This window comes from Rhizophagus irregularis, chromosome 17 (genome assembly GCF_026210795.1).
Source record: "Rhizophagus irregularis chromosome 17, complete sequence".
Classification (NCBI taxonomy): domain Eukaryota; kingdom Fungi; phylum Glomeromycota; class Glomeromycetes; order Glomerales; family Glomeraceae; genus Rhizophagus; species Rhizophagus irregularis.
In genome coordinates, this window is record NC_089445.1 from 1,104,961 (window position 1) to 1,174,075 (window position 69,115).

Below are 69,115 nucleotides of genomic sequence, written 5' to 3' on the forward strand. Positions count from 1 at the left end.
GTGCACCATTTTAATATAAAATTACTCTATTATACACATTTAACTTAATTTTTATGCTAGATAGGTACGATATTCATATAGAAAAGCAGTACTAAATTTTTCTTTCTAACTTTAGGGAGTCACCACCTTGAGGAGGTCAAATGACCTGTATGAATAAAATCACATTTGAATTATTTTACGCAGATCGCCTCGAATATGAATTTTATAATTTAATTCAATGTAACGGTTAATTATATTATTAAACTGATCATATGGCATCCATTCAAATATTGTATTTGTGTATGATTGATTTTGATAAATTTAAATTTTTTGTCGATCCTAAAAATTTCTTTACTGCGCTTTATTATTATCAATTTATTTATTTATTTATTTATTTTTATTTTTACTTCATTATCTATTAATCAAATTATCAGATATTTACATTATCATTATTGAACGTATAGTAGATTAGTACGGTGCAACGGCGTTTTCTCCCTATAAGGAGTAAATTTACTTTTTTTACATGGTAAAAAATAAATGATATTCCAAATGTGTCTGTCCTTCTTGATCCCTCCTGTCGATCACACATATTTTGGCGTTACAATGTTTCCATTATAATAGTCAAATATGTACATTTATATAAAATATATAAGTATACTGTATATTTTAATTGGTTTAAAAATTTTTTAATGTACACTCCCCGGTAAAAAGTATCCGACCACCCTAAAAATTAAAAAATCTTAAAAAATTCAGTGGGCCCAACAATAAATTTATATTTATTTTAAAAGTTTGAGACATGAGACACTTTTTAAAAGTGTTTTTTTAGCTTAATTATTAGTAAAAATTCGCGGACATTTTTAATTCTAAAAATGGCAAAATTCTTAACTTTTTAACTAGAGCAGTTACGGCCAAATGAATTCCAGAAATCAATTCTTTGACTAAAAAATAGCTTATGTTTAAAAAATCAGAAAGATTGGACTGGTAGTTGCCGAAAAATCCACCACTGAAGATCATAATTTTTATACTAAAATTTGGCAAAAATGGTGATTTTACCGTTTTTACATATAAAAATTATGATCTTCAGTGGTGGATTTTTCGGCAACTACCAGTCCAATCTTTCTGATTTTTTAAACATAAGCTATTTTTTAGTTAAAGAATTGATTTCTGGAATTCATTTGGCCGTAACTGCTCTAGTTAAAAAGTTAAGAATTTTGCCATTTTTAGAATTAAAAATGTCCGCGAATTTTTACTAATAATTAAGCTAAAAAAACACTTTTAAAAAGTGTCTCATGTCTCAAACTTTTAAAATAAATATAAATTTATTGTTGGGCCCACTGAATTTTTTAAGATTTTTTAATTTTTAGGGTGGTCGGATACTTTTTACCGGGGAGTGTACACTTTAAATACGCGAAACTAGAGAGTAGTTTGTTCACGCATAAATAAAATGTAATTGATAGAATCTTAAGTATACAAATATGCTTGACCTTTGGGTTAATATGTAGGCTGTAAATAAAAGCAGACAAAACAAAATCGTTAAAATTTTATGTGTAGTTTCACCGCTGGAACCCACAGGCGCCCCAAGTAAAACATAAAACGAACATATAAAAAAATTTTTTTTTATAGCAAAAAAATGAATACACGTTTCAAGAACATTTATGATTTTTAGCTCAATTTGGATTATTCTAGAAAAATTTTTATAGTACGATATTTTTTTTGTATACGATGTCATTTTGTACTTATGAATAGTGAAAATTAAATATAAATTATTACATAATTATAACTTTTTTAATGTTTTTATTGATAAAATTATATGAGATATAAAATACAAATCAAAAAAAAATTAAATAATTTAAATTATAACTAACTGATAATCACTAAGGATCCAAAAACCACAAAGGTCTACTTGTGTAATACGCTTCTGGATGTATCTCCGGATGAGTATTTTTGTCAGATAATTGAGAAATTATTATTTGTCTCCTATTTTCAGCAATAGAATATTCATCAAAAATTTCTGAAGGATTTGGATTATCACAAATTAATGTGATCCATTCTCCTAATTTTTCATTCAAGTAAGAAGCGGTTGGACGTTTTCCCGGATCATTGTCCCAACATTGTTGCATTAATTCTGCATAAAATTTTGGTGTATCCTCTGGAATTTCAAGCCTTTCATCATCACAAATGCTTTTTGCTAAATTAATATCATGAGCTCTATTATACCAAGGTCTTTTTCCAGTTGAAAATGTATTCATAATAATACCAAATGAATATATATCAGAAGCAGTACTATAATCTTCACCACGTAAAACTTCCGGCGCAATATATGGTAAAACTCCACATATGCTTTTATTTTCATGGTAATAACATGGACCATGAAGACCCACATCAGCAATACGAGTACCTATCAAAAATTTTTCGTCAACAAGTAAATTTCCTCCATGAAGGTTTCTATGAACTTTTCCTTCAGCATGAATCTTTTCAAGCCCTCTAGCGATTCCCCATAATGTATCGATTATATTAATCCAAGAAAGGATTCCATTGGAACGATCAAGGTATTGATACAAGTTACCGTTTTTGTAGTATTTCATAATAATCATATAATTAGATGTTGGATCTTTCGTAATTCCAAATGTGTCAGCCATTAAATCCGATTGTAAACACTTGTGATATGCTTTAATCTAAAATTAAAAATAAATGCAGAATGAATTATGAATATCGTATAATTTAAGAGGTGTTGTACTTTCTACCAATAGGATTATATTTTGTTTATCATGTGATCAAGAAGCGACTACCACATATAAAAATCTTCGATATTTATATGTTCTTTCATGAAAAAATAAAATAGCAACCGGTAATAGCAACCGGTACCACCGTATTTAACATTAATTACCTGATTAATGAAAGAACTTGAAATCTCCTGTGAATTATCAAGACGTTTCAAAGCAACAGTCATAGGGCCAGCTCGAGCCCACTCTTGCGCACCATCATCCCAAATCCATCTAGGTCCTTCCATCCAAAGTGCTGAATAGGTACTACCAAATCCACCACTGCCAATATATTTTACCATTTCAAATTTATCAAATGGGATCCATTCCAAGTAATCACAAGTTTGAGAGGCATTAAGTTGAGTATGACGGATTAATTCATCTATTTCTTTAATCCCGCTAGTCCAATAAAGAAAGTTTTCCTTCATGGAATTGGTTTCACAATCCTTACACCATCCGAAAGAGATTCTGGGTTTACCACATTCTGGACAGGCTTTAAGTTCTCTTGGGATAAATTTATTTCCTTGACAATAATCTTCTTCCATTGATAAATCGAAAAGCGGACTAAAAGTTGACATATTTAAATATTTATACGTAATAGCGAAATTTTTATCTTTTAATGCTAATATAAAATTAATTACCTTGGAAAAATTTTTTATTAAAAAAAATAAAAAATAACCACCGTAAATTCGCCCATTTTATATACAATTTGAGCTCCTAAAAGAGGAGTATAATTTTTTTTTTTTGATTTTTTTTTTTTAAAAAAAAAATTAAAAAAAAAAAAAGAGGGAGATGGCTTATTTATATATTTTTAAAGATGAGCTTTTAAAAAAGAATTAATTTATATCTTTAACGAATGTTACATTTTTATGCGGGTAGGCGCAAAAATATGCTTGACCCGTCACATGTATTAACCCACTGCATGCGTATATTTGCGATACAGGCGTAAAAACTAGTGTTGCAAGGATAATATTGGCTCGGAATACCATAACCGAATTACCGCACGATATAACGTCTGATCAGGTTACAACCAATCAATAATATTAATTTTACTTTCCCACATGTTTAATTTTTATATTTATCACAATTTTCGAATTACTGAGAACAGTTTAAAGAGGAAAATAAAATAAAATAAATGATTTTTTTCAAAAACCCACGAAAACAGTAAATTTTATTGCATTTTTAGATAGAGAAGGTGCGATTATAACCTGAAAATGTTAATTTTAGAGCAGAAAACTTAATTTTTCGGTAAGTTCGCATATAAGCGACTTTTGAGATTTTGTGTAACCTAAAAGTTCTCTATAAGTAAACTTACCTAAGAGTTGGATTTTTCATCCTAAAATCAAGGTTTTCATGTTATAATTGCACCTTCTCCTTCCAAAAATACAATAAAATTTACTGTTTTCGTGGGTTTTTGAAAAAAATCATTTTTTTTATTTTATTTTCCTATTTAAACTGTTTTCAGTAATTCGAAAATTGCGATAAATCATTAGATGTGGATTATTTAGTTAGCCGTTGCGGAACTTTGCCAGGAGAAAGTTAAAAGTTTGAACTTTCGAAGCAGCAACTAAATAATAGAGTTTTTGATATACTAATTGATGAAATGTCCAAGCATGGTCAATAACAAGGTAAATTTAGTATGTACTGTACGTCAATAAAATTTTTTATATCCTCCGTCCAAAGTTTCAGCACTAATGTCTTTAATAAAACCATTTGTCTATATGTCATTTCATCGTGTGAATTACGCAAAAATCTAATGGAGAATTAGATGCTATTCTTTGGGAAAAAATTCAATAAAATTGTTCACCTTTTAGTTAGGTTTCAAAATCGACATCTTGGATCCTGGTTTAAAATTAAATTATTAATCTTTAATATATATTGAATGGGATCACAGAAATCAATGAAGTCATGACCACTATAAGAAAGGTTTTTTTTAGATATAATACTTTGTAACTTGCTAGCTAGCTAAGCGTTTTAAAAATATAATAACGTCATATGTTATTTTTTTACCGCCTATAAATAGAATTACAATGAAAAAATAAGACATCTTAAGATAAGTATTAGAATCATGATATAGGTGCATTTATGTTAAAAATGAATTAAATGAGCAGTGGTAATCCAAAAAAGCGCGATAATTTAATGAGAATTTAAATAATTATGAAGTCTTTGATCTTCAAGTCAATAATATAAAAAATATAAATTGACAGTGAAATCATGAACTTGTCAGGAAAGTCAGTATTTTAAAGAAAAGAAATTTCGACTTGGGACACTTTAGCCTACTATAATAAAATGAAAAATAAAGTGGCGCTAAAAAATAATTGGTCAATTAATATACATAATCATAAGCAAATTAGCTTCATGTCTAGACACGTCAGAAACTTACTTTTATTTCGCTTAAAATCATATCTGCATATAATTGTCCGGAGCGTAGCGAAGGACTATTTATTGTACGGAACTAGATAAATTTGCAGTACCGGTTTAACCCATGTATTTTTCCTTCCTTCCACCTACGTCACTATAATTTAGCCCCTGCTTATTTCCTTTTATGTTTGTATCACATTTTTTGTAACGCTTTATTTTTAGCAACACATTTTGTGTAACCATTTATATATGTATGTAAACGTATTAAGCGACGGACCCTCAACGGTTTCCGTTTTCCTAGTAAATAAAGGATTTAATATATTTAACTGACGACTGCAGAAATACAAACATTACAGTATGTCAGATATTGAATCTTTAAACACTTTATTTTTATATCTGTGTTGCAATTATTTTTATCTAAGAAACATTCAAGTATTTTCAAAAGGAGATTGTTCATTCATCCACTTTTCCTTAAAATACTTTTTTCGTTAATTCGTGATCCGCAAATAAAGTAGAGACTCCTATATCAAAAATCGGGGTAATTATATAATAGCGTAGAATCTGACGTCATGGCAAACCAAAGTACTAATTGTTAAAATATAATATAAAAACTAAGTTTATTGCCATCAAATTATGTTATTTGGCTTACTTTTTATTGAAAGTCCGGTAAATTTTTTGAGCACTATAAATGACTTACTTATAGGCTTAAAAAATGCCTTATTTTTAACGTTGCGAATAATGGATTTTTACTTTTAGGCTCATAGGAAAGTTATTTCTAATTATTGAAAATTTTACCGGACTTCTAGTAAGAAGTTAGCCAAATGGTATAATTTTATGCTAATGGTTTTAGTTTTTACATCATATTTAAAAAATTCGTACTTTAATTTGCCGCGTCTTCAGATTCCGCGCTATTATATATTACTATATATAACTTAACCCCGGTTTTTAATAATTAGATTCTCTACTTTTTACGCGGATCACGAATTAACGTATATTTCCAATTGTCGATTCCTTTCTCCTTGACAAAATGTCTGACAATAAAATCGTACTTAGTTTATATATATATATACCGTATTTGCCCGAAAATAAGCAACAAGTTTTTTGCACATAATGCCGGCCAAGTTTGATAATGTGTGCCAAAATTTGTTATAATGCGGGCCATGTTGCTTATTTTCGGTGATTGCTTATTTTTGGGCAAATACGGTATATATATTTTATAAAAAAAAGGACTATGAAAATCGGCAAAATATCTACGAACCAGATCTTGAAAGTTATTTTCTTTGGATTAATTCTCAAGAGTTAAATAATATAGGATTTAAAACAAGTTTATGATCGAGAAAAAAAAAGTTAATTTATTTATTCAAAATTTATATACATATAAATTATTTTTTAACCTTAAATTCTAGTTTGATTAAATGTAAACGACATTGGAGTGAAAAAAATGGAACGTTTAGTCCTATGGTTTCCTTTAATGAGACCTTGATTAATAAGGATTTCGTCGATTACGACGATAATGAAACAAGATCACAAAGAGCCCGAGCGACTTATCGCCGCAAATGTCCTACTGCCACTACAACTAATACTGCCACCATAACTGCAACTGCACCTTCTACCACACATACCCTAAAAATAGCATCAATAAGGACAAATTAATTATTATTAGCACCTAAGACCCGTCGATTTAAAACTCATGTTTACTGAAAGAATTAATTGATAAAATGTATTATATATAGTACTTTCATTTATTGTTTTAGTATGTAATAAAATTAATACGTGACATGTGTAAAATAACAAGTTAAAAAATTACGTAAAATGAATAAATAGACAAAATTAAAGATCTATGCGTGACGCTAACAAAAAACTTTTTTTGTTTTTTTTTAATTTCTCTCGTACAGGATGTAAATTGTAAAATTTTATATACATATTAGAAAATTAATCATGTGAAAAAAGTGGACTCTTCTCATTATGTTTCATCATAGTTTATTACGAAAGAGAAGATTATTTCCCTAATATAAATTAAACAAGGACACTATTATAAATTCGATTTAAATAAATTGTATAGTGATGTTTTATTGTATATAATTGATACAGAAACCTTTTTATATATATATTTTATGTACAATACTTGTACAATACGGACAATTGAAGATTAAGATAATCTGACACGATTGCGTAACATAGTTTACTTTTTCATGATATAAATACTCGGGGAATTTTTCATGCAAACAATATTAATCACTTGATAAATTAATTCTTTTACTTTTTAAATTATTTTTCGAAGTATCATTATAATCCACCAATCAAGGATGAATTCAGTAAGGTTTTTACAAGTATATATATACCCTCAAAAAATTCTTTCAAACTTCTTTTTAACTTACTTCTTTCTTTTAACTTACGTTCGTTCATTTTTATAGAAATCTCACCGTAATGGAAGCATTATTCAATTGTTTATTTCTAAACACCGATAGTTTAATTCCAATTCCCATTTATAATAATGATAATGGAAGTTTCGTCGAGTTTGGTAAAATAAAATACCCCTTAGAATTACTCCCCGTCGCACTTCATAGGGAATTTCTCGCTGATAGGAAGATGTTAAAAATATTAGAGATATGAAACTTTGGAGAGTTAATGCCAAGGAAGAAGATATAAAAAGTGTTTCTACCGAAGAATACATTGTACAAAAACTTCATGGAGAAGAAATGGAACCTCATAAACCGTTTAAAGACTATTTTAAAGATGAATTAGACAATAAAAAATTTTGTAGTATCTAACATCCACATCATCACCATAATCCCCGCCACTGGTAAGTGTTTTCCAATGTTTTACCTCTCGAACCAGATATTTGCATCGACTGGAACGATGTTACTTCTATCTACGAGTAGATACAACAATTCACATTGGGACGTGGTAAAAACCGAGTATGTCTTTTAGCATTGTTATCTTTCCAATTATGTGTTTCTTGGCTCCTCTGGCTAAAATTGAACTAACATTTCAGCTCGTTAAAACCTTTGGAACTTAAGAAGGCTCCATCGATACCCTCAGGAATGGTAGCATAACGAAAATTGTGATCAAGAAGTGATTTGAATATTGTAATGTGGATGACAAATACTTTCATCCAATCCTCGTCTTAGCTGGTGGAACTGAACTGGAAAGAGTAGATTTCTTGATGAAATCGAAAGTTTGCTTAGGCATTGTATCAATGAATCTGATGAGAAAATACGTAATGATTTTGCAAACTTGGTCGTCATAAGCACCACCTATGAGAATGGAAGCGCTGCTAATATTGAAGATATAAGAATTAGAAAAAAATTGGCGATGAGAAAGTAATTAACGGCCATACATCTCTTGCTCTACGTATTCTGTTTGAGTATTTCCAACCGCAACTCATTGTTGGAAATTTCACTTTTTCCAGTTTTAATACACTTTGCGAACGTTCAAATGTTGCTGACTTACCTTAGATACTGTTGTATATGTTGACTTTATTAAACAAAGGAAACAAGAAACAATTTCTATCCTTTACTGGATCTGGTCCTTGGAATTGACGAGTTAAATCATTTGCACGATTTGCAAAATAAATCCTGTAAGGAATTAATAAAATCCATTGGAGGAATTATGTGTAAACCACCTGCAAACATTTATTTCATTCCTATCCTGGCTGGAACGATTAAAGAACCCATAAAAAATTATACTTCAGGTTCTATGCATGAACCACTTTTCCTTCCACTACGCTTACTTAATGATAGTGATTCAATCAATATTGGTAAGAATATGAAATTGTTTGATGATGACGTGCATCCATATTTTTGAATAAGTATTGCAGATGTCGGCGGACATGTGATAACATTGGAGTATTATTATGATCGTTTTAAAGATCAATTATCAAAAAGGACGGAAGAAATAAAAGGAACAAGAAGCGGAAAAACTAGAAACAGCTCTTTGTAACATGGATATCGGGAAATCATGGCTCATATCAAATTCAGATATGGTCTTGATAATTCACGTTCTTTTTCTGTACCTCTCGCAAAGGCCATATTGGGCCTGCCGGTTAAAAAGATGGATGTGGTTAAAACAGAGGAAAAAAATGATGTGTATAATGAAGAAAAGATCTTTACCTATGAAGATCTTAGTTCTATGGGAGTTGTGTACCTGGTTCCGATAAAGAATAATGACTACCTTATTCGCTTACCCTACTTATGGGCATCTGCAATCATTGATAACTCCAGTGACAAAAGGTTATTGTATTGGAAATCCATGTTATGTTATGATTAGCCGATGAATTGGCAAGATTTTGAGGATTTTAATGCCAGATACTGGGCATTACGCCTCAGTCTTTTTCGTTTACTAGGATATGAGAAAGACTCTATTTAAGGGTGCGCATTTTTCCCATACTTTTCCGAATGTTAAAGTTGCCTTGCCTGATGTTGAAGATATCAAATTGTATAAATTAAATCATCGATATCCAGGTATTATGTTTTGCAGATTTCGTCTAATATAAAGTTGCATCAATCTCAAACTTCAATCTAATGTAATTTAGTCACTCAATCCTACGAGAAAACCCCAGTGAAATATGAAAACATGAAGGAAATAAGAAACGGTTATCTCGACCTTGATTTACTGAAGAATGATAATATCAAGAAATACATTGGTTGTGTCTTTCTTAATGCGGCTGGGAAACTTGGGATATCTTTGGGTTTCTTAATGACGAAAGTCTAGAAATTTGTTGCTTATTTACATATGCAAGTCGAGCACAATTTGCGTCTGGTATGTTTGTAATTGGAATTCCTTCGATCATAATATCTGCTAATGCATTCTCTATTATTTTACATAGCAACGAAAAAGTATATCTCAATCCAGCACCTGTTGAGTCACTTACATTTCTTGGCTTCAATGAGAATGAGAGTGCTAACATATTTCTTAAACGCAGAGAACGTCCTTTTGACAGTGTTGATGATTTGATAGAAGGGCTTAACATTGGCGATGAGAGACTTAAAAAGTTGAAGCTTGATGATAGGGCTTGATGATAGGGTTGATTTTGGTAAATTTAAATATTAAGTTTTTTTTAATGTACGCGTGACGCGTTCTTTATTAATAGAATTTTGATACATCAAAAAGCTCTATCAATTAACGGTCACCCATAAGACCAACCAAATGTGTACATTTAAATAAAATGATAGCTACCAAGCTAACGAATTACAAAATTTAAAAAATGATACTAAGCCTAATATTAAAACCAAAAATAAAATATCAATGAGAATAAAAATAACCCATTTCCATTATTATCATATCATATCGAATAAATTTAAAAATAAAAACAAACTAAATATAAAAATAAAAATGAAAATGAAAATGAAAATGAAAATGAAAATTAGACCAAAATAATTCCTCCAAAAAATTCATCCTTTTAGAGCGCTGGCCGTGTAGTATTAATTAGACTGTAATGGCCAGTCGATTAAAACTCGACGTTGCATGATATGCCCAATGCGGGATCAAATTCAATTTGATGTATGTTGTTAAAGATCTCGCCATTATTGAATACGCGGCCCTTAATCTAGATCGTTCTGTCAATTGGCAGCGTTCGTTCCTGTCGTGACGTAACTACGGCTGATAACCATCTATATTATCATCATCTCTAGATGAACGAGAATGCCGGTTTCTGATCTTTGGCTACTTAAACCACCCCGCTCCCGAGTGTTGTGCTTTGACGTTTGAATAATGTTATGAGCTTTTTCCTAACTGATGATGAGTTCGCACTTGTTCTTCCAAATCAGGTCTTTGAAGAGATGCGCCGATTACGCCGATGTAGCTGATAATTTCAAAGATCTCCTAATTTTATCGACTCCCTTCCCAACAATTTGATGACGGTTCGGTGTATTATGTCCTCAGTGATAGAATTTTTGTTGCGTTTCCACAGCTTCGTCCCGTAGATTGGTGTATATCGTTTTCTATTCTGCGAGGTATTTAGGGCAATGCAGCGATAAATCTTCGGTATCCGATATGGACAGTTGAGTTGGGCGTAAAGGTCTGGCCTTCTCTGTTTCAATATTTTAGCAGTCGGGAGAACCTTGTGTATTATTTTAACAAGATATGCAAAGAACCGATGTAGAGGAGCCGTGAGTAGTGTTATAAAAATGGCAGCAAGTTCCGCTCTTGTTGAAGACGGTCACAGAGATAAACTCGCGCTGGCTGATCTTTTAGTCTCTTTGAAGGTTGATAATCATGTTGGAAAGTTATCCTTAACTCTAAATTTCATCGTTGGTCCCATCTTCCTTCCACTAAGTTTTCTTTAATATGTTCCTCTTCAGAAAATTTCGTTTTGAGTTCAACTTTCTAAAGATTCATTACAGCCAGAACTATTTAAATTCTTTTTCGTAAATTGGATAAGCATTTTGGGATCTATTATGGTAAAGTCACTAATTAACTTTGAAAATATCGTTAAATGTGCCACCTCAATTTAATGACATTTCTAATTTGTATACTACCATTTTATAAAATTTATTTGATATATATATATTGAAGAGGTAAAATTGGTTTAAAGAGAAATTTTGACGAGGTAAAATAAAAGTTTTGGTTTAAAAAGAAATTTTGAAGAGGTAAAATAAAAGTTTTGATTTAAAGGATGAAAGCTTATAAAAAATTTGAGAGCGTGTATAGACCTTTTGAATATATTGTGATTAATAATAATAAGATCTTAGACTCTTGATTGATTGGTGACTTATTATAACGAAATACAAAAAATAACGTAAATATATAATTATTCAGTAAAATTTTTGTGCAAAAAAAAAAGAAATTTTTTCATTTGAATTGATTCTCCGATTTTCGTGTATCGCGTATTTTTACTAATGTGGCTTTTCGTAAGATCAACCTACTTTGTGTGATGTATAATTCAACCCAACCAAGCCACTGTAGCCACTGTATTAAAACATTATGAATAATTTTCTGAGTTACAAGATACAATCTTAATAATATTTTGATATACTGTATTTACTAAACATTCACTCAATAACTGTACATTAGCTAGATATACAATATAATATTTATTATTATAATAATATTAATAAAATATGAAATAAAATTTAATAAATTTTACGAATAATCAATATTCTTTTATCTTAAAACTATTTATCTTAAATGTTTATCTTAAAATCCTTATCTTAAAATAAAGTAAAATAAAAAAAATATATATATATATATATATACCGAATAATAAGAATTATAAAGAAAAATTGGAAATGAAGTTAAATCTTTCTTTTCATAATGAAAAAAAAAACTATTGCAATAGAAAAAAAATTTTTACAACTATTAAACCATAGAAAAAAAAACCCTCCTATAATAATTACAAATTTTATGGACCTTGGAAAGAACGACACATAAATCTATCGTAATTATCAGATTCTGATAAAATAGCATCGATGGAAGGTAAAACTAATTGAGAAGAAGAATTATTACTATTATAAGAAGAGTATATTTGTGATGTAGGTGAATTAGATCCACTCGTAGTAGAAATGGTAGAAATTGAAGAAAATCCAGGATGATGATAATTGAATAATTGTGGAACAAATTTTCTTTGTGCATCTTGATAATTAAAAGTATTTGAGGCAAAGAGAAAGTCGTCATCAAAATCATGATTGAGAATAGGTTTGTGAGAGCGCTTTTTTTTAGGTTTGAATACATAACCAGGATAAGTGCGTTCGTGAACTTTTTTCGCTAAATCAGCGATTAATTTATAAATATTCTTAACCTCTTGAGACTCAGAACTCCACCACTTTCCAGCATTACTTGAAACATAAGATAAATTTGAAGAAATTTCAGGACCATAATTTGTAGTTAACTTTGACATAAAGTCCCGACGGTAAATGAGAAAAGAGTTTTGTGGCCTTGGAGGAGTATTTCCTTTACGAGATTTTCTCTTGGGACTTATCAAATATTCTATTGGCATGGTTATTTTTTGTAAGATTTTAGTGTAAGTTAGTGAGTCCATCTCCGATATGACTTCTTCAACTATTTTAGATTCCGGTATCATTGGAGATTGAAATGATGAAGTCTCGTATGGATTCATTTACTGTATATAAAGAAAAGAATAAAGAATATTTTTAAGAGTTTATATACGAATATTGTGGCGACCAATCGATTTAATGTAAGTTATTGGATATTTTTTTATTCGGTATATTATTAATGGAATTTTTTTGCTAATCATCCTCATCCAGTGGTGCTGCTTTTATAATCTTTTGTGAGTATTGTAATAATAATATTTAATAAATACCTAAAATGGAAAAAGTTAAAGTGTAATAAAATATATATATACATATATATATATATATATATTTTAATGATCAGGAATAATACTATATTATAATTATAATTAATGTTAATTAATAAAAAAAAACCCCCCAAATAAAAATGTTATTGTATTGTTTGTTTACTTTATGTTATTTATGTTATTTATATGTTCGCACGTCATTTTAAAAATGTTTATATGTCAATTTTTTTAAATAAGTTTTTTAAGTTTTTAATGTATCACAATCATTTAAGATTTATAAGACATTTTTGCAACGAGGTTTCGTAATAAATGGTATGGTAATAAAAAAAAAGTAAAATACTTTATCATAACTTGCATCAATAAAAGATATTTCATCTTCGTCTCTTTTTTTTTTTTAAAAAAAAAAGAGACAATGGATATTTCATTCAATTTTTTTTTAAAAAAAAAAACTTTTTTTTTCTTTTTATTATTTAATATTTTTTGATTTGTAATAATAACAATACATTTTTAATAAATCAATTTATTATAAATATTTATAATAATATCATTTACAAAAACAGAATATAAATAATAATAACTAAAATAATTTGATATTTAAGTGGTCAAAAAATTGGTTATTCATTTCCTTGTTTTTTGTTTTCCTTGTTTAAAAATAATTATTATTGGTTAAACAAACATAGGAGTTACAAAACACTAATCCCTAATTACGTCATTCTTGTAGCACAAATTTGTTAATTTTCTTTTGAGATCTTAATAATCGATATGATTATGATCATCAAAAAAATAATAATCAAGAACAATTAAATATAACAATACAAACTGCAATGATGATTTGACAAGTAAAGACAACCTATAACTGTCAAATTATATATCCCTGATTTCCTGAGTCAACGAAACACATGTAAATGTATTATGAAGGAATTTTCAAAATTTATAGGAAACAATAAATCGTTGTCTTGCGTCTTTGCGTCTTTTGAAATTTAGAATCTTTAATCTATTTAAAGATTGTTTACTGTTTTTTTCCGGTGTAATAAGAATGTCAATCAGAAGATTTGTTCTATTTTTTTTTCAATAATGGGAAAACCAACCGATTTACATTTTATTGTGTTACACTTCAATAACAACGCCTATCTCAGACAAACTTATTTTAATAATGATTTATTAATATTTTTATTCAAAAACAAAAATGTTTGTTTTCGTATACATTACCTTTTTCGTTTAATATCTCAGGTTAGTTAATACTTGTCTTGTTGTCGACTTTTCGATTTAAATTATATTGTGATTTTTTAGCAAATTTAGTAAATGATACTGTTTGTTCGATTTTTATATATTAAGAATTTTTATAACAAAAATCGTTAATCCTAAATACTCTTAAAAAGTACATATTTTTTTTTGTGCATATGAATCATAAGAAAATGATCACCTCGATTATTTTTCATCCTTTTTCAAAATCAACAATTAAGTATAATAATAATAATTATCTATAATTAAATAAATGAATTGTTACAAATTCGATTGTCGATAAGATGACGTATCAATTATTTTTTTGTTTACATTATTCTTATAATTATGGTAATTCCGGTTAATATAATTCTTGTGAGGTACAAATTCCCCTTCATAGCAGAAATTCCTTTTCTTCATAAATCAAACATTGTTTTACAGAAAAGAAAAGTATCCTTTTGTTTTTTTTTTCTTAAATAATGAAAAATAAATTATCTATTGTCTCTATAACAACTTTTTATTCAACGTTCATTAATTTTAATATACAGTATATAATAATCACATGTGATTAGACATGATCTTATAATAACTTTTAATTATCACTATATCGTAATATCACCCTAAAAAATGCGGAAATTCCATGAGATTTTTCTCGATTGAAATCGGACACGGAAATCAGGAATGCGATTTTTCGATCTCACATGATCTGCATATTTTTTTATTAAAATAATCATCTTTACTAAAAAGAGGAAAATCTACAGGTTTTAACCCCTTTAGAAATTTCCCCTTTAGAAATTTCCGTCGGATTAAGCCATCCGATCATGTTGGATTCGATGTGGCGGTCGTTCCCGACGTCCCGTAGTATAATTAGTAAAATGCAATTATCTATTTTTATCCATTTCCGTTACACTTTTGTCAAATTTTTTTTTTAATCGTTACAGAATAAGCGATAAAAATGAAACATAGAACATAATTTGAAAGTATTTTGCGTAGAATGTGTAAAATGCAATTCTCATATATCAATACATAATGTATCATTTCTCTTCTTTTTCCCAAACTTCACTAATATTTAATATATTCATTCTAAACATTTATCCTTCATATCATCATCATCATCTATATCAATTGATGTATAAATTAAATCCTTTTCTTGTGATGTTTTGTGATACATTGTTTTTTCTTTTTTTAAAATTTCTAAAAATCCAACATCAAGATAATATTCTTTAAGTAAAGTTTCGATAATTTGAACGCGATCTTCTAAAGTACCACTTGCAGGCATCTCACTAACTTTTTCGACAAATGGAATTCCTGCGGTTGATACATATTTTTTCGCAACGTTTTTTATTAAACTTTTTCGACATATCATACATGTCATGTAAAGAATAATATACTTTTGCATAAACCCCCTAAAAGAAGTTACACCATAAAAATTAATTAAAATATAATCATATTATTAATATTGTTAATTTGCTTACCATGGTGCTATTCTGGATGTTCCAAATAAGAGTATAAAGACTCCGGATAAAAAAGAGAAAAATCCACCAATTTTAGATATAAATGAACTAACTAAAATTAAAGATAAAAAAAAGATACGTTATGTCTTTATTTTTTTTATTAAAGAAAAAAAAAGAATTAAATTAGATTAATACTTGCTTCTCGGATAAACTTCTTTTTGATATTGAATAGTTGGTGACCTTCGATTTATGCCAAGTTGTATAGTATTTTGAGAAGAACTCAAAGGTAATATGTTCATGTGCGCATTCAAATCAATATAAGATTTACCTAATATTTCTCTCTCAGTAATTATAGGTGAATAATCTATGATCGCAACTTGTCTATTCGCAAGAAAAAAAGAGTTATAAGTAGAATTATAATAAGATTCACCAAATCCAACTCTTTTTAAATAAATTGATAATATTTCAGAGTAAGCACCCGTTGAGTTAAGAATATTTAAAATTGCATTACTATTATTTAAAAGAGTAGGTTGACCAGTCTGTTCTATACTAATATTTAACCATATTAAGCCTACAAAAGGTTGTACAAATTCGTATTTAGCACAAGTTGTCCGAATGTTATCAATGCTATTTTTATAGAAACATCCACCGTAGTTAATGAAATTATATTGATCATCAACAACTAAGAATTGGCAGGATGTAACATTTATAGAGTTTGCATTACAAAATTCTATGGTAATGTTACAATCGTTAATAAAATGATTACTGATATCAACTTTGGGATAAACAGAAATATCTGAAAATTGGTTAATCGTGTACAAAATAATAAAGATAATGAAAGTAAGAGAACATAGTTTTTTGAACAAAATTAAACAAAACGATTCAGTAGGCTTATTTCTTCTAAACATTTTGAAATTTGAATAATATACTTATCTCGTATGTTGTGTATGTCGTGCTTATATATATTATATTAATATGAAATCGGTCTAAGGCTGATCAAATACGTCCCGTGAAATATCAAAAAAAAGAAAAGCCACGGCTTATGAGCGACATAGTAATTATAAACCGGGATACTACGTTCTTTTGAGTTTCACATTTTAGATATGAAAGTCAATAAAATATTAAATTTTTTATTTGTTTTTACGATTATCGGAGAAGCTATTTTTCTTGTTATTTTTACCCATAACTTTATAAATCCAATTGAATTAGTAGTAATTCAATTACTATTTCCATTATGGTCCACACTTCCATTCATTCTTTTAACTGGATTAACCACAGCTTATTATAAAACTATAATTCGTACTATAATATTTCTCATTGTTAATTCGAGTCCAAAGATAATAATAGTTTGTAATATTCTATTTGGAAAATTTGAATATAAAATATATAGAATGATGATAACTGGAGTAATAATTTTAGGAATATTTCAAGTTATCTACTTAATATTATGTATTATATTGTTCAAAATTAAGTCTTGGAAATGGATTTCAGATCCAATAAATCAATTAGATGATAAATTGAAAAAAGTACATAATATTCATCAGTTTGAAAAAGCATTATCTCTAATGACAATTTCATTTCTTGGAATATGGATATTCCTAACGGAAGTAATTGATAGTCTTAGTATTAATTATTATTTTTATAAATTACTTCCTTTAATATATTTTCCGACTACCATTATTTTAATTATTTCTACTTCTATTGTTTTAGTAGCAATAGAAAAAGAATCAGTTTCGTTACTTATTTTATTTTACATAGCAAGTTTTCTTGGATTAGGAATAATTGCACTTAGATTTATCGAAAATTTCCATTTTCCTCTTTATTATGCATTAACTAAAGAGAGAATTATTTTTGGTAATAAATCCTATTCTAATATTTGAAATTTTAATCACTTTTATTACTAGATTTTTGTTTACTAATTATTTTTTTTTTTACTTTAGGTATTCTTGCAGCAATTTCTCTAATAATTTTTAATATTAATACAATCTTATGTCAAAAAAATTTCAACAAAAAATTTTATCTACTGAACTATGAAATAGAAATGCCTAAAGAATTTGATTATGATTATGATCCAAAACAAGATGATGAATCTGAATCATCAAAATCTGAATCAGAAGAAGAAAGCTTGATCATTAAGTGCAAAAAGTATGTAAAGAAAAAATATCATCAATATAAAAATGATATTTCAAATTTTTTGGAATAATTTATCGTAATAAGTATTAGAAGAAAGATATTTGTTAGATTCGGATTGCTAATTTTATTAATATCATAGTAGTTTGGATTACATGAGCCATAATAACATTTAAGTGAAATAAAGTTGTTGGTGAAACGTTCTTTTATATGCTAGCATGTTTGATTATTTTAAGGAGTGGGATAAATATTTGGGATTGAGATTCTCATTTATTTTCGTGCTTTAACAGCTGCTAAAAATAATAATGAACTGATTAAGCTTTTTTTAAATGTTTAATTTCACCGCATAGTAGAGATTATAAATTATATGATCTAGCCTATGCAATTATTTTAAACGTTTCATTAAAAATCCTAAAAGATTTTGCTATTATTTATTTCATGAGGAGTTGGGAATAATAGAGTTTTTTTTCCCGAAGAGAAAAACCCCTAATGTTCCCCTTCCCATGAAATAAATGGGTAATCCTCTGGAGCGTGTCACTCATTAATTATTATCTTAAAACTTAAATTATTTTAAACTAAAATTAGTAATTTCCCGGCTATCTATATGAGGCCGGAAAATAAGTCAACGATCATTTATAAACTCAGCTAATCACTCGCTATTTTTAAAAATTAGTATGAAGTGACACTTAGTGCGATAGAGGATTATTATACTTACAGCTTTTCTTGATTTATTTTGTAAAAGGAATTTTAGGTTATTTAAACTGAAAAATGAAACTTACGGAACAAATTTACTTTAGCATTTGATTTTTTTTAAAGAAATTTTATTAAATAAAAACTTACGAAAATTTATCTTGAAAAATATCATTTCTTGTTTATTAATTAGTACAATTTTTCATATTTTTAAAATATATGTATGTAAAAATGAAATTATAATATTATATATGAAAATATAATAAAATAGGTTGACTTCGTTGTAACATTTATATTTGCATATTATTTAAATTACCTCAGCTTATGCAAATTCGTCATTAGATTCAATACCATCTTTTAAATCAGCAACAAGATATAAGTATAACGATAAAATGAAATGTATTCACGAATATGCAATACCTTGACATTTGGTCGTTTCAACATTAAATTCTAGTCATTTAAGAATTACATCATAATTCTGGCAAAATTTTCAATGTTTCGAGAATAAAATTATAATATAAATTTGTAATTCCGGCCAGCATTGTAAATTTGGCCTGAATTAGTTTAGCATTAAATTTAAATGACAAATGACAAATGACCTGAATGACTAGGTCATTCTAAGGTCATTCAGTGGTCATTTCAAAATAACCAAATGACCTGGTCATTTGCCATCATTACGGCTCAAGGAATAGTCACATTATCTTATTAATCAAATTAAGTAGTGGATAATTATTTACGGCTAATTCATATCATCAGTTGTTTTAGTATTAAGATACTTTAGACCTTAAGAATTAAGTGTCCAATGTCTTAAAGTTAGATTGACGATACATTGCTTCCAATTGCTGCTTAATGCTCACAAACGGAAATAATAATTCAAGTTTGATTGAAATCTGATTGTTTATTAATATCTTTTACAAGGTGTTAACACAACTTTAATCTTCGAGTTGTCGAATTAGGAAATTTGACGTAATGCGACTTTTCGATTTCCATATTTTTTGTTTGTTTTATTAAAATCACCATCTTGAGGAATCAAACCCTTTAAAATTTCTGTCTATTGTATAATCTATACTTGTCCAAATACGGAATTGATTGCGATGGTTTAAGCCACCTAATCATGTTAGACTTGATGTGGCGGTCGTTCTCGACGTCCCGTAATACTAGCCCTGTTCATTTCTAGATCGTATCGGATTGACCAAAAAAAATGTATAACCAATGATCGGATTGGTTATATATCCATAATAGCTTGCTTATAGGGCAAAAAACACGTTGATGTGTTGTTATTATGTTTAATTATCAGACAAATTTTGTAGATCGGCTTGACTGACCGCTGAGGCGCTAACCGCATCAGCAACCAATTATTTAAGGGTACAAATTTGCGATCAATCCGGTCAGATCACAGGGCTACTGCATAATTAGAAATCAACAAATTGCATTATCATTCTATTTTATCTATTTCCGTTACACTTTTGTCAAATTTTTTAGTCGTTGCAGAATGAGCGATAAAAATGAAAAAAATAGATCATAATTCGAAAACATTGTACGTTAGAATGTGTAAAATGCAATCCTCATATATCAATCAGTACATAGTTTTAATAATATACTGTATCATTACACTTTTATGTTATTCTTAACTTCACTAATATTTGATATACTGTATTCATTCTATACATTATCAATTGATATATAAATTAAATCCTTTTCTTGTGATGCTTTCATTGCTTTGTGAAACATTGTTTTTTTCTTTTTTTAAAATTTCTAAAAATTCAACATCGAGATAATATTCTTTAAGCAAAGTTTCGATAATTTGAACGCGATCTTCTAAATTACCACTTGCAGGCATCTCACTAACTTTTTCGACAAATGGAATTCCTGCAGTTGATACATATTTTTTCGCAGCGTTTTTTATTAAACTTCTTCGACATGTCATTGTCATACATGTTATGTAAGGAATAATATACTTTTGCATAAGTTCCCTAAAGAAGTATATAAATTAAAATATTATTCTTATTATTATTTACTTACCATGGTGCTATTCTGGATGCTCTAAATAAAGAGTATAAAGACCCCGGAGAAAAAAAACAATTTAGATATAATTGAACCAACAAAAAATTTAAGATAAAAAATTACGTTATATCTTTATTTTTTTTCATTATCTCCGTTTTCAAAATGGTGTGCGCAGTTTATTTGTGATTGTATATTCGAATACTAATATTCGTTCGGTTTTCTGTCCATATTTTGTCCGAGTTTCGTCCGGGTTTCGGTTTTCTTTTTAACTGCGTAGTGCGTACATCATTTGAAAACGGCGATAAAGAAAAAAAAAGAATCAAATTAGATTAACACTTGCTCCCGGGATGAAATTGAATAGTTGGTGACCTTAGTCTTATGCCAAGTTGTATAGTATTCTGAGAAGAACTCAAAGGCAATATGTTCATGCGTGCATCCAAATCAATATAAGAATACTTTTCTGCGCGACTTTCAAGGCCAAATAAATATGAACCAATTATATCTCTTTTAATCATAGGTGAATAATCTATGATCGCAACTTGTCAATTCGCAAGAAATAAAGAATTATAAGTAGAATTATAATAGGTTCCATCAAATCCAATCCTACTTAAATAAATTGATAATATTCCAGAGTATTAATCTGTTGAGTTAATAATATTTAAAATTGCATTATTACGGTATTATAGGTTGGCCAGTTTGTTCTATACTAATATTTAACCACATTAACTCTAATAAATCATGTACAAACTCGTATTTAGCACAAGTCATCTGAAAGTAATCGGTATAGGCATAGCTGCATTCGTTAGCGGGAAAGAACTCCCACTTCAAAGGAATGTTACGAAATTTTCTGCCAAGTAGGTGTGGAATGATTTTTTTTACGGCTAGCTCTTATTTAGTATTCTCAAATTGCCAAGATACTTTAAACCTTACGATGGGTAGATCTTAAATATTGGATCATTGCTTGCGGTTGCAGGCACTTGCAGCAGCAGATTCTAATATTAAATATTAATGAATTACCTATATTTAAATAACTGAACGAGATAATTTAATTTTTTTAAAAAAAATCCATTAAATCCATTATCCATATTTCATATCTTTACCCTTCGTTTTTCATATTTCGGCTATACATTCAGAACCAATCACGCTGGGCTTTTTCATAATAATCTTTAATACAGTATTAAACAGGGTGTTTAGTTTTTACACAGAAAAAATTGAATGTTATATTCGAAGATTCATTCCCATAATGAAATATATCGATCTTCTATTGACAGCAATCCATAGACACGTGCTTTGCGCAGTAAAGCGAGTTAAAAATTGCATTGTCGCACGAAATGTATGAAGCGAATCCACAATATTTTGCATAAATAGTCCACAAAAAAAGTTGTCTTCCTTCATTTTATTCATTTTATTCATTTTATTATATTAAATACTTTATTTTATTAATAATAAATAATGACAATATTGACATTCCTTGGTTGTGCTTTAACGGGTATAAAAAAATATATTTTTATATATTAAATTTAACTTCTACGCTAGTCAAAAAATTGAGAAAAAAAAATCATTTATTGTATTTATATAGCATTTGGTCCTTCGCTCGCTTTATTCTTTTTAACAGTTGCAAAAGATGCACAACTTGTTATTTTAATGATATCTAGGTAAGTAAATAAATAAAACTTTTTTGATAATAAAATAAATATATATATTGTTTATTATTTTCACGGAAAATAATTTCATTTCTTTTTTTTAGTGCATTCTTTTGGTTAATATCGATATTATTAGCTTCTTCGATTTGGTTTATTTCTAAATCAGATGCAACAGAAAATCCGATTACAATATTATATAGCGTTTTATTACAAGAATTATTTCGTTGGTTTTTTTATAAAATAATAAGGTAAATTTTTTATAAATTTATTTTCAATAATTTATTTATTATTTTTTTTTATTTAAATTAAATAAATAATTTATTATACAGTCGAGCTGAAAATGGGCTTATACTCGCATCTGCTAATCCAACATCACCGTATAATATACCTACTTTTGCTTTCGGTAAAGATTAATATTTGATATAGTTGATTTCTCTTTTTTTTTTAAGAAAAAAAAACTTCTTTTATTAATTTATCCTTTATTCGTTCATCATAATGAAATGTTTAGTAAGTGGATTGGGATTTGGATTTGTGAACGGATTGGTTATGTATATTAATCCTTTAATTATTTCGATTGGACCTGGAGTAATAATGTGCAAGTCATGTCCTACTTTAACATTATTTTTTACCGGAGGTAAAGTAATTTTAAATTAAAATCTTTCTCTTTTTTTTACATTTTTCGCATATTAAATATTTTATTCATTACTTTTTTTTCCTTTTTCAATGTTATCATTAATGCTTTTAGCAATCACAACATGTTTATCCATATTATTACATACAACGTGGATGATTCTTGCTTTTGAAGGATATAGATACCCAAAAAGAAATTATTATTATATTATTTGGGTATTATTAAGTCATTTAGGATCTTCTTACGCTGTAAGTAATTTTTAATAATATTATAAATGTCCTTTCTAACCAATTTTACTTATTAACTAACTGTTTTCTTTATATATATATATATATATGTATATTTTTGAAAAAAAAAAATTTTTTATAATAGACAATGTTTAGTCAATCAGATATAAAATCCGGTTGTGTAATTGGGTTTTCAATTAATATAGTATTATTGATTATTTCCATCGTAGCTTCAGTGAGGACATTGAAAAAAAAAAATCTATAAATAATTTATTTTATAATTCGATCATAATTGCAACATAGAATAATTAAATAGAAAATAATCATAATAAATTATTTAGTTTAATTATTAGAATTATCAAAGAAAAAAAAAATTCAATATTTAATATATTATGATGAAAACATTAAATTATAAAATTGATGGGGGAAAAAAATAATATATGTAATTATAATAATTTTTCATTCCCAAATTCCACTTCCACTCCAATTTAATTTTCCTTTCATTCCTCTGTTGTTATTAACCGTATTCTCTACAATTTTAACACCGTTACGATCTAAATTTTGCAAGATAGGATTATAAATATGTGGTAAAGTTGGCGCTAAAATACCCGTATCTCTAATTTCTCCTATAAAAATACAAATTTAAACAAATATTAGTATTTTTGATTAAAAAAGTGATTTAAATCAAAAAAAGGATTTATGATTATATTTATGTAATTACCTCTTACAATCATTTCAGTTGCTATAGCTGCTGGTAATCCAACAAGTTGCGCCATTGCCGTGTATGTATCTAAAGATCCAAGACTTACTAGCGTAGATGTTTTGGTTCGCTAATTAAAATATAAAAAAATATCTATAATTAATATTTAAAGATGATAGATATTCTTTAAATAACAATTTTTTAAATCACCTCTTCTCCATTTTTCAATTTAATTCCGAAATCATGATGTAATACTAATAAATCTCTTTCTCCTGGCTTATATTGTAACTTTTGTTGTAATAATGAACAAAATGTATCAAGTGATGTTGAAGTGTTTGCTGTAGATGGTATCAATGATGATGATAATGATGTATTTGAATCAGGAATTAAAGATAACCTATAAAAGAAATTAAATTTATTTTTTTTGATTTATTTTTTTTGAAATTTAAAATATTCTATTATATAAATTATTATTTAAATACCATTTCAAAGCATCTACAACTTTTTCAACCATTTGATGATTTTTTGATAAATTTAATTTTTCAGCAATTGCTGATATCCTTGAAGCTTCAGTAGGTTCGTTATTATATGATCCGAAAAGTTTATGATCGAGAAAATCTGACTACAGTATTTTTTTTTTAAAAAAAAAAACATTTGTTAATTTAAATATATATACATATATATATATATATATGATATTAATTAATAAATTAAATATACCCATGTAAAATATTTAACTTCTTCAGTATTAGTATCTAAAAACCCAAGTTTATAAAATGAATACATAAGATCAGAATATCCCTACAAAAAGATATTAAGTTGTTATAATTCATAATATTAAAATATTTTAAAAAAGAACTTATTATTTATATACCTTGTATCTTAATGTTCCTCTAAACATTGCACTTTTTGTTTCTAAAGGAGCCAATCCATAAGTATTAATATATGACAAGGAATCTCTATTCGCAAATCCTTCAAACACAAGTCCAGGATAAATAGTTACTGTTGGAAAATGAGATTTTAACAATGCTCCTCCTGGAATTTCTTGATGCTATATTATAAAAACATAAAAAAGAAAATATATAAACGCTATAATTAAAGAATCGAAAAAGAATAAAAGAATTAACCTTATAATTAACTCATACTTTTCCATTCATCCAGAAACTTGCATCATTTAATGTTGCTGTAAGGGTACCTCTTGGTGACCAACTAAATTTATATCCAAGTGGGACGTCTGAATCTTCTGGAGCCGGTAATCCTCCACACCATGAAATAAATGACGTTACCTATTTAAATAAGAAGAAATTAGTTTTAAATACTGCTATATTTGCAAATTTCTATTAATAATATCTTACCTCTCCACCTTCAGCTTTAACTTCGTCAATAATCTTCATGGCAGATAAATGATCGATTCCAGGATCAACTCCTATCTCGTTAAGAATTGTAATCCCAGCTTGTTTCGCTCTAAAAAAGAATGTTACATTTAAATTATAAAATCAATATATGCATCTGATTTATTCGATTTACTCCTACATCACGCAGAAGAATCATATTGTCTGGATTTTCAAAAAAATTTTATTTTTACCGTTCATCTAGTGCTTTCATTTCAGATGAAATATAACTAGCTGTGACCATATTTTTCCTATGTGTAATACACATCTCTGCAACAATTGGATGTAAAGGTGCTGGTAGAAGGCTAAAAAGAATATAATGCGTTGTAAATTAAATAATTTAATACAATATAAAAGATAAATATATTACTAGATAATAATTCACTGTAATATGATTACTTTATCTTAAATAAACTTTACCTAACGACGACATCAGCTCCTTGAACCAATTTTGATAACTCTTCCTTTTTGTTCACATCTAAATCGACAGTTTGAATATTTTGATTTCCACGCGTTAGAGCAATAGCTTCAGCTCGCATATTGCTAGCTAATTAAATAATATAACGAGTTAGAATCACAAAGCACAAAAAGTTTTATTATCATAATTCTTGTAACTTTATTAACAATACGGGCTGCTAAAGTAAAACTTTATTATTTTATATAACTATTGGACTATTTATAACAACTACGCTAATTTTCCTTCTTTTCTAAAGTAGAGAATTAAGTACATTAAGAACAAAAAGAAAATTAATATAAAAACATAGCACGTGACTTACCAATTATCAATGATAAATCCTCCTGTTTGCTCAAATAATCCACTAAAGGTTTAGCTACAAATCCACTTCCTAGTAATAAAATCTTCTTATTGTCTTTTCGAGACTCTAAAGATGAAATTGAATTGTTGCTCTTTGGCAATAAATTATATAAATCTGTGTGTGAATCTGTTAATTTTCCATCTTTTGCGATAGTTGCTCTTGAAAGTACAGAATTTTGATCAATCTTTCCATTAATCTAAATCGAATAGGAGTGAATAAGGATTAATTAATTAGTTCATGTTTAATTACGATCAACTTGGTATTATTATTTACTAACCAAATCATTCATAAATGGATAAAGAGATTTGCTGAAATGTTTGCTGCTTTCAAGTGGAATTTCTGTAGGGAGAATGTCAACTGCCATTATTTGCGTTCCTCTTCCTTCATCACTATATAAAAAAGTTAGGAAAAATTGTTAAATTCAAATCCAAGTGACGCAGTTCTATATTTTAAATTACATACTTTTTATGTTCTTTGTTATTAACAGCATCCACATAATAGAATGGATCATCAATTGTGGTTGAATGAGAAAGACATTCCAACGCGCCCTAAAAGTAAAATTAATTAAAAATTTTTGCAAAATTACTATATTTTACTGTACGACAATTATATTCTTACATTTATATCACAGCTTATGTCAGAAATAGCTAATAATCTATTTTTGTTGCTTGGATCCGCCTGAATAGCTCTCAAATGTTCGTTAGTTAATAACCTCGGATATCGTGTATCCCAATAAGATCCATGTATGAGCATCGTAGTATATGGAGCAATCTATTATGATAAACTTTAGAATTTTTTTTTTCCACATATATATACATTTATTTATTTATTTATTTACCTTTGTGTGAAATTCACATTCGTATTCGTTGGGATTAGCATAATAATCACTTTTAGATATAAAATATCCCAAATTCTTATGAACAAGATAATCTTGAAGTTTAACTTGACAACCATAAATTTTCTTGTTGTTATAATTATCTGTTAAAATATTGAAAAAGTATAAGTATTATAGCATAAATAAACCAATATTAACTCTATTAACTCGAATTATTAATTGTTACTTACGCGGTGTTGAAGTGCATTCTTTTAAATCCTTAGCATCTATGTACTCATGTGGCAAGTGTTTGAATATCTCTTGAGCCCCCTTCAAAATTCATATATCTTTTCATTAGCTTTAGAAATTAAATTTATTAAGGAAAAAAAATGCTTTTCTTACATTAGAAACATTCCCAGTTCCTGTAAACACAAAAGTCATCGGACCTAAATCTTTAGGTAATCCTTCAGTAGCAATTGATTCGCCCACGCTTTTGACTGACGATAAAGCAGAATCGAGAGATTTATACGAATGTGACATTGCAATGTGCTGTTTAGTGATTAAAAATACTGTTAATCGACAACAATAAGTAGAAAAAGGAATATTAATTTATCAAAATACCATGAATGACGTATTATAACCCAATCCCAAAAGTCTTAATCCCAATCCATGAAGTCCGTCAATCATTCCTACGAAAAAAAAAACCTAATATAAATACAATTGTAGTAAAAAAAAAAGTTTGTGCTTAAATATTTATCCTTACCTGCGTAACCAGCGTGAGTTCCGAATAATACCAGACGTTTTTTCTCCTCGTTTGTCATCAATTCATAATCAATCAGTCGTATTTTCTAAAAAAAAAGTGTGGCGCAATAAAAGTTAAATACACAATTTTTTGCATATAAAAATTCGAATAAAAAATATTTAACCTTGTCGAGAATATCTTGCAACATTTTCATATTATAACTTTGTCCCTTATGTGTGTGAGAGAAGAATATATGCGTCTTATTCGGGATTAAATTTTTAGTTGGAACTTCCTTGATCCCCATTATTACATCTGCAATCGAAATGTCTTCCTGAACTACTGCGCCAGCCTAAAAATCGAAAGAATTAATTAAATTTTCCATTCAAAGTGATATTTCCACGGTCACATGATATGTTCTCACGGTGGTTCTATTGCAAGTACCCGTTAAATATTTAATACGTACTTGTTCATATTTTTCATTGCTGAATACACGTTTATTGCATGGTTGCACGTATACTTTTACACCTGTTTCTTTGATCAATTTTGAAACATCATCAGGCGTCAATGCAACTCTGCGTTCCCATCGACTTTTGTCCTCACGACGTAACGCAAGTGTATTTAATCTTCTAATAACAGTTTGATTTAAGTAACGAGAATTTGAATGGTATAAAGCAGGGATACGATTCATTTTAACGGTCCGATTTATTTCAAAATTATGATCTTTCTTGTATTTCTTGTATAGACCCCAGTCGAAGGTCTTTTTTATAATTTTGAAGCTTACACAAATCGGTCACGCAATTACCAAATTGCAGATCAATATTTGTTTTAAGGGGCGTGAGAACTGAAAAATGATGTATGGATGCGTGAGAAAAAAGTGACGCAAAAAGTCCACAATGAACTTAAAAAAACAATATTTAAGAAACGAAAAAAAGAAGTATCAATGAAAGAATGATTATTTTTTTCTTTTTTAGTTCCAAGTTAAAGAACCTTTTAATATTATTTCAAAATTTAAGTTATCCAATAAATAATAAATAGCTTTTTCTTGTGAAACAACAAATCAAATTTGGTTAATTTTCAATCCCTTTTGTTTTTTTTATAATTTAAATTTTAAATTGATTACGTATACATATTTTGTACTTCATACCTTCTATGGAATGCCTCTTTGTAATGATTTCTTATTGGGGACCATAAAGCTTTCGAAATATTTCTCCTTTCGGTGTTACGTTACCGATCTATTAAGAATAGAAATATATTATCATTGTCTGGATCGGGTTAGATTAATTGTCACTATTTTGTTTCAAAGAGTAAATGAACATACAAAGATTATCAATTTTAAAGTCAAACTCCGATATAACGATAGATATATTGAAATTAAAAAATTGTCATGTCAAAATTTATACCGGTACTTATATGTTGTTATATTCTCTCATATAGTGGAAAATCGTAATATCAAGTATACAGAGAAACTATCGACTACACCAAAAATTTCTAACTATAAACCTTCCGCTTCTTTGTGGCTTTTTTATTGTTTCAATTTCCACGCAGAATGAGTTGCACGAATTTCAGTTGCTAATTTGTCACATGAGCAAAAGTATGGTATTGTACGACCACAGTCATTTGACTTGTACAGTACTTACCCAAACAGCTAACGGCCTACCTAAATATTTGCGTCACATGATTAAATTATTATGTTCCACCATCGATTATAAATCAATCAGCAAAAATTTTTTTTCGTAAAACTTCGCTTTATAGTTTATATTTATTTATATATATATATATTTTTTTTTTTTTGCAATGAGCTTACGATCATTAACACGTCTAGTAAGTTTAATAAATGTATAATAATTAAATACACTATAATTAGAATAAATTTATTCTTTTTTTATTTATATATATATATTTTCTCGTTGTACTACAGGTTATAATTCTTTTTTTTCTTTATTTTTTCTTGTCTGTTATACCATAGTCTATTCTAGGTAGACCATTTACTTTTAACACATTACTTACATCATCATTTATAAAGAATGCAAATAATGAAATAAAAAGTCCATTGGTTTCTTCGATATTATGCAGATATCTTTCAGATTCTTTGAAGAAATCATTAGATGAAGTAATTTTAATTATTAATTGATTCTAACAAAGTTTCGAAAAATATTTTAATTTTCAATACTAATTATTTTTTCTTTAATTTATTTTTAACAGTCTGTACAAAAAAATGATGTTGTTTTATTTATGAAGGGTACACCTAATCGCCCAGAGGTAAAAAAATATTTAAAATATTTTTTCTCTCTTTTTTTTTTCTAATATATATTTTCAGAGAATTCATTTAATAATTGATTAATATATATGTAGTGCGGATTTAGTAGAGCTGTTGTTCAAATTTTAACCGCGCAAGGTAATACATTACTCTATTCTTTGATAAATTTTATTTCGACTTTATTTTATTATTATTAATCTGATAATTATTGAATTTAGGTTTGGATTTCTCAAAAATCAAGACATACAATGTTTTAGCGGATAATGAATTAAGAGAAGGCGTTAAGGAATATTCGTATGTACAATAAATTATCAATGACTATTCATGATCGAATTTTTAATTTATGACTTTTGCGTTCCTTTTTTTTTTTAGACAATGGCCAACAGTCCCTCAAGTGTATATTAAAGGAGAATTTATTGGTGGTTGTGATATTGTACTTAATATGCATCATAATGGAGAATTAGAAGACTTATTATTGAAAGAAGGCTTGGTTGATCCTAAAAATGAATTAGAACAGGAGGAAAAATAAAATTATGAGATTTAAAAAAAGATGACTCTTGATGTTACAGGCATTTATAGGTTTTATAAATTTATCGAGTCAAAATGTATTCGTTAATAAATTTATATTAATAAAATAGTTATAATAAAAAAACATTACAATTAAGAATTATCTATATATTCAAATCTATAAGTATATATTAATATAGAGTAAATATACATTATCGTGTGTTAAATTATCATCATTCAAATCATACATTAAAAAAGATTTTTTTATTTTATCTCTTTTCATGTGATAATACGCGAGAATTAGAATTAGATTTACGAAGTTTACCAATGATCTGATATACTTCATAATCAACGACTTGAAAAAAATTTCTAAATGATTAGGGTTAGAATTATGAATTGATTTCCAATATATAGAACGTTTTCCATCAGGAAAAGCTGATAAATCATCATCACCAAAACAAGGACCATAACCAGATTTTTTATGTATAGCGAATCTAAGAATCTAACTAACCTATTAAAATCTGCTTTTTCATCATCAAAATTGAAGACAAAACAATCATTAGTAGTACGATCAAATTTCCAATCTAAAGGATTATACCCTCCAAATATTGCATTAGAATTTTTTATCTTAAATACTACTATAGTTTTTTGAATTTTACCACAAATTTGATGAAATAAATCTAGAGATCATCAAGTCGACCACGTAAAATTAATTTAAATTCGTAAGGAATTTCCGTTGGTCTATAAATCACATCATCCTTTCTATCAATCCAACTTGTAAGTAAAGTAGCATGACAAATATTAAGAATCGTATCATTAAATTGAATTGAAATAGGTGAATTGATTACGGTAGAAGTTCCACATGCTTTTTTTAATTGATGCTTTAATGCTACATCAAACTTTTCTTCAGATAAGAATGGTTCACAAGGAATTAATAAATCATGAAATTCATTCCAATTCATTGACATTATACCATTCCAAGGGATACATTGATTCAAAGTATATTTAAATTCTTGCCAATCTTTTTTATTCCAACTTGAAACTTGATTTCCTAATTTAGGTATTTGAAATCTTGCCCAATTAACAATAAAATTTTATAATGATTCACTTAATTTAATATAATCATAATTATCTAATGAAATTAAAATATTAGGAGAAAAATCATTTGTTTCAAAAATTAATAAAGGATTATTTGAAATTTTTGAAATATAATGAATTTTAAGTTAAGTTTTTTTAAAGATTCATAATTAAAAATTTTTTCATGAATAAAATTTTGATCCATCCAATCAATTTGTTGTTGAATCAAATTTTCTTGAATATATTCTAAAAGTTCAGTTAATTTTAATTCTTCTGCTGCAAAAAGGAGATCAAAAGATTGATTTCCATTACAATTTAATAGATCAATTTTCCCACTATAAATATATCTATAAAAAAAAATAAATAAATAAAGTGATAAGTATGAATTTTTAACGTCACGTTCAATAAGAATAAGTATCATGCAAGAATTTAATTAAACACTTACTTTAGAATTATTTCAAATGTCGAAGGAGAAATATTTTCATTACTAAGAATAATTTTGTCATTTAGCAATCGGAACTACAGATCTTGAAGGTTATAAGGTTGCATTTGAAGGTCGATGATTGGAGAAGGAAATAGAACGTTCTTTGCTTTTCTATCATTAGACCTAGGTTTTTAAGAGGGACGATTAGTATGGTTTTAACTTTATTACCAGATAAGTTCTCTTTGAACCAAGGTGATCTTGATCGAAGAATAAGTGAATGTGCCGGAAATTCTTTCATATTTTCTTCTTGACCTACGCGAATGATTACATCATAATAAGCTGAAGTATCGAATAATTGAACCAAGTCACGAGATAATTTGGTAAGTAGATGAAAAGTCATTTCTATTTTTTTATTTTAATTTGAATTTTTTCCAAATCTACGGGAGAAAAAAATAAAGAGATCGTATACCAAGGAATTAATTACTCTATATATATCATTAACATGTGCAAGTTGCAAGTATCCAAAATTTTTGTGTTATGAGTATTTATGCAGGAATGATTATGCAATATGATGGGACGGTCCCTATTGCATGTGTTTTAACGTTCATGCTTTCCTGCTTTTTCACAAAATATTACTCGAAGGGCACGATGCTAATCCGTTGTGTTACTGCGATCTGATTATTGTAATTGTGAGAATATTATGAGCAAAAAAAAAAAGATTATTTATTAGAAATATCCGATCTCCCGATTTATCAACTATTTTAATAACAGATTAAATTTGTCTTAATGCTAGCAACATTATAACGTACTTTATTTATACATAAACATTTAGCCTTAACAGTAAATAACGCTGCATATTAAATAAGTAAATATTGTATATCTTTTATAGTACTAGTAGATGGTACTAGTAGACGATTATGGTATTGTATACTAATCCGTGATAAAATAATGTTTCTTTAAATATTATTATTTTGTAAAAATTCGGGCGATGATATATTTATTAGATAAACAATAAAATAATGAAAAGAAATAACCTACAGTAATTGCCATTGTAGAAATCTGGTACCCTAATATCCTAACAAGAACTTATGAATCTCTCTAAAGTCTTGAAAACTTCAGCTATAGACTTAATTAATAAAATCAATAATTTATACATGTCTGATTACTCTGATATAATGATGCATTTTATAAATAATAAATATATACGGATAAATGACACAATATCAATATTTATATTATTTCCAGTCTGAACGAAAGATCAATTATAGTCATAACTGATTTCCATCTGACAGTCTCTTATGAAATGGCCGCGATTACCACAATTGTAGCACCTCTCGCACTCACTATAATGATGACCGGGTCTTTGGCATTTGTAACAATTTGTACAATTTTCAGGACTATGTCTATGACTTCCTCCACATTTGTAACACTTATCACATTCATTACTAAAATGATCGTATTCACCACATATGTCACATTTACATTCATTTATAACATGACCAAATCTACCGCAGCCAAAACATCTATGTCTCAATTGATATCTAATATTATCAAATTCGTCATCCGACAAAGACGGCCGAGAGTAAGTACTACCTCTTACATTTCTTATTCTATATCGTTTCATATATTCAAGAGTTTTCGCCAATTCTAAATCATTATTAGTTGTTCTTTTTTCCCATATAAGTTCTTCATATGGATGAATTCTCGTCCACTTTGTATTTCCATTTTCATGCTGACCAATCCTTATATCGAGATCCATAGTTCGACCGACATAATATTTATTATCACGACATTTTAATACATAAACGATAAACATTCTTAAAGATTTTTGCAAAGTAGAATCGGTTATTTTAAACTGTATATGAGGCAAAAATAGTTTAATAAAACATTGAGCAGCCTTATTTATATAAAAATATTGTTATGAACTTGAAATAGATAATAAAATTAGCACATGAGTATACACAGCCAAATTAGAAATGGTCATATCAATGTGTTGTGTTGCACATTACGTAAAGTGTTGCTAAAAATATATTATTTTGGAAAAGGTATCTTCAACATATCAAAGGAAAATAATATTCGGAACGCGGATATGGTCACACAGATCATTTACGTTGCAATGTTTGACTGATGTTTTCCTTCTATAATAATTCATTCTAACTATTCATATTATTAATTTATTCCTGATCTTGTGATCGACAAAATATTTATCCTTCGGCCCAAAATTATTTATGCAAAAATTTATTACATGATATTAAAATTTGTAATTCGACTAATCTGAAACGTGACTCTTTCTGAAAAGTTTCGTTATAAAATAATTGATTTGTAAAATTTTAATGAAGGGAAAAGGAGGAATGTCCTTATAAATTTATTCCTTGTCAGTTGTCATTTGCACTCCGCCTAGAAGTTACATCAACTTAAACGAAGAACAAGACTATTCTTAGAAATATATGTACCATATATCGCTGCTGCATACAGTACCGGTTCTTAAGAAAATTAGGTTAATACGAAAAAATACTAGAAAGATTTTATATATGGAATTTTTTTTTTTTTGATTTATAAACCTTTAAAATATGCAGATTTTTAGACCTACTTACTATTGGTGGTGGATACTGGTACTCTCAAGGGAGAATATTTGTGCAGTGCTTAAGGGAGATACAGAGATACTATTGCAAGGGTACTCAGTACTATATGCGGTGCGACGCTGTACGCGTGACGTTCCGATTTACTAATTATGTTGTATGGAAAGGGTACCTGCGGGTCAACCCTGTAATTAACGTTAACGGGTTGAACCGTTGAACCGTCAGTACAAGGGTAACCGCCGCAATAATAGCAGACGTCTACCCGAGTACCCGTTGTAAAGTATGGCGGACTTTTGACAAAAGCGGCTTGCCATATTGTCGCTTAGTATAAACAAAATTTTCTTTCTGTTAACAATTAACAATTATAAAAATATATATTTCTCTATTCCCAAATAAAAGCGAAACATAGAAACTTTAATATATTTAACGAATAATGACAGTACAGTACATTGTTTTTGACGCGTCGGATCGATATATAAATAATACAACAAAATGATAAAATAATATGTGCAATCATAATGTGATAATAAATATAAATGTTAAATATAAATAAATAATGAGTAAGTTAGGAAATGAAATACAATGATTACAAAAGTTTCAAATAAACTATTATGCATTCAAAGCTTCAGCTACGGACTATACTATCTGATTAATTTACCGTGCATTATGATGGATAAATACAAAACCTTTTTTCTTGTTCAGTCACTTTATCATTTCACTTGTATTTCTCTTACTACTATTCCATATGATCCCTAGTCAGTACGAAAGATGAATTTTTTTTAGATACAAAGAACTTCGTTATGATATCCACAATTCTACATATAACACTCTCTAGCGAAATGGCCGCTTCCACCACATTTGTAACAATTATTACAATTCCAATAATAATGATAAGGACTTTTACATTTGTAACATTTATTACAACTTTCAAAATTATGATCAGGTCCTCCCCCGCATTTATAACAATTGAGACATTGATAACTCAAATGACCGTATTCACCACAAATGTCACATCTACAATTATTGCTAGAATGACCAAATCTACCGCAGCGAGAACATTTATTATTAAAATTAAGATAAACTTCCAACCTTTCCTTAAATGATAAATCAGGCCGGGAGTAAATACTACCTCTTACATTATCAATACCAAGAAGATGCATAAACTCAAGAGTTTTCGACAATTCTAAATCTTCATTATTTGTCCTCTTCTGCCACAGAAGGCCCATATAAGGATATTTTCTTGTCCACATTGTACCTATACTCTTATGTTGATTAATTCTTATACCGAGGTCCATAGTACGACCAACGTAATATTTACCATGGGAACATCTTAATACATAAACGATAAACATCAGAATAGAACTAGTTAAATTAGGATATTTTTATGAGTAGAAATTAGTCCTATTTATATAAAAATATTATTATTAAACTTGAAATAGATAACAAAATTAGCACATGAGTATACACAGCCAAAAGTAGAAATAGTCGTAGTAGTGTAATTATTACTGTTGCACATTCGGACATTCCGTAACTCTATTTTATACTTATAATTCACGTAAAGTTTTGGTGGTCTAGTTGAAAATACTTTAATGCTAAACTCTATTATAAATAAATTATTTTGGAAAAAGTATCTTCAACATATCGAAGTTTTTAAGGGAAACGTAATTCGTAACTCGTAAGTGCGGACGGATCATTTGCATTTTTTTGCACATAGTACCACGATCGCAAAAAAATTATTGTTTTAATATTAAATAGGCGAATAATATCTTTAACTTTTACTCAAGTCATAACAATGCAGACCACGAAACAATGTCACATTACGACATTCGGGATTAAATATGGCGTATATGTGACATATAGGGTGTGCCGAATAGGATCTCCTACTAAAAAAATATGAAAAATGAAAACAGGAGGTGCGACACAGGGACGATGATATTTGGCATTTCGCAAAATATCACATTAGTCACAAAATTTTGTGACAAACACAAAATTACCACATACCGCCACACATTTTCACAAATTTAATTCTTTATATATAATTATATATAATATGCACATATATGCACAAAATTTCACAATAAAATACAAAATCCGCAGTGCGCAGTATAAATAAGGGGTAAATCGCTAAACTATAAGTAGTAATAAAATCAACAGTTTGTATGAAATCTACTTTTATCTAGAAAAAAAAATGTCATCTAAACGACAAAAAACTAGTGCAGTTACAGTTCATACACGAGTTAAAGATTATAATGGAGTATTTCGTGCTGATAATGGTTTACTTTTCTGTAATTATTGTGACCTTTCAATAGAATGGAAACATAAATCAACAATAGATGCGCACTGTGCAAGTAAAAAACATGAATCACAAAGAAAAATTTTTGAAACAAAGGAACAAACCAAAAGTCAGCAAACATTACAAACTACTTTACTTTCCATAGAATCAAAAAATGAAGTGATAGAAGACTTGATAGAAGCATTTGCTAATGCAGACATTCCTTTAGAAAAAGTTAATATTTTACTTCCTTTTTTTAAAAAACATCTTAAAGAAGGAGGCGCAATTCCTCAAGCACCAACCTTACGTCAATTATATTTACCTAGAGTTTTTAACAAACATGTCAATACTTTAAAAACAATTTTTGATTCTAAACCTGTTTGTATTATTATGGATGAAAGCAGCGATGATTGTGCACGAAGTGTAGTTAATACTCTTTTTACATATCGTTCACATACTAAATTAGTCTCAGTTGATTTTTTAGAGCAAGTTAATAACTCAACAATTGCACAGACACTTCTCCCCATATTACATTCTTACAATATACCTTTAAATTTTCCACAATTATTTCTTTCAGATTCTGCTGCATACATGAAAAAATGTTACCGTGATGTCTTGAAACCAATCATGCCACAATTGATACATCTCCCATGTCCTGCACATATTTTAAATCTTATCGGGTAAAGTTTATTTTAAATTTAAATATTTGTATTGTTTATTAATTACAAATTTAATTACTATTAAATATAATTAATACAGGGAAACTTGGCGGGATTTTCCAAAATTTTCTCTTTTAAAAACATTTCTGGCTAAAGTTAAGGATTCTTTTGTCAAGTCTCCTGCACGAAAAGCTCGATATATAACTCATTTGTGTATGAATGGCATTACATCACCATGTAAAATTCCATTACCAAATAAAACTCGATGGAACAGTTGGTTCAAAATGGTCTTTTATACCAAAGAATATCTTCAATATTGGCTAGACTTTTATAGGATTGAGCATGAAAATGATCCAAGACATGAAACGATAAGTGAAATTTATTCAATTTTACAAAATTCACAACAACAAGGAATTATTACTATCTATACAAATTTTATTTCAATTTATGCTAAAGCATTTGTTCAAGATTTAGATTTTTTTCAGCAACAAAAAAAGCCAGTTTTTCCATTTGTTGAAACAAGATTGGAAAATCTTACAGCTTATCTTGAATCAAACCGAACTGCTGCTCATTTTGGTATAGAACTTGATGAAATCATAACACGCCTTCGTTTTAATCCACCAGAATTTTATCCTATTTTTCAAGCTGCTTTTGAAGTTGCATATAAAAAATATGAATTACATATTCCAAATCATCCTACACGTTCCTTATTTCGTGCAGCTCGTGTTTTTGATCCTAAATATATGCATATAGGAAATATTCAACGACATAGCATTTATCAATATTCAGTTATTAATGAACTTAATAATCCTTCAAATAACTTAGTACATGAATGGGGTATTTATTGTGGGCTGGAATTTGATGGAAGTGTAGATGAAAGTAAATTGGATGTTTATTGGAATAATCTAACAACTCGTTTACCGATCCTTTCCCAAATTGCATTTGATTATATTTGGCTACCTATATCTAGCTGTGCTGTTGAGCGTAGTTTTTCTTTATATAATACTCTCTTAGATAATGACCGTCAAAATTTATCAAAAGAATCACTTAAACAACTAAATATGATGTATTTTAATCGAGATGATTGAATTGTATATTTTTTTGGGGTTAAATAATAGTTTATTATAATAAAGTTGATATGAATTATCACATAATATCACAATTCTTATGAAAATCGCCACAAAATCTCACAAAATACACAAAAATTAGATTCACAACACAACGCAAAATTAGCTTTTATCACACACAAAATTTGCCTTAGACGCACAACAAAAAATCACGTCCATAGCTTACAACCAAAATTTAACATCACGCGATAATTTTTTATTGGCTCTTCATTCCAACCTATAAATGGGTTTTAGTAATCATGCACAATTAGTACGCGAACGAAATTTCACGTGATTTTCATCATCGGTGTCGCAGTGTCGCACCATGGACGATGATTTTTTGTGGCGGTCTAAGGCAAATTTTGTGTGTGATAAAAGCTAATTTTGCGTTGTGTTGTGAATCTAATTTTTGTGTATTTTGTGAGATTTTGTGGCGATTTTCATAAGAATTGTGATATTATGTGATAAGCCATAGTTTCATAATCAGCTTTTATTATAATAAACTATTATTTAACGAAAATATGCAATTCAATTAAATGCGATAATTCATATCAACTTTATTATAATAAACTATTATTTAACCCCAAAAAAATATACAATTCAATCATCTCGATTAAAATACATCATATTTAGTTGTTTAAGTGATTCTTTTGATAAATTTTGACGGTCATTATCTAAGAGAGTATTATATAAAGAAAAACTACGCTCAACAGCACAGCTAGATATAGGTAGCCAAATATAATCAAATGCAATTTGGGAAAGGATCGGTAAACGAGTTGTTAGATTATTCCAATAAACATCCAATTTACTTTCATCTACACTTCCATCAAATTCCAGCCCACAATAAATACCCCATTCATGTACTAAGTTATTTGAAGGATTATTAAGTTCATTAATAACTGAATATTGATAAATGCTATGTCGTTGAATATTTCCTATATGCATATATTTAGGATCAAAAACACGAGCTGCACGAAATAAGGAACGTGTAGGATGATTTGGAATATGTAATTCATATTTTTTATATGCAACTTCAAAAGCAGCTTGAAAAATAGGATAAAATTCTGGTGGATTAAAACGAAGGCGTGTTATGATTTCATCAAGTTCTATACCAAAATGAGCAGCAGTTCGGTTTGATTCAAGATAAGCTGTAAGATTTTCCAATCTTGTTTCAACAAATGGAAAAACTGGCTTTTTTTGTTGCTGAAAAAAATCTAAATCTTGAACAAATGCTTTAGCATAAATTGAAATAAAATTTGTATAGATAGTAATAATTCCTTGTTGTTGTGAATTTTGTAAAATTGAATAAATTTCACTTATCGTTTCATGTCTTGGATCATTTTCATGCTCAATCCTATAAAAGTCTAGCCAATATTGAAGATATTCTTTGGTATAAAAGACCATTTTGAACCAACTGTTCCATCGAGTTTTATTTGGTAATGGAATTTTACATGGTGATGTAATGCCATTCATACACAAATGAGTTATATATCGAGCTTTTCGTGCAGGAGACTTGACAAAAGAATCCTTAACTTTAGCCAGAAATGTTTTTAAAAGAGAAAATTTTGGAAAATCCCGCCAAGTTTCCCTGTATTAATTATATTTAATAGTAATTAAATTTGTAATTAATAAACAATACAAATATTTAAATTTAAAATAAACTTTACCCGATAAGATTTAAAATATGTGCAGGACATGGGAGATGTATCAATTGTGGCATGATTGGTTTCAAGACATCACGGTAACATTTTTTCATGTATGCAGCAGAATCTGAAAGAAATAATTGTGGAAAATTTAAAGGTATATTGTAAGAATGTAATATGGGGAGAAGTGTCTGTGCAATTGTTGAGTTATTAACTTGCTCTAAAAAATCAACTGAGACTAATTTAGTATGTGAACGATATGTAAAAAGAGTATTAACTACACTTCGTGCACAATCATCGCTGCTTTCATCCATAATAATACAAACAGGTTTAGAATCAAAAATTGTTTTTAAAGTATTGACATGTTTGTTAAAAACTCTAGGTAAATATAATTGACGTAAGGTTGGTGCTTGAGGAATTGCGCCTCCTTCTTTAAGATGTTTTTTAAAAAAAGGAAGTAAAATATTAACTTTTTCTAAAGGAATGTCTGCATTAGCAAATGCTTCTATCAAGTCTTCTATCACTTCATTTTTTGATTCTATGGAAAGTAAAGTAGTTTGTAATGTTTGCTGACTTTTGGTTTGTTCCTTTGTTTCAAAAATTTTTCTTTGTGATTCATGTTTTTTACTTGCACAGTGCGCATCTATTGTTGATTTATGTTTCCATTCTATTGAAAGGTCACAATAATTACAGAAAAGTAAACCATTATCAGCACGAAATACTCCATTATAATCTTTAACTCGTGTATGAACTGTAACTGCACTAGTTTTTTGTCGTTTAGATGACATTTTTTTTTTCTAGATAAAAGTAGATTTCATACAAACTGTTGATTTTATTACTACTTATAGTTTAGCGATTTACCCCTTATTTATACTGCGCACTGCGGATTTTGTATTTTATTGTGAAATTTTGTGCATATATGTGCATATTATATATAATTATATATAAAGAATTAAATTTGTGAAAATGTGTGGCGGTATGTGGTAATTTTGTGTTTGTCACAAAATTTTGTGACTAATGTGATATTTTGCGAAATGCCAAATATCATCGTCCCTGCGCCAGCTTAATCTCTGCGCCACGTGCACCGTACACAGGAAACCTATAAAAAATTGCGATTGTTGATTGTTGTGTTTTTAAAAGTTAAAACTAAAACAAGAAAGAAAAAAAATGACAATTTATTAAAAAGATATACCGTATGCCGGTATATAATTAGTAGATTACATGTAAAGAATTACAAAAAACATGATTTGAATTTTTTAACAATAGAAGAAATAGATGAAAGTGAATGAATATTTTTTCCATTATTGATTATTATAGATTTGAAACAAACAAGAAATACCTTTATTAAAAATTTTTCGTATCAATTATAGTAGTACGTCAGATATGAATAATCTAAAAAAAGCTTCTATGTTCTTTTAAGAACTTTTAGAAGATAATTATTACACGAGAAAACCCGAATACGACAAAGTAACGACCGGGTATAATATATATTTATAATGTTAGGCAGCCCGGAATCAATTTTTATATTCCGCATGTCTCAAAAATTTTTTTTTTTATAATTTTTTACTGTAAAATTTCTTGATATAAACCGGATTTATAATTTTCCACTGTAAATTCAAAAAAAAAAATTTTTTTTTTGACTTAAGTCGGAGAAATAACAAAAGTTTCCTTTTTATAATTTTTATAATTTAATTGATTTATGTAAATTCATAAAAAAAAAAATTTTTTTTAGTCGGAGAAATAACAAAATTTTCCTTTTGTAATTCCATTGTAAACTCAAAATAAAAAAAATTTTTTTAGTCGAAGAAATAATAAAAATTTCTATCTCTATTGTAAATTCAAAAAAAAAAAAAATTTTTTTTTTTTGCGGAGGAGGACGGAGAAAAATTTTTTTTATTGCGGAGAAGGACGGAGAAAAATTTTTTTATTATAGTCGGAGAAGGACGGAGAAAAATTTTTTATTATAATCGGAGAAGTAATATAATTTTCGGAGGAAAAATAAAAAAAAATTTTTTTTTTTATCTCGACTCAGAGATCCCCGAAAAAAACACATGAAAAAAAGGTCACATGTGAGCCAAAATATTTGTGTAGGTTTTTCCTTTTATAGGTAGTGTCGGACAGAGGTTTTTTAAATACTGCGTAATTCGGCCCTGAAAGATGCAAAATCTTGACCACCATATCGAGTCTTATAGTGAAGAAGTATGTGACGATTGCGTATGGTTGATTTTGTAGTCATGTTTAATTTTGACCGAAATGTCGAAAACACCGAAAATACCGAAAATGCATACATCATATGCACGAATAGTTAATTAAAATCACATGTCCATACATTATTAAGAATGTTGTTATCTTTTTTTTGAGTTTTATCAATTTTCTGATTTTAAAGTGAAAAAAGTAAGAAAAATAACTTTCAAAAAAGGGTAAAATTACAAAATTACAAAAATGAATATATGATATATGTGATAAAAAGTGATCTTGAAAAAAAAACTAAAATTTTTTTAAAAAAACAAATGAATTTCCACAAAATGTATAAAATGTATAAAAATATCATCAAAGTCCCAAAAAGAAACTTTTTTTTTAAAAAAAAAAGAAAAAAGAAGCCCGCGTTTCAAAACAAAAAAAAAAAAATATTAATTTACCCTAAAAAACTAACTCATAATGTTTTTAAAATAAAAGAAATAATTAATATTAAAAATATATATATCTCTAAAAAAAGTGACATTAAATCTAAAAGAAGAATGGAAAGAAAAAAAACCGGATAATAAATAAACAAATCAAACCCGTACTTTGTATAGATTTCATCATGTTTGTAGTACCGATTAGCATATTTTATCAACCATACATTATATACTTTCACATTACATGAAATGTTACCTATTTAACACTCAGAGAATTGTGACTCAGAGAATTTGAATCAGAAACCAACAACCAAAATATTTTATATAAAGCTAATAATGGATGGTATACCATTTTTTCAAAAATACAAAAAAAAAAAATTCTTTAAAAAAATGGATCGTACTGCGTCTCTTGTGCCTCATAACACATTTGAATTTTATTTGCCTTTACCAAATGATACACGTATTTACCGGGTTACGTATAAGGCATTATATTTATTTGAAGTCGCTCAACTCTTGAATAAAAATATTAATTTATCTCATATTCCTGATTATGAGTTTCCACATCATTACAATATACAATCATTAATTAAACAACGATTTGGACCTCAATTTATCCAACCACCTTACGTACCTTCTGCGCCATCTTCTGCGCCATCTTCTGCGCCTCAAACCACATTTGAATTTTATTTGTCGAATGATTTATTTATCTACCATATTACCTATACTGAATTACATCCATTTGAAATAGCTCAACTTTTAAATAACAACAATAATAATAATTTTTATTGTTATAATTCCCAATCTTTAATTGAACCACTCGTTGAATTTCAGAATTATCAAAATAGCATTCAACAACAAATTTTTGATGACATGAGTATTCAAGATTATAATATTCATAGCGCGAATTCTGATTCTGAAGATATGCAAGGTACGGAATATGTTGGATATGCGGAATATGATGAAACTGCACCGACTCAACCCGATTATTGAATTGTTGTTATCGATTTCTTATTATGTATTTTTTTTATGTATTTGTTTTTTTTTTCATTTTAAGTTAATCCTAAGTTATGGTTTAGTTTCCATTTTAGGTCTTTTATTTTTATGGCTAATCTATGTATTTATATGGTTATTAATAAAGATTTTTAATTTTTGAAATCATCATATATTTTTTAATTTGAACATGTGAACGAGAGTCGGGCCATTTTATATTATACCATCTATAGTGTAAAACTACTGCGAAAATGGGTTGAAACTTTTCTTGGGCTGATAGAATTGATGAGAGATATATATATACATACATACATACATACATGCATATATATATATATATATATATATATATGAAATAACTGGGAATTTTACTGTACCACAAATTCTTTGCAGTTTTTATATTCAATTATTTATTTAAACAATGGCATTTAGGAGAGTAAATGTAATAGATTTGGTGATGAAATTTGTGATAAAATAGAAAATCAAAACAAAGATATTGATTATTCCTATTTCAGTCTCGCGGAATTAATGCCGCAAAAAATAAAAATGAACAAGTCACATGACACCCACCTAAAAAGGGTTTATTGTTAATTTATTTTTTCTTTCAAATTTTTTATTAATGAGTAAATGAGAAACGTATAAGTCAACTTATGAATGTAGACCGTTTTGCTCGGTGAGAAACGTGTCAATTATATCTTATGTAATTATCTTTAAATAATAAATGTATATAAATATATAAATACATTATCTATTAAAGTATATAATTTAAACTTTTGAGAACTTAATCAATATAATCTGTTTCACTACATTAAGAGATTTTTTTTTTCTTCAAAATAAATATGCAAATTTAATTTATTTTTATCAAAAGAATCTTTGATTCTTCATTATTTTTTTTTAATGGCATAATTAAATATAAAAAAGAATTAATTATTAAAAAGAAAATTTTTATCTTAAATCTTTCAGTTACCTTGCATGCATACCTTTGATATGATACCAAATTCGGCCAAAAATAATAATATTCTTAATCTCAGATATCTGTTTAAATTTTTGAAAAAAAAAAAAAATACATGCAAAATATATAAATATTACTTAAAAATGGTAGTGAGGTCTCACTTTTTTAATTAAAAATAAAAAGTTCCATTATTTAAAGAGATCCAATTTTTCATGATTTTTTTTTAAAAAAAATTCATATATTTTTCTTTATTATTTTTTTTTAATATATATATATATATATAAATACATAAAAACAATAAAATCTACCACGTCCACCACGTAAATTCATTCCAAATTACGGACCGCGGTAAACTTAAAAATTTTTCGATGGTGCAAGGTTTGCGAAACTGATTCCATGAAAGAAACTTTCTTCATTTGGATTAAATAAAATAAGAGATTGATAATTAATCCGAAATATTCAACTAAACGCCTCTCAAACAATGGAAGGGGATGTCAAATAAATCACTCTCATTGGCTGAATTACAGAAGAAGCAACATCAAATTACATGTTAAGTCATAAAGTGTTACGAGAATATCAACCTGTAACTAACAAATATATACTTATTTTTTTTAAAAAAAAAAATAATTAAACGAGTGGATAATCAAACAAAAAGGATAACAAAATTAACAAACTTAACATACCTTTATTAAATAATAAGATTTTATTTCGGGATAAATGAAATAATACCTTGATCATTCTAGTGGAATTCTTACTTGTAGTAATATGTTCAATACGTTATGAGGTATCATCGAAAGTCTTGGAAGAATTCATCAAGAATTTTAAATAATAACCTCAAAATCCACATAGATAACTATCTTTTTCCTGAAATGTATTTAAATATAAAATTTAATTAGTTAAAAGCTTTTCATTAATCTTTAACTAGAATAAAAGAATAATTAACATAAAAAATTCAATTTTCTTTTACTAAATGCTGAGAGAAAAGGTTCATAGAAATCTCCATGGAGGGAATTTACTTGTAGTCGAAAATTTTTGTGATAGGTACTCGTATTTACGTATCGCTGATGTGGATCTTCCATATATACGGGGATTTACCATATATTGGTCCGGAATTTACGTGGCGATACATTTGTTCACTTGACATTATTATTAACACTCTTGCAACCGGACAAAGATTTTGAATTAAATAGAGCACATGATATTAGTTTAGCGAAAGACATACGTGATGATGGTAATTCCGGATGACACACCAAAATTTTATGACAGAGTTAATACGACAGTGTTGGATGATGAACTAGAAGATCGACCGACTTCTACATGGGGGTGAATTAGGTTCAAGACATGCCGAAATATTACGGCACATTACACCAATTCAGCATTACAATACTACTTTAATATGAATCTTCGAACAAAAATTTGGTGCACCTTCACGCCGCCTAATTGCCGAATTATCTGGAATAATTATGTTTCCATATATGCGACCAGACCGACTGCATCTGAAAAATTGGGTGAGTGGATTACTTTCAGTTAATTTGTGATGACCCTAATCCTTCAAATATTTCAGACGAAAAAGTTCTTTTACTAAAGAAAAATGATTTTATAATTACCTAATAAATAATCCCAGATTCAGAACCACTGTAAACCTACAACTTCTTTCGGATGGTGCAAGGTTTGCGAAAATGATTCCATGAAAGAAAACTTTCCTCACTTGGATTAAAGAAAGGAAGAGATTTATGAATTAATCCAAAACATTTCAACTAATGTTCCTCAAACTTATAATTATCCTGTGTGAAAAATTTGAAATGTCTATCTATTTGAGAGCTAATATTTATTCAGCGTTTTGGATGTAGAACCTAGGTGGATTCGGAGTAACAGAGCACAAGAATGATCTCGAGACAGACTTATGGCATGTTTGAAGCTTCTTGATAACTCACAAAACATATCGAGTTTTTAAGAGTTTTTTAGGTAATATATATTTTTGTTCGGTGAAATGATTTTCCGATCCATCCACAATTAAATAATATTTATTATTTATTTATTTATTTTTCTCATAGATTAAAAAGTATCACAAATGTTTACAATCGTCTTAATTGGTTGAATAACGAAAAATTCAACATCTAAGTACATGATAAATATTACGAAAATGGAAACTTAGAATGGTTTCTTGGCGTAAGACATGTTTATGGAGTATTTACGGAGATCTCGTACTGAAAGTAAAGCTCTTAAACCTTTTCACGAAAGAAATTTACTATCGAGAACGAAGAAAATTTCAACTGATGCACATATTGATGACGTGACCTTTATAGAGACTTCATAACCATACATTGCGCCAGAAGTTTTAATACTACTTTTGACATTTATTAATTTGTTTTGAACACTCTTGTAATCGGACACAGAGATGATTTAAAAGACATTAATTCTGGATGACACACTAAATTTTACGTAAAGTTAATGCGACAATGAACTAGAACATTGTCCACATGTACCTTAAAATTAGAGAATGGATTATTTTTTTGTGAAACCCCAAATCTTTCAGGAATTTCAGATGAAAGTTCTCTTGCTGATGAAAAAAAGATGGAAAATGATTCCATAATCGTCTAAAAAAATATGTCATCCAGAAAAACGACCTGAAACATATTGTACATACAAGTAGACCTTTGTTTTTCCTGAATTATCAAGATTATCAAGTGACATGTATTGGCCATTACAGTATATTAGGCTATATAATTCCGTTTATCGTTTATATTTAATAGGAGATTGTTAGCTTTAGGTAAGTTTTAAAATAAAATCGAAACTTTTATTAAAAAAAGTTTTTAATGTTTTAACATTTTTCTCTTTTTATAGGGACTTTCGGTTCCGTTATGAACACCTATTTCTGAGGTAAGTTTCGAAAATAATTTTTTAAAAACTTTTTTTTTATTTAAAAACGTTTTTAACGTTTTTTTTTTCTTTTTGTAGTCTTCGGCTTCAATAATATAGCTATAATATACGGGTATAAGGAACTTGATATTTTTTGTGAATTATCAAGACGTTTCAAAGCATATATGAATCTAGCTCGGATCATTCTTGCGTTCTATTATCAAAATCCACCTTGGTCCTCCATCCAAAGTGCTGAATAGAAATTAGTACTTGGTCATTTCAAATTTTCAAAGCAATTAAATTTTAATATCTTTATCTTTTTAGTGTCCTAATAGGAAAGTTTTTTTTCATGGCATTAGTTTCGCATTCCTTGCACCATTCAAAAAGAGGTCCTATAGTTTCCTTAAGTTCTGAATCTTCTATTTTTCTGGAACATAAATCAAAATTAAATGATAGAAAGTGTTAGCGAAATCGAAGTGTTTACGTTTGAGAATTCTTTTATAACCAATGAATATCGTACATAAGCAAATCTTGATGATTGGGAATATCTTGATTAATTTGTTGGATAAGAATATCGAAAGAAAATACAAAAATATAATGCATGTAAAGTGTAAAGTTTAAAATTAAAAGAATCACAGAAAAAAATAGTCAAATAATAAATCGATAGTTTGAAATAATTTTCGATATAGCGTTTATTAAATGATCATGTGATTTTTCAAGGATACATTTTATAAATAAACTTATTTTAGTAATCTCATTGTTAAAAATCCCTGTGTCACTAAAAGTCAGTTTTATGTAAATATGTTCCTGAAGTTAGATCTAGATGTATAACAGATAACGTACATTATCACTAGATTGCGAACAATACATTTCACGCGAACCGCAGTTGAACACAAAACATTATTAATATCGATATTGGACGCATTGAATATCCTTTGTAATTTGTATCCTTGTGACCTTGTGTTACTTTCTTGACCCTCATTCAGTGTAATAGTAGTGTAATACCATGCTGGTCAGGTATCAGTAACACAAGGAAGGGATAATGAATGAGATTTTTGCCACGGTAACTAACGGGTAATTGATCGAACACAGAAATGATATATTTTTATTATTTAAACAGTATATATATATCTATTATATTAATTCATGAATGATATGGTTTTGGTGAAAGTTTCCCTCTTGATCTTGTTTGTTATGATTAACATATGATGAAAACATAATGCTTAAAGTTTCATCTTATTATTCATTCTAATTAAACCATTTCTTCACCGATTGATTAAAAAACTTTCATTGGTTCCTTTTACTATTAAGGTTTATTAAAAAGTACTTCCTATTCCGATAATGCATTATCGCGTGATACTTATTCGTATTACCTTTTGAATATCACAAGATCAATGACTTACAAATACAGCAATCGATTTATTTAGTGATTCATATTGATATTATAAGATAAATATTTTACAAATGAAGAATTTTAGTGATATAATGATTGGTAGTTTTTTTTAAAAAAAAAAGTATATTTATTTATATATTCTTTATTATATTTAAAAAAAAATAGATACATGTTTAAAAAAATAGATGCATGTTTGATAAAATTCCATTCATTATTGGGACAAAAATAATTTTTTAGTTAACCAAATAAAGTATGGTCAATAAAGTGTGTCAATATGATAACATGAATGACAACATGGCATATGATATATAAACAAATATAACACCATGAGGATCATCCCAAAAATAATCGTTTTCTTTCCTTTCAACGATTTTCTATAAAAAAAAAAAAAAAAAAAAATGTCCGTACCTTCAATTCAAATATCTTCAATAAGTAAAAAATCAATAATTCCATTACCAGAAGATTGTACTTATGAAATTATACAACAACTTCCAGAAGATACATCAATACTTCATAAATTTTTATTCGTCAATAGATTTTGGTGTAAATGTATAATTTCTATATTATGGAAAATTCCTTTTAATAAAATAAATGAAAATAAAATAAAACAAACACGATTAATTCATACTTATCTTGGATGTCTTGATGAAGAAGAAAAGAATTATATAGAAAAAGATAATCTTTTTAATCTTCCTCTTATTAAAAAACCTTTTTTTAATTATGCAAGATATTTAGTAAGATTTACTATAAGTGAATTGGATTCATCAGTTAGAGCTTGGTATGATAATTATATGGAATTAAAATATGAACGTATTATTAAATGTATAATGAATTCTATATATCATTTATTCATTAGATCTAATAATAATCATTTAGTATCATTGGAATTTAAAAAAGATTGGATTCATTCTTGGAGTTGGGAAAAAGTTTTACAAGATAATATTAAATTATCAAGTATAAAGAAACTTAATATTGAATTACATGAAGATTTAGAAGAAGATGGTGATTATATATTATCAGATTTAAAATTTTATAATATTTTATTATCAAGATGTAATTATCTTCAATCCTTAAAAATTTATTTTAAAACTCATAGTAAAAATTATTTTAAATATTTTTCATCCAATCAAATAATTAAAATGATTCAAGTACAAAAAAATCTTCAAATTTTAAATATTTCAAATTTTTATCAATATGGATTAGAATTAACAAAAATTATTTCATCATTAAGTTCTCAAATAAATTCTTTAAAAGAATTACAATTTATTGAAGTTAATTTTACAAATTGTTCTTTAATTGGATTAAAGATTTGTTTAAATTTGGATTCATTATCTTTTACTTCATGTAATGGATTAACAATTGATCATATTAATTCTTTATCTAATTCATCTTTTAAATTAAAATCTTTATATTTTTATGATCAAACAACTATTTATCAAAATATAATTACAAAAATTTTATCTTTATTTGGTAATTCTTTAACAAAATTTGGAACTTCTTTATTAACTGATTTTGTTATTGAAACTACTTCAATTAGATGTTCAAATATTAAATATCTTTCTATAATTATTGAAAATGATGATCTTCTTCATCATAAAATTTTTCATTGGATTTATAATTTGGAATTATTAGAATTAGATATTACTATTTATATTCGAGATACTTATGAATTTTTTAAATTATTAGGTAAAAATTTACCAATTACTTTAAAAATATTAAAATTAAGTTGTCATTATATTTCTCATAATTCTTTAAGAAATCTTTTTAGTTCAAGAGTAAATTTAGAAAGATTAATATTTAGAAATTCTTATGAATTTACTTATGATTGTTTAATGGTTATTTATGAATATATTAGATATTATGAAAATTTTAAAGAATTAACTTTTAAAACTTATAAAAAGGAATGGAGTTTAAGAGATTTAAAAGTTTTAAAGGAAATTAAAAAATATTGTCCTTTGGTTAATTGTGAATTTGGTATTTCAACTGTTGAAGAAATGTTAGATGAATGTATCCTTGAAGATTTCTTATTTTAAAAATCATTTTAAACAATTTTGTTCAAAATATTTTAAGAATTATTATTTCATTTTATTTTATTTTATTTTATTTTTATTTTATTTTTATTTTATTTTTTTTTATTGTATTTAGATATTCTAGAATTTTAAACTGAATTAAATTAAAAATTCACGAAAACATTAATTAATTACAAGTTTAATAAAAACTAATCTAGATAAATTCAAGATTTTTAATTAAATTTTAAATATTCTTTCCATAGTATATGTTTAAAAATCATTACATATTTATTCGCATTTAATCTATTTTTTTAATCTCCACATTTTAGGTGGTAAAGCTAGAACGAATAATAAATTAAGATTATTAAGTAATTAAATAATTCAAATAATCAAAAAAAATAATAAATTTTCCTTACTTTGTAATGCTTTAATCTGAGGAAAAACAAATCCAAGTAATAAAATGGTACCAATTGTAATTGTCGCTATCGATACAATATAATATCCATCTTTATGTACAACACACGTACCACCATTATCTTTACATATAGTTTTACCTTGTTCACTAACGCATTGTATTACTAAACAAAAATATCAAAAGGTAAGTAAAACATTTAAAAAAAAGTTATAATCAGTAAATATTAATAAAACTTACTGCTAGTAGTGTTGTCTTTAACAATTTTACATGTAGCCTCTGTGAAATAATCGACAGCTTCTAATACAAAGAATCTAGGCCATGTTCCCCCAAAGTTACTAAACGTAGCTAACAACTTTAATAATAAATGAAAAGTCAATCATTAGCAAATATAATATTTAAATGATCATTAATTATATTGAACTTACTGTCATATATGTTCCACCTATAACTGGATCAGCGATTATAGTAAAGAAAGCTGATATACTAACGAACTGTACAGTGCTAATTCAAAAAAAAAAAATCGTATTAACATCAATTTTAACATGGTTCAATCATATGCAATTCATACCTCATAAAAGAGCTCATTACAGTGCTAGCTATTACAAGAGAGAACATTTCAGTAGAAATTTTTTTATCAGTCGGGAATACATATACAACTATCATTCCAACAGCGGCAAAAAATAATCGACCATAAAATGCTATAGTCCACTATGAAAAAAAAAAATCGTTAATATGCAAAATATTAATAAATCATATTACATATCACTTACAGGTTTTAAAGGCTGTGGGCCATTACTCCATCTAGCAGCATAATAACCAACTAAAAGTTGAATTGGAAAATCGATCAATACAGCCAAAGCCAAGTCTTCTTTACTAAAACCTTTTTCCAAAAGTTTCAATCCTGTAACGGACTCATTTGCGATAAATCCAATCTTTGCCACAAGCAAGACCACAATAAGTCTGCGCATATCTGTTAAAAATAAAAATAAAAATATTAATGTAAAGTACATATTTTATTATAATATAATTGTTATAATGTTCTTACGAGGCATTTTACATATGTTCCATATCGTCCTATATACTGTTTTGATATCCATTTCATCAGAAGAATGCGTAGCATCCTAACAAATCAAATATATATATTAATTATTCTTACATGTATAATATGTTTATAAAGTGACATTAAAAAATTCTAACCTCTCCTTTAATAAAAATCAACCAAATAGTCACAAGAAGATATACAACAGACCAAAAAGTAAGATATGACCCCATTGATAGAAATCCATTATCAATTGGTTCTTTTCTGAAATATTTGTTGCTAAATTCGGCAGAATTGAACGCCAAAAATACTGTAAATGATAAAAAGTATCCTGTATTTAATCCTATAGTTTGTGCTGTTGATGCGTAAGAAAGACTATTCTTTGATAATAATGTTAACGCCCACCCATCAACAGCAATATCTAAAATAAATAAAATAAGATAAAATGATAAATAACAAATATAACAAATATAATATTAAATATAGATTAATTTAAATTTTTCGTACCTTGTGTGGCAGAAAAAAATATTAGTATAAAAAATAATAACGTTAAAGTATTCACATCAGGCTTTTCTTGATTAAACATTACATCAACATGTTTTCCAAGCCAATAAAATAAACTCCCAGTTAAAAGTTGAATTGGTATTATCCAACTTTTTCTGCGTCCAACTCTTTTTGAATAGATAGCATCAACAATCGGTGACCATATTAATTTTAAACTATATGGATAAGTGGCTAAAGAGAAAAGTCCAATTTCTGAATATGATAGTTTCGATTTTAGTAGAAATGGAACTGAACCAAATGCTAATCCCACAGGAATTCCTTGTAGTAAATCTATAAATTAAAAAAAAAGAAAAAAAAAACATTTATTAAAAACCAAACCCTTATATTTAATTTACAATTTAAAATTTCGGAAATTACTTACAAAGTACAACAAGTAAAGCCACATTTTGATAATCTTGCGTGCTTAAACGAGGATAAGCCTCGACACTAATTCCACTGGTACCTCCTGAATCCATGGTTTCTAAGAGAATATCTTCTCTGTCTTCAACACTAATATAATTTTTCTTTTTCGACTCAACAAATCCTTCTGAACTTGCGTTAAACATTTCATTTAAGGGATAATTAGATTTCGCTGTTGTTGATAAAAAGTGGCCACCGTCGTCAATAATATTATGAGATATTGAATGTTTGGTTGTGACTTCAGATTTATTAGGATGATTCCGTTCATGCGAAACACGTCGTATAAGTTTATCGTCGTCTACATCTAATTGAAAGCCCGTCGGGTTTGAATCTCTAGTAGCTTTTGAAATGATTTGTCATATATGATTTTGTAATGAATATGTAACAATCTTATCAAAAAAAATAAAATTCACGTGTCTTAATTTACCTGACATGGCAACAAATTCAATAGCCGAAAATAGAGGGATTTGTTTAGCAAAAAAAAATATATTTGGGGTATTTATAATCTTTAGTAAATTAAATAATTTTGCTTATTTTGCTTATTTTGGTAGCATCCGACGCATTATCTGTAGATCGGTACTGCATTCTATCTTGGTACTTGGCAACTATCTATTCGTTGCTTAGGTACCCTGTCAATATTTAAATTTGAGCAGAATTACGAAATATGCTATATATGTAGCTTATTGAAATAGCTTATTTAACTTGACAAAGCTGAACAAACAAGCTTGCCGAGCCATTGTGATGAATTTTTTATTCAAGAACCGAATTAAATTCGACAAACAAATAAATAAAAACGTAAACATCTCAAAATTGTTATCCATGCCGCAACCCGGAATATTGAATATTTCCAGAATTTAAATCACCAACCATTTTTCTCATTAATTAAAAAAATTTTCTATAATCAAAAGTAGAACAAGGCTTTGGTACAAGGCTAACGGTTCTTGAAAAAAGTAATCGGAATTACAGAAAGTGCAAAAAATTAAAAACCAATGATTAGAATGGGTTTAAATTTTGCAAATTTGTTGTTAAATGTGTAAAGACTATACATACAAAATTTCAGCTCTTTATCATCTCATAATCGATTTTTGATTCAAAATAAAAAGTCATCAATTGCAGTTTATTAAAGACTGAACGATTACAAAATAAATTTTACAGTGTTTATATCAAAATCCGGCGATATGAGCATAAGAGTATCTTTAATTGATTTATTAAAAAAAAAAATTGTTGTCATGACTTCCGTTAATATATATTCAGTGTTATCAATAATGTACCACTTGATAGCAACCGAAAATCGAAAACTACCACGCAAAGTTACTGAAATCGGACATATCGGCTGATTGGAAAAAGATATGATTATTTGTCGAAAATCATTACAGTATATACAGTATATATATAATGACGTGCATATATAAAATAACTTAATTTAGTTTAGAGTTATAAATAATACAGAGAATCATTTTTTTGATCAAGTGTCAATCAATGAGAAATGAAACTCTATATTAATTTATCGAAGTATATATTGTATTTCGTCATCCAATTAAGAGTCTATTTAAAAAGGTATATAATTACAGTTGGCCCCCTCTATAGACACACCCCTTGGGACTAAAAAAATATGGTGTGATTATAAAAATACTATATGGTGTGACTAAAGAGGATTTTTTTAATAAGTTTATTAATAACATAAATGTGTTTATAAGGAGGGTATAATTATATCTGGGTGTGTCTATAGAGGGGGTTGATTGTATATACATAACCTTTATTTCATGGAAATATTTTTGACTTCTTTACAGACATCTTTTAATCATTTAAAATTTACAAACATGTTCAGACTTGCAGCTAGACAATATGTCAGTAATATTCCATAACTAGTAAAGTTTATAAAGGTTATAAATAACTTAATTTTTTACTATATAAAAATTAGATGAGTTTAAGTTTCAAAACTTTTTTAAATCTGAAGATTTTAAATGTTTTTCTTGCATTAGTGGCATCACAACATTTACTGCTGGTATTATGTATGGTAACTGGAATATGATCAACTAGTTGATTGACAAATTCAAGTATTTTCATTCAAATTTAGAAACTTGACGCACTTGATATTAAAAACCTCTGCACTTATCAAGAAAGTTAGCTATGTCAAAGGTTTTTTAAAGATTTCTAAAACAGACAAAAAAGATAAAAAATAAAATTGATACCACCTTTATACATAAAAGAGAAATAGTAGCATTTTTATTAGTAGCAGTTTTTTTTTCCTATATAATATATTATAAAATTTTAACAAAATTTACATATCTATTTCTTGCTAAAATTATTGATTATAATAAATAAAATAAAGCTTTATTTTTGTTAAAATTACAATTATATTTACTTTTATAATATAAGCTTTATGTAGACAAAAATTAGAGATCTCAGTTTGCCAAAAATATATAAGGATTACATAGATAATAGATCAGCATTTTTACTTCTTAGTTATAGCAGAAAATGCTAGAGAAGTGAATGAATACATAATGCTATTAAAGAGAAAGGGAAGTTATTTTTTGCTTACTAAAATATTTATAGCTAATTTGTTCCTATTACTATTTTTAACTATTTACCTTTCCTTCTATAAGCACAAAATTTCTGAAATAATCTATTCCAAATATATATATAATATTTTTATATATTTAAATTACTCTAATTTATATAATCATATTATTCACAAGTAATAACTTATAGAAAAGTCTGGATATTAACAGTATTTCTAATACTTATGTTACAATTCACTTTCTTAATATTTCACTTTTTTTATAATAATGTATTATAATAAAGTATTTTAATTTTTATACCAAAATTCATGTCAGATCATGTCAAGACAGGACCCTGAAAAATACATATGGAGGTCATAAATGATCGGCAAGATTTTGGTCTAAAATAAGCAACTTTTCAGGGCCAGAATTATGATAATGCTGGCCAGTATCAAAACAGACAATAAAATTTAGGCCGGCACTATCTAAAAAAGGCAAGATTTTATGAAAATTTTGGTTCTTTTTAAGCAAACTCAAATATGACCTTTTTATGTATTTTTCGGGGTTCTGTCAAAACATATGATAAAAATCAGGTGAGTAATTTATAATTCAAAGAGAGATTTAATAAAAAGAGTATATATTTACTTTGATTTTGTACTATATATATAAAGTCAAAAGAAATGGATTTATATTATGATAACATTTTTCTAGAAACTGGTATGAAATTATATAATTAATAAATCATATATACAGTCAACTCTCTTTATAGTCACACATTTGGGACAGTCCATATTTGGTGATTATAAAGAGATGTGACTATATAAAAAATTTCTTATATTTGTATATCATAATTCCGGCCAAAAATTAACATAATTTTAGCCAGAATTATACTTAAAACTTTATTGTATCGTAACTTCGCCAATATTAATCGTAGAGAGATGATCTTATCGCCATTCGATTCGTCTTGATGAGACGGTTCTAATGGTATAAAATACGTCGAAATCCAATCACTAGATTAATTTCCGAAATTAAAAAAATATTAATGGTTTTTGTGTAATAACTCTGCCAATATTGATCCTAGAAAGACGATCTTACTACCATTCGATTCGTCTTGATGAGACGAATCTAATGGTATAAGATACATCGAAATCCAATCACTAGATCAATTTCCGAAATTAAAAAATATTAAATAGTTTTTAAGTAATAACTCCGTCAATATTGATCACAGAGAGATGAGCTTACCACCATTCGATTCGTCTCGATGAGGCGATTCCAACGAGCTATAAATCGTCTTTTTACAATCACTAGGTACCGAGATATCTAGCAAAATGTTAAATGGTGCAGTAAACGTAAATCAAGAAATATTATAATGCCGACGTTTAACATTTTGTTGAATAACTCGTCAGCCAGTGATCGGAAAAGGATAAAACTACCACCATTCGATTCGTCTCAGTGAGACGATTCTAACAAGCTATGATACATCTTTGTACGATTATTAGATGCCAAGTTATTTAATATATTCTTTATATAACTGTGATTATAAACGGTTCTTTTTAATATAAGATTTTTGAGGATAGGTGTGATAGTGACTATAGATAGATTGTGACTATATAGGATAGATTTTAATAATAAAGTGTTTTGAACATTCAACTGGTGTGACTATATAGTAGAATGTGACTATAACGGGAGTGATTATAGAGGGAGTTGACTGTATAATAATCATTAATTACAGATTTTTTTATAGAATTCATAAAATAATAAAATTAAGAATTTTTAAATTCTTATTTTTGTATGGTAAAGGTTTTTTATTTGGCCAATAAATTAAAATTGATTGCTAATAAACATATACCATATATAGTGAGCCACAGTACCTCAAGTATCTTGCAAAAATCAGGGGTTTGACCCTATACCCCCAGGTACTAAATAAAACCTAAAAATTCTGTTTTTTGTGAATATCTCATGATCTACCAGTCCAATTTGAACGATCATTTTTTTATTTTGAAGAACTCAATAAGAGCTATCAAACAAAAAAAGATGGCTCAAATCTGATCACTAGATCATGAAATAATTGTAAAATATCCCTCTAGGTACTATACAATTTTATGAAATTTTTCAAGAGAAGTACTATGTATAAGGAAAATTAATAGAGAGATTTTCTTTTAAATATGAAATTAATTAATATACTAATAAATACACATTTTAAAAATATGTTATGTTAATTGTAAAATTAACAAAATTAATTGAAATTATTTGTTTAAAGATCATGTGATATAATATAAAATTTGGAAATCTGTTCTCCCTTGTATTAGTCACATCAGCTCCAGTCACATGAATTTATTTGTTATTTACCAGTTATCATTACAGTCAACTTCTTTTATAGTCATTCTCATTATAATCACATTCTATTATATAGTTATACCAGTTGGATGTTCAAAATATTTTATTATTAAAATCTATCCTATATAGTCACAATCCATCTATAGTTACTATCACACCTATTTTCAAAAATCTCATATTAAAAAGTACTGTTTATAGTTACAGTTATGTAAAAAATATAATAAATTGCTTAGTATCCAATGATCATAGAAAGTTATAACACAGCTCATTGGGATCATCTCATTGAGACAAATTGAATGGTAATAGTTTCATTTACAATTACTGGCTGATGAGATATTTGGTAAAATGTCAAAAATCAGCATTTTAATATTTCTTGATTTACGTTTACTGCACCACTAGACATTTTGCTTAATTTTTTGGCATCTAGTAATTGTAAAAAGATGATTAATAGCTCTTTAGAATTGTCTAATCAAGACGAATCAAATGGTGGTAAGATCATCTTTTTAGGTGCAATAGATCATAACTTATCTAATAATTTATTATTTTAACATTTTTTTGTATAACTCACGATCTATCGCATCTAGAATAATGATCTTAGCACTACTGATTTTTTATAATATTTTCATGCAAATATTATGTGGTGTAATTTAAACATCTTGGTCAAATAAACTGGCCTTTATTGAATAAGTAAATTTGTTTAATAAGTATAAAACTACTTGGATATAAATTTTCACCAAGCTAGCTTGAATATTTGTGAAGTTATAGTAAAGATGTAATATGTAATTATTTTTAGAAGGTTATAAAGTTGCAACTATTACAACATACATACAATACTTTTGTTATAATTACAACATAATATTATAATTGTTATATAGTATTATAATTACTACTAATATTGTAATTATTATATAATGTTATAATTATTTCCAATTATACAAATATGTATTATAATATATTAATCATTTCTTTTTATGATGATATTTGTTCTATAAAAACTTATTTTTGTAATTTTTATTTTTCAAAAAGGAAATTTTTGAACAATTATAAGTGTTGTAATATTATAACACTTTAACTTTAAAAGTAGTAATAGGTTGCAACTCTTACTATTACAACACAGGATAGTAATTATCAATTACATACTATATCTTTAAGTTATACTTATTTTTTGCAATAGAACTTACTATACGCGTATATATTTTTTTATTTTGTAACATAATTTCAGCACTTTAGTTAAACTAAACTAACTTTTGTCAATACATAAAATTATTTAGTAGGTCTACTGAATATTAAATTTTGTTAATTAATTTGAATATTTATAAATGAATAAAGTATTTCTAGGTTTTCTATAAAAATTTTTTGTATTTTATTTTTTATTAAATTTAATAAAAATAATCTGTGATTATAAGGAAGAAAATAATCAGCAGATTATGAACAAACTTAAAGTATTATTCCAGCACCTGCTCAATTATAATAGATGAACTTTTGAGAAATTTATGCAAAACATAGAAAAGAATTATAGAGAGTATGTTAATGCAAATAAAAAAATGTGAAGTAAAATTAAGGATCTAGCATTTTCGCCAAATACCGTCACCAATCAGGCAGTTTGCTAACTTTTGATCCAGTGATCAGAAAAAGATGAAATATAGCTCATTGGAATCGTCTCAACAAGACGAATCTAATGGTAGTAAAATCGCATTTCTATGATTAATACTTGATGAGAAATTAAGTAAAATATAAAAATGAAAATGTATCATTTATATTTTATTTAATTTTGTATTAACTATTAATCCTAGAGATGCGATTTTACTACCATTAGATTCGTCATGTTGAGACGATTCCAATGAGCTATATTTCATCTTTTTCTGATCACTGGATCAAAAGTTAGCAAACTGCCTGATTGGTGACGGTATTTGGCGAAAATGCCAATCAGGCACCAATCAGTCACCAATCAGTCACCAATCAGCTACCTGATTGGTAACCGATTGGTGCCTGATTTTTCACTTTTCGACCTGTGTATATTGTATGTTTTATGAATTTTAATCTTTATCCAATCTTTGCCTTTTACAACTAATAAATGGAAATTTTATTTATATATTCGTATTACTCATTGATTATTGTAATAAGACCTAATTCTTGAAGATACTCAGGAATAACTATATATAGGTCTTTGTATTACTAAATATACCTTAATACAATCTGATTCTCTTCACATAACTCTTTCTTGAGTGCCATTATAGAAGAATTTAATATGTTTTTTATATTGTACGTATTGTACTTCAATTGCAAAGCCATATTCTGGGTAATAAATATCAAGTTCTAATCCTATGGGACATTCTGGTATTTTGAAAAAATTAGGTTTGCAGATTAGTGAAGAAGGACCAAGATATCTTGTTAAAATCTTATGACATAGCTTTTTTCTTTTATATTTTAGGCAGAATGGGCATTACAAGTTTAAATATTTAACGTTATCAAAAGCAGCAAACCATCTATACTTTTTATCACACATCTATAAAGGGCGTGCCAGAAATCAGCTGATATGTCTCATTTAGTAGCCTTAACCTCTCCACCCCTACCTGATTGAAATCTGATTGGCTAAAAAAATTATTACTATTAAATATTAAATATTATATATAATAATTAGTATTATATAATTATCTTGGCTTCTAATGATTCTATTTGAACAAACTTTTTTTTGTTTTGCAAAGCTAGATTTGTAGAACTAAATGGGTGCTATAAATTAAAAAAAAGTTTATTAATAAAATTGGACTACTAGAAGTCAAGATAATTGCATTATAATAATTATTATAATATAAATACAATTATCTTGGCTTCTAGTAATTCAATTTGAACAAACTCTTTTTTTGGTTTGTAAAGTTAGATTTATAGAACTAAATGAGAGTTATGAATTAAATTAAAATTTATTAAAATTGGATCACTAGAAGTAGCATCATAGTAATTATATATAAAAATAATTAAATTAGTACTTATATAGTTTAATGCAAAAAGATTTGTACCTCAAAAAACGTCAATAAAAAATTTATTTTATTAATAAACTTTATTTTTTTTTATATAAATCTCATCAGTACATATTCAAAAATATTATAATACCATTATTATATTAAATCATGTATCATCCTCAGATTCACTATAATCATCAGATTTTTTATCAATTAATTATATATCATTGTCAACCTTTTAAGCACTTTACTTTAAAATTTAATTATAAATTTTAAATTAATTTTTATTTTTAAATGCATTTAAAAATGTATTCAAATAGACAACAAATTTAAATGCAAACTTAATTTTGCAATTTCATGTTTATAACTGTCCAAATACCTTTAATTGGCTGGAATTTGTAATAATAAATTATATAAAAAACTTCATAATCATGTTGTTTTTCTATTTTAATACAAAAAAATGATAACTTTTCCTTGTATATTTAAATCAACTCCAATAGTTCTGGCTTTTGTATTCATTAGAAAAGTTTCTTATTTTTCTGTGATTGAAGTTGAAATAAATCATCCAAGTGTTTTATGTGGTATAAATGTACATTTATTTAAGTCTAATATAATGCTTCCAATTGTATTCTTAATACATCTAGTATCTCAGCAACTCATTTGTATAATTTAAACTTCAAATGACTTTCTTCTGTAAAATTATTAGTTTTAAAAGAATAATTGTGCATACTTAATATTAACATTAACCCTTATTATAACGAACTTTAGGATCCAGATCTCAACTTCACTATAAGACTATAGTGAAGATTTTAAGAAATTTGAATGGTTAATTCATTATAGTGAGGGAAATTTATTATAATTGTCTGAAAAATTCACTATAATAAGGGTTCGCTATATCAAAGTTTGACTGTATTAATTTTTCATTATCAACTAATGGTCTACTCTTTGTTTTGAGAAAGAAGGAAGCATCATATAATAAAAAAATTTTAGCAGTAAATTTGGATAATTATATCCTAATAAATATGTAAATCTCAGCCTGTTATATTTAATTATACAAAATTTTTCCATAGTGTAAATCTTATCCTTTTTTAGTGAGGTACATATTTTTTTACACTAGACTATATTTATATTTAGATATATAAAAGTCATGTGATATATATAGACCTGATTTGACCTCCACCCTCTTTTAAATCAGCTGATTTTTAGCATACCCTAATGAATATCAAAATTCTAATCAGCAAATATTAGTAAATTAAATTATAAATCTAATTTATAAACTATCTAAAATATTAGTAATTCTACTAATATTCTAATAGAAATAGTTTAGCAATTAACTAATAATCAATGCTTTAATGAAAAATATACAATTAACTAAATCAACGAATGTAATTATTACAAAGAGTTTTAAAATTTAATAATAATAAATTAGAATTAGCATAATTACTTTTGGTAAATATGAGATATACTAAAGATCAAATACTGAAAAATCTTTTTAAAATATTTACAAAAAAAAGCATTGAATTATATTAAAGTTACAATTTATTACAAAGCTTTTATAAATTCAGAAAATATTCAAAAAAATAAATCAGGTTTAAAAAAACATATTTTTCTTTAAAAAAAAATTTAAATCATTATATAAAAAAGTTAATAAATATAATTAATTATATAAACAAATTAAATTAAAAGTAAAAAATCTATTAAAATTAGTTAAAAGTAATTTGCTTTAAAAAATAAAAATAAATATATATTTTAATAATAATAAATTAAAAGTTTATCAAATTAGATAAATATTTTACCAATTTGCAATTAAATATATATATAATATATTAATAAAGAATCAAATAAATAGTTTTCAGTTTATATTCTTATAAAATGGTATAAAAAAGTTAATTTAAAAAAGCAATGTAAAGTAATAAATCACATTTGGAATAATGGCAGATAAATCTATTTATAAAGATTACAAATTATTCATAGAAGTTTGCTATTTATTGCTGACTGTGATTATTACCGATATCCCATGATTTTTTAATTTTAGCCAGAATTAAATGATTAATATAGAAATTGTTTTTTTTGAAATATTGTATAACTCATTTCCAATTTTTATGAGAAATAAAATTGCCTTTTTGGTTTATAAAATTTGGCTAAAATTATGGAATATAACAAATAAGGGTGAAAATAGGATTTTTTATACTAAAAAAATTCAAGTCCTTAGAATATATAGTAAAAACAGAAAATTACATGATACTGGCAACTGAATTGAACTGAATTGAACTGAAGTTTAGCTCAGTCTAATTTAAAAAATTTCAAGTTGCAATCCAGTTTAATTTAAAAATTCCAATTTGTAAAATTTATAAAATCAGTAAAACTAATAGAATTTTACAAATTTTAATATTCAATTTTACTTTCAGCTGGAGTTTCATTTTGGAATGATTGGCTAAAAGCCAAATCCTGAAATTATTCTGAAATTGCCAAGTTTATAATTACAGTCAACTCCCTCTATAGTCACTCCCATTATAGTCACATTCTACTATATAGTCACACCAGTTGAATGTTCAAAACACTTTATTATTAAAATTTATCCTATATAGTCACAATCTATCTATAGTCACTATCACACCTATCCTCAAAAATCTTATATTAAAAAGAACCGTTTATAATCACAGTTATATAAAGAATATATTAAATAACTTGGCATCTAATAATCGTACAAAGATGTACCATAGCTTGTTAGAATCGTCTCACTGAGACGAATCGAATGGTGGTAGTTTTATCCTTTTACGATCACTGGCTGATGAGTTATTCAACAAAATGTTAAGCATCGGCATTATTATATTCCTTGATTTACGTTTACTGCGCCATTTAACATTTTGCTAAATATCTCGGTACCTAGTGATTGTAAAAAGACAATTAATAGCTCGTTGGAATCGCCTCATCAAGACGAATCGAATGGTGGTAAGCACATCTCTCTATGATCAATATTGACGGAGTTACTACTTAAAAACTATTTAATATTTTTTAATTTCGGAAATTGATCTAGTGATTGGATTTCGATGTATTTTATACCATTAGATTCGTCGCATCAAGACGAATCGAATGGTAGTAAGATAGTTTCTCTAGGATCAATATTGGAAGAGTTATTACACAAAAACCATTAATATTTTTTAATTTCGGAAATTAATCTAGTGATTGGATTTCGATGTATTTTATACCATTAGAACCGTCTCATCAAGACGAATCGAATGGTAGTAAGATAGTCTCTCTAGGATCAATATTGGCAGAGTTATTACACAAAAACCATTAATATTTTTTAATTTCGGAAATTAATCTAGTGATTGGATTTCGATGTATTTTATACCATTAGAACCGTCTCATCAAGACGAATCGAATGGCGGTAAGATCATCTCTCTACGATTAATATTGGAGGAGTTACGATACAATAAAGTTTTAAGTATAATTTTGGCTAAAATTATGTTAATTTTTGGCCGGAATTATGATGTACTAATATAAGAAATTTTTTATATAGTCACATTTCTTTATAATCACCAAATATGGACTATCCCAAATGTGTGACTATAAAGAGAGTTGACTGTATTATATTATATTAATATAATATTATTTATTCACTAATAATAAATAAAAAATAAAATAACATTTATATTTATTAAATTTTATAATTATTTATTCAAAAATAGTAATATAATATTATTAAAATAAGCTGAATTTTCAAATTATAGCCAGTTTATTTAACTTAAAAGTTTTAAATTACAGTCTGATTTAACTTAAAAATTTTTAAGTTGCAGTTTAATTTAATTTAACTTAAGATTTTATTAATTTAGTTTAACTTTAATTTCAAGTATGATTTAAACCAGATTAAGGTTGCTTGTCTAAACCTCTTCAAAATCCTACGATTAGTTTCGTCAAAATTTTACTATAGATTTATTATAGTTTCGGCAGAGTTTCGGCAGTTTCGGCATTTATAATAAGTTTCGGCAGTTTCGCATTTCTCCAAAGTTTCGCCAGTTTTTTAATATAACTTTAATATAGTTTCGGCAGAATTTCGCTTTTCGGCGAAACGCCATCTTGCCTAAACCCCTAGGTTTCGGCAAGCAACCTTAAACCAGATTTTTAACAATTCTAATTTTTTAATCTATCTATATGCTAAATATAAGTAATAGATAATAATATCATATATATCTAAAATAAAAATAGAGCTATAGTTTTATTTAATAAAAAAAAATAAAATAAATTTATTTAAATTTCTTGTAAAATGTTTGATGATTACATCCTATTAAATGAATATAGCTTATGATAATTTGTTTATATAGATAGTATATAAACTTAATATCAATAAAGCATATATAGATCATTAAAAAAAATCAAATTTTTTGTGAAATACATTTAACATATATTATGATAATAAATTAAAATTTTTGGAAAATTAAAAGTAAATACTAGTTTTTTAAATTAAAATACCTTTTTAATTTAATTTATATATATATATATATATATATATATATATCTCATTGCGGTGAATTTATGAAATTTGGCAAAAATCTTGCTGTGCCCTCAGGAATTAAAATTGACTTACAGAAACATTAAGCTTTTTCCTAAAAAATGTCAAATATGACGCACCTTTAACACCGGAAAAATTGATTAAATAACGAAAAAATTGGTTAGACGCAAGATTTGGGATACAAAAAATTTTTTAGAGCTTATTTTTGACTGTTTACTAATAAATTTGGGAAATTTGATGACTAAAAAACTGTCAAATATTTATTTAATTTGACATGACAGATAAATTTAGGGTTTCATAAATCTGCCATGATGTTATTTGGCAATTTTATCAAGATTATAATGAAAATGATAAAACAATTTAATAAATATAAAAATATCTTATATTTTAAAATTATATTTTCAATTATTTAATAAATAATTTTTAAAATTTTAAAAGTCTATATTTTAATATTAACTTTATAAATTATAAGAAATAAAACAATTAATTCAAAATGTGATTTATATTAAAAAAATTAAATGAATAATAAATATATCTAAAATATATAGTATAATTAATGGAAATTACTTTAGTCTTCAGAAAAAACTAATTATGGATTTTCTTATTAAATATAAAAAACAACTACAAACATTATATAATAATAGTAATATTATAAAACTTTTATAAAATTAAAAAAGAAAAGCACATAAAAATTTTTAAAAGTTATTAATCTAATTTATATGATTTTTTTTCAACTTAAATTTAAAATTTAGGAAATTATAATTATTTTATAAGATGATGACTTTAAGAACTTTATTAATAAATTTGTAACTGAAATTAATAGTGTACTTAATTTATTAGAAATATAGATGAAAATATAATTTTTATATTTACTATTAAATATATGCAAATTAAAAGAAAATTATAATTATATATTTGCATGTAATTATTTAAATACTATTATAAAATTACCCTGAAAATATATTTCAAACTTTAAAGAATTATGCTATATAAAACAACTTAACTTAAATTTAAATGATTTTTACTTATATATAATATTAAATAATCTATTATTTAAAAAAAAATTTATATACAAATTTTCATTATTATATAAATTTATTAAATCTTATTTCAAATTTACTATATTATTATATATTAATAGCAAATTGAATTTTTTGTATTTTTTATTTATTTTATTTTATTTATTATATTTGGATAATATTTTAAATCATATTTGTTGAATAATTTTATATTTTTAATTATATTAAATTTACATAGAAAAAAAAAATAAAAATAAAAAGAATAAAAAATATTAATAAAGATAATAACTTAAATTATAGAGTCAAAGAAGTTAATATATTATTTGATAAATTATTTATTAAAAAAAAAGAAATTATGAATATAATATAATTATTAAATTTTTAAAAATTTACAATAAATAATTTATAAATTACTATTAAAACATATGCGCTAATTCTTGAAATCTAATTTTTTTACACAAAAATAATTTTATTAAAGCAAATATAAATTATTATTTATATAAGAATAATAAATTTATACTAGATAATGCAAAAAAAAACTAATTAATTATATAATTTTTGATTTTTTTTTAATATAAGATATCATTAAAATTTAAAAGATCAAATATAACTCTCATGACAAAATCATTGATAATTTTTCGTAAAAATAAGCTATATAAATAAATTTATATTCGTTTGAAAGAGAAAATCAAGATTTATCTAATGAATCTAAAATCAAGTGAATTGAATCACTAGTTGTTCAGTAATCACATTCAGTATATTTATTAAATTTTATCTAAATTTGATCATTAATTACTTCACATGTAATGATTCAATTTGAATGATCTTTGCTCTTTAAGGTAATGGCAACTTTATCTTTAAAATAAATTTAAAATAATTCGTTTAATATATATAGATGTTCAGGAATCATCAATTATATTATTAATATAAAATTTTATAAATTAGATAAAATCTGATATAAAAAAATTTATTAAATACCTGTAGATGTACACTTTCTGGTAAAAAGTATCTGACCACCCTGTCAATCATTGCTGATTATTTCCATTAAAATTAAAATTACGCCAATATTAACTATGCAAATATAAACAATTTTTTTTCCATGTAGCTAATACCTTCGGCTACCCAAAAATAAAAAAAAAAATTTGTAAAAATGCTCAAAAAGCACAAACTTACTGAATTTGAAAGAGAAGAGATTATTGGTCTTTAAAAAGGAGGTTATAGTGAACGAAACATTAGTGAAATACTTGACTTCCCAAAAATAACTATCTATGACACTATAACGGATTACAAAAAATCAGAAAAAATTTCAGCTGCTTCATGTTCACCAAACTTACAGAAAGAGATATAAAATGTATTGTAAGAATCGTTAAAGAAGATAAACAACAATCTTTGGCTGGATAAATAACAAAAAAATTTAATAATAGTTTACCAAATCCAGTATGTAATAGACTAATAGTACTATAAAGCATATTTTACATTCTGAAAAGTATTTTGGTAGGGCAGGGAAAAGAAAACCATTTGTTTTTAAGGCTAATTATAAAAAAAGGTTAGATTAGTATTGTAAAAGAAAAGAATAGGATACTGAATGGGATTTCATCATATGGAGTGATAAATCTTATATATGCTACCCAAATTATTTTGAACTGCCGTAATTATAAGTAAAATTCCAAATTCAATTATGGCATCCCAAATTATTTTGGCACTTTACATAGTAAATTATATATAAACTAAATGAATTATGACATCCCAAAATAATTTGGGCAGCATGTATAATGAATCTTGCTTTTTATTATTTCAGAATGATGCACACCATTGGGTCTGGCGTAAACCACATGAAAAATATGATGTTAATTGCTTGATTCTGACTGTAAAATCTGGAAATCAAGGAGTTATGGTATGGAAGTATTTCACAAAAAATCAACTTGGTCCTTTAATTCAAGTTTCTAGAAGTATTACAGGTTTAGTATATATTAACATATTAGAAAATCATCCTCTACCCTTTTATAATAATTTAAAAAACAATTTGCAATATTTTTTTCAAGATGACAATGCGCCAGTCCATAGAGCAAGATAAAGATGTAGTATGTAATTGATAATTACTACCTTGTGTTATAATAGTAAGGGTTGCAACCTATTACTACTTTTAAAGTTAAAGTGTTGTAATATATTACAACACTTATAATTGTTCAAAAATTTCCTTTTTGA

At 26.8% G+C, this 69,115-nt stretch overlaps 17 protein-coding genes across 18 annotated transcripts; 7 read left to right on the top strand and 10 right to left on the bottom strand.

Annotated features, from left to right (window-relative positions):
* Nucleotides 1-1,739: 1,739 nt before the first annotated feature.
* Nucleotides 1,740-3,319, bottom strand: OCT59_008971 (uncharacterized protein; the record flags this gene model as incomplete). Its single annotated transcript, XM_025316973.2, has 2 exons — nucleotides 1,740-2,654; nucleotides 2,867-3,319. 2 exons carry the CDS (start codon nucleotides 3,317-3,319, stop codon nucleotides 1,854-1,856), a joined length of 1,254 nt encoding a protein of 417 aa, XP_025179358.2. The 3' UTR covers nucleotides 1,740-1,853.
* Nucleotides 3,320-9,062: 5,743 nt separating this feature from the next.
* On the top strand, nucleotides 9,063-9,371 carry OCT59_008972 (uncharacterized protein; the record flags this gene model as incomplete). The annotated part of the gene is made up of 1 exon (XM_066133231.1): nucleotides 9,063-9,371. One exon carries the CDS (start codon nucleotides 9,063-9,065, stop codon nucleotides 9,369-9,371), a length of 309 nt encoding a protein of 102 aa, XP_065999692.1.
* A 79-nt stretch (nucleotides 9,372-9,450) lies between these two features.
* On the top strand, nucleotides 9,451-10,120 carry OCT59_008973 (uncharacterized protein; the record flags this gene model as incomplete). Its single annotated transcript, XM_066133232.1, has 4 exons — nucleotides 9,451-9,565; nucleotides 9,637-9,752; nucleotides 9,844-9,863; nucleotides 9,931-10,120. The coding sequence occupies 4 exons, from the start codon at nucleotides 9,451-9,453 to the stop codon at nucleotides 10,118-10,120; spliced, it is 441 nt and encodes a 146-aa protein (XP_065999693.1).
* Nucleotides 10,121-12,110: 1,990 nt separating this feature from the next.
* Nucleotides 12,111-13,290, bottom strand: OCT59_008974 (uncharacterized protein). The gene has a single exon (XM_025316972.2). It carries the CDS (start codon nucleotides 13,156-13,158, stop codon nucleotides 12,445-12,447), a length of 714 nt encoding a protein of 237 aa, XP_025179356.1. The 5' UTR covers nucleotides 13,159-13,290; the 3' UTR covers nucleotides 12,111-12,444.
* A 2,368-nt stretch (nucleotides 13,291-15,658) lies between these two features.
* Nucleotides 15,659-16,942, bottom strand: OCT59_008975 (uncharacterized protein; the record flags this gene model as incomplete). Its single annotated transcript, XM_066133233.1, has 3 exons — nucleotides 15,659-15,986; nucleotides 16,056-16,142; nucleotides 16,230-16,942. 3 exons carry the CDS (start codon nucleotides 16,940-16,942, stop codon nucleotides 15,659-15,661), a joined length of 1,128 nt encoding a protein of 375 aa, XP_065999694.1.
* A 483-nt stretch (nucleotides 16,943-17,425) lies between these two features.
* Nucleotides 17,426-18,237, top strand: OCT59_008976 (uncharacterized protein; the record flags this gene model as incomplete). The annotated part of the gene is made up of 2 exons (XM_025325826.2): nucleotides 17,426-17,888; nucleotides 17,975-18,237. The coding sequence occupies 2 exons, from the start codon at nucleotides 17,426-17,428 to the stop codon at nucleotides 18,235-18,237; spliced, it is 726 nt and encodes a 241-aa protein (XP_025179354.2).
* A 2,289-nt stretch (nucleotides 18,238-20,526) lies between these two features.
* On the bottom strand, nucleotides 20,527-21,373 carry OCT59_008977 (uncharacterized protein; the record flags this gene model as incomplete). The annotated part of the gene is made up of 2 exons (XM_025325825.1): nucleotides 20,527-20,827; nucleotides 21,195-21,373. The coding sequence occupies 2 exons, from the start codon at nucleotides 21,371-21,373 to the stop codon at nucleotides 20,527-20,529; spliced, it is 480 nt and encodes a 159-aa protein (XP_025179353.1).
* An 829-nt stretch (nucleotides 21,374-22,202) lies between these two features.
* On the top strand, nucleotides 22,203-23,721 carry OCT59_008978 (uncharacterized protein). The gene is made up of 7 exons (XM_025323488.2): nucleotides 22,203-22,347; nucleotides 22,438-22,513; nucleotides 22,606-22,749; nucleotides 22,831-22,904; nucleotides 23,010-23,135; nucleotides 23,247-23,380; nucleotides 23,505-23,721. Exons 1-7 carry the CDS (start codon nucleotides 22,311-22,313, stop codon nucleotides 23,622-23,624), a joined length of 711 nt encoding a protein of 236 aa, XP_025179352.1. The 5' UTR covers nucleotides 22,203-22,310; the 3' UTR covers nucleotides 23,625-23,721.
* A 97-nt stretch (nucleotides 23,722-23,818) lies between these two features.
* On the bottom strand, nucleotides 23,819-28,509 carry OCT59_008979 (uncharacterized protein; the record flags this gene model as incomplete). 2 transcript variants are annotated; one of them, XM_025316971.2, is made up of 21 exons in its annotated part: nucleotides 23,819-23,985; nucleotides 24,081-24,189; nucleotides 24,270-24,456; nucleotides 24,542-24,681; nucleotides 24,780-24,860; nucleotides 24,934-25,110; nucleotides 25,205-25,345; nucleotides 25,415-25,523; nucleotides 25,645-25,755; nucleotides 25,871-25,997; nucleotides 26,227-26,461; nucleotides 26,543-26,654; nucleotides 26,728-26,813; nucleotides 26,884-27,036; nucleotides 27,104-27,243; nucleotides 27,331-27,409; nucleotides 27,482-27,628; nucleotides 27,701-27,768; nucleotides 27,843-27,927; nucleotides 28,006-28,170; nucleotides 28,285-28,509. In XM_025316971.2, the coding sequence occupies 21 exons, from the start codon at nucleotides 28,507-28,509 to the stop codon at nucleotides 23,819-23,821; spliced, it is 2,844 nt and encodes a 947-aa protein (XP_025179351.1). The 2 variants fall into 2 exon arrangements, with proteins under 2 accessions (XP_025179351.1, XP_065999695.1); XM_066133234.1 differs by lacking the exons at nucleotides 26,227-26,461; nucleotides 26,543-26,654; nucleotides 26,728-26,813; ... (6 more) ...; nucleotides 28,006-28,170; nucleotides 28,285-28,509 and having other exon boundaries at nucleotides 25,871-25,989.
* A 1,106-nt stretch (nucleotides 28,510-29,615) lies between these two features.
* Nucleotides 29,616-30,607, top strand: OCT59_008980 (uncharacterized protein; the record flags this gene model as incomplete). The annotated part of the gene is made up of 6 exons (XM_066133235.1): nucleotides 29,616-29,642; nucleotides 29,788-29,931; nucleotides 30,024-30,080; nucleotides 30,174-30,216; nucleotides 30,297-30,372; nucleotides 30,451-30,607. 6 exons carry the CDS (start codon nucleotides 29,616-29,618, stop codon nucleotides 30,605-30,607), a joined length of 504 nt encoding a protein of 167 aa, XP_065999696.1.
* Nucleotides 30,608-31,265: 658 nt separating this feature from the next.
* OCT59_008981 (uncharacterized protein) lies at nucleotides 31,266-31,553 on the bottom strand (the record flags this gene model as incomplete). The annotated part of the gene is made up of 1 exon (XM_066133237.1): nucleotides 31,266-31,553. One exon carries the CDS (start codon nucleotides 31,551-31,553, stop codon nucleotides 31,266-31,268), a length of 288 nt encoding a protein of 95 aa, XP_065999697.1.
* A 209-nt stretch (nucleotides 31,554-31,762) lies between these two features.
* Nucleotides 31,763-32,486, bottom strand: OCT59_008982 (uncharacterized protein; the record flags this gene model as incomplete). The annotated part of the gene is made up of 3 exons (XM_066133238.1): nucleotides 31,763-32,009; nucleotides 32,108-32,181; nucleotides 32,415-32,486. 3 exons carry the CDS (start codon nucleotides 32,484-32,486, stop codon nucleotides 31,763-31,765), a joined length of 393 nt encoding a protein of 130 aa, XP_065999698.1.
* A 569-nt stretch (nucleotides 32,487-33,055) lies between these two features.
* On the bottom strand, nucleotides 33,056-33,911 carry OCT59_008983 (uncharacterized protein). Its single transcript, XM_066133239.1, has one exon. It carries the CDS (start codon nucleotides 33,900-33,902, stop codon nucleotides 33,345-33,347), a length of 558 nt encoding a protein of 185 aa, XP_065999699.1. The 5' UTR covers nucleotides 33,903-33,911; the 3' UTR covers nucleotides 33,056-33,344.
* A 1,134-nt stretch (nucleotides 33,912-35,045) lies between these two features.
* On the bottom strand, nucleotides 35,046-36,038 carry OCT59_008984 (uncharacterized protein). Its single transcript, XM_066133240.1, has one exon. It carries the CDS (start codon nucleotides 36,015-36,017, stop codon nucleotides 35,481-35,483), a length of 537 nt encoding a protein of 178 aa, XP_065999700.1. The 5' UTR covers nucleotides 36,018-36,038; the 3' UTR covers nucleotides 35,046-35,480.
* Nucleotides 36,039-43,353: 7,315 nt separating this feature from the next.
* OCT59_008985 (uncharacterized protein) lies at nucleotides 43,354-43,953 on the top strand (the record flags this gene model as incomplete). Its single annotated transcript, XM_066133241.1, has 1 exon — nucleotides 43,354-43,953. One exon carries the CDS (start codon nucleotides 43,354-43,356, stop codon nucleotides 43,951-43,953), a length of 600 nt encoding a protein of 199 aa, XP_065999701.1.
* Nucleotides 43,954-49,508: 5,555 nt separating this feature from the next.
* OCT59_008986 (uncharacterized protein) lies at nucleotides 49,509-51,190 on the top strand (the record flags this gene model as incomplete). Its single annotated transcript, XM_025325824.2, has 1 exon — nucleotides 49,509-51,190. Exon 1 carries the CDS (start codon nucleotides 49,556-49,558, stop codon nucleotides 51,188-51,190), a length of 1,635 nt encoding a protein of 544 aa, XP_025179346.1. The 5' UTR covers nucleotides 49,509-49,555.
* Nucleotides 51,191-51,224: 34 nt separating this feature from the next.
* On the bottom strand, nucleotides 51,225-54,056 carry OCT59_008987 (uncharacterized protein). The gene is made up of 11 exons (XM_025309261.2): nucleotides 54,011-54,056; nucleotides 53,546-53,923; nucleotides 53,128-53,454; nucleotides 52,779-53,041; nucleotides 52,627-52,702; nucleotides 52,352-52,551; nucleotides 52,150-52,289; nucleotides 52,007-52,082; nucleotides 51,819-51,933; nucleotides 51,583-51,744; nucleotides 51,225-51,504 (listed from the first exon to the last, which is right to left on the bottom strand). The coding sequence occupies exons 1-11, from the start codon at nucleotides 54,015-54,017 to the stop codon at nucleotides 51,470-51,472; spliced, it is 1,779 nt and encodes a 592-aa protein (XP_025179345.2). The 5' UTR covers nucleotides 54,018-54,056; the 3' UTR covers nucleotides 51,225-51,469.
* Between the last annotated feature and the right edge of the window lie 15,059 nt (nucleotides 54,057-69,115).

Bases quoted from the DNA above. Each gene is read 5' to 3' on its own strand.
- OCT59_008978 (XM_025323488.2), top strand. From the start codon at position 22,311: ATGACAATATTGACATTCCTTGGTTGTGCTTTAACGG. The intron at 22,514-22,605 runs GTAAGTAAATAA...TCTTTTTTTTAG, and splicing joins GTTATTTTAATGATATCTAG to TGCATTCTTTTGGTTAATAT. The intron at 23,381-23,504 runs GTAAGTAATTTT...TTTTTATAATAG, and splicing joins ATTTAGGATCTTCTTACGCT to ACAATGTTTAGTCAATCAGA.
- OCT59_008987 (XM_025309261.2), bottom strand. The intron at 53,042-53,127 runs GTACGAAAAATT...TATTTATTTTAG, and splicing joins ATTTTTTTCTGCCACACAAG to ATATTGCTGTTGATGGGTGG. The intron at 52,290-52,351 runs GTAAGTGATATG...TTTTTTTCATAG, and splicing joins GCCCACAGCCTTTAAAACCT to TGGACTATAGCATTTTATGG.
- OCT59_008983 (XM_066133239.1), bottom strand. From the start codon at position 33,902: ATGTTTATCGTTTATGTATTAAAATGTCGTGATAATAAATATTATGTC.
- OCT59_008974 (XM_025316972.2), bottom strand. From the start codon at position 13,158: ATGAATCCATACGAGACTTCATCATTTCAATCTCCAATGATACCGGAA.
- OCT59_008984 (XM_066133240.1), bottom strand. From the start codon at position 36,017: ATGTTTATCGTTTATGTATTAAGATGTTCCCATGGTAAATATTACGTT.